At 50.0% G+C, this 71,370-nt stretch overlaps 2 protein-coding genes across 2 annotated transcripts; both read right to left on the bottom strand.

Moving 5' to 3' along the window:
- Window positions 1–31,367: 31,367 nt before the first annotated feature.
- Window positions 31,368–65,108, bottom strand: LOC147099818 (ferritin heavy chain-like). The gene is made up of 5 exons (XM_085969245.1): window positions 64,932–65,108; window positions 63,972–64,079; window positions 63,400–63,546; window positions 63,031–63,156; window positions 31,368–31,705 (listed from the first exon to the last, which is right to left on the bottom strand). Exons 1-5 carry the CDS (start codon window positions 65,106–65,108, stop codon window positions 31,550–31,552), a joined length of 714 nt encoding a protein of 237 aa, XP_085825371.1. The 3' UTR covers window positions 31,368–31,549.
- Window positions 54,743–58,380, bottom strand: LOC147099819 (ferritin heavy chain-like). The gene is made up of 4 exons (XM_085969167.1): window positions 58,156–58,380; window positions 56,838–56,984; window positions 56,482–56,607; window positions 54,743–54,811 (listed from the first exon to the last, which is right to left on the bottom strand). The coding sequence occupies exons 1-4, from the start codon at window positions 58,255–58,257 to the stop codon at window positions 54,743–54,745; spliced, it is 444 nt and encodes a 147-aa protein (XP_085825293.1). The 5' UTR covers window positions 58,258–58,380.
- Window positions 65,109–71,370: the final 6,262 nt, after the last annotated feature.

The raw sequence follows: 71,370 nt of genomic DNA, 5'->3' as shown, positions 1-71,370 counted from the left end.
AATTAAACAAAAAAGACACAAGACAGCACAAGGAAAACAGGGGTGAAAAGCAGCCAGAAATCCATGTTACCATGAACCAATGTGTCACAGGAATATAGAATGACAGCATTAAGCCACTAGAACCATGGATTCAAATTGGAACTAATTGCTTTAGAAAGTATTGGAAACAAGGGGAACCCAACAGAAGGCCACTCATTTATTGAATCCAACCTTGACGTCCTCCAAGATGATTCGGCCTCCACGCCGATTCTGGAATTTCATCAGTTTCTCAGCATCCTCGTGTTTCTCATGTGACTGCTCCTTGAGGAACTCTGCAAAGTGACGCAGGGCAACATCATCCCGGTCAAAGTAATAGGACTGTGGAGAGAATTTTAAACAGCTTCATCAGACCTAGATCTTCATATACAATGCAAGATTATATTTACCCCTAGTTAGCTAGTGAGTTCTTAATCTTGCAAAAATAGATAGAACCATAGAAGATAGGAGCAGTAGTAGGCCATTCGGCCCCTTGAGCCTGTTCCAACGTTTAGTGAGATCATGGCTGATCATCCAAACAAGTACCCTGTCCCTGGCTTCTCCCTTGATCCTGAAGATACCATTGGTTAACTAACAAAATGCAATTCACTTCACTAATCTGAACATGTTGGCCAGCTTCTCCTCCCAAGAACCAGGATGAAACAGTCAACCAACAAATATAAACTATAAACTACAGTTCAGGATTATATTTCATGACCAGTCAAACTAAACTCTACTGCTGGATAAGTAGTCCCTCCTCTACTTCCTGTCATTCAGATGAGATGTTAAACAGAGGCCCTGTCTGTCCTCAGGTGGATGTGAAAGATCTCAAGGCACTACTTCAGAGAACAGGGGAGTTCTCTCCAGATTCCCAGGCCAATATTTATCCCTCAACCAAAACAGATGATCTGATGAGTCTCATTGTTTGTGCAAGCTTACTGTGCACAAATTGGCTGCTGCATTTCCCACATAACAGGTGGCTTCATTGACTACCTCCCAAAGTGCCTTGTAGCCAAAGAGATCTAGGCACAGTGAACAAGGCTTCAACACCAGGATTCCCAGAACTTCACTTCCAGTTAAAGAGAAAGCTAGTGAGGACCTGCCATCATGTCACTCACTACAGTCACCCCACTGAAACTGAACTTTGTTTCATATCAACAAGCACCAACAGTCACTTGACCAGGTTTGTGTTCTTCTGTTACAAACTCAGGCAGCAGCTGAGCTCGTTCCATATATTAAACCTGCTCAACAGAGTGCAGCTGCTACAAGGAGCAGGCCATCAACACAACAAGCTCACCCTGAAGTACTCACTGCTCAAAGATTGCTTCCCCAGGTAAGGAAGTCAAGAGAAATATAGTTGAAAGCCAGTTCATGGAACTACAGAATGTCCAGCTTTTAAGAATACAGCAACAAGGAATACAAGACTCACCATGGAAAGATAAACATAGGAGGAATAGAGCTCCATGTTAATTTGCTTGTTGACAGCATCCTCACAGTCCTTGTGGTAGTTCTGACGTACTTGGGAGGCCATCTTCACTATTTCCTGTTATACTATTACTGCTCACTAGCACCTAGAAAGTTCAAAAACTAACCCTTTCTAACTCAAGCTCTTGTATTTATACTACTGGGACAGCCTGCATTCAAACAAGGAATGACATCACCAATGACGATTGACAATCCCTGAGAGCCAATCAGGAATCTTTCCTGAATCCAGGCACCAATTAACAAAGGAGAGGGGGTGCGGGGGAGGAGGGGGGGAGACCCAGAGCCAATCAGAGCTATGGAAAACCGGCAGGTTTGGGAGATCAGTCTCGGTGATGTCATTGCTTTTGGGTTCCTTGACCTTCTTCAAATCGGAAAGTCTCTCGTTGTTTGATGCTCTCATTTGAATTAAATGACAATTTGCTGCTTTTCAAAAGCTCAAGGTGCTGAGAATCATCCTTCGCTATCGATGAATTTTCCTACAATCGTTCCTTCATCGTCGCTGGGTCAAAATCCTGGAACTCACTGCCTAACAGCATTGTGGGAGTACCTTCACCGCACGGAGTTCAAGAAGGCGGCTCACCCCCACCTTCTCCAGTGCGACTCGCGCCGAGCAATACATTCTGGCCGTTGACAGCGACGCCCACATCCCGTGAATTAATATTCTAAAAATGGAATAAATTGATTGGAAACATCTTTGTGTGTTATGGAACATACACCAGAGTATTATTCATTTCACATTTTCAGATTCTGTAGAACCGGGACCCATGAGGCTTGACTTTCCATTAAATATTTCTCCCCATCACACAATCCCTTCGGATGTAAAGACAGAAATTTCTCTTCCAGAAAAAACAGGCAAGTTCCCGATGGCGGGGAGTCCAGAACCAGGGGTCACAGCCTAAGGATAAGTGGGAAGCCATTTAGGACTGAGATGAGGAGGAATTTCTTCACCCAGAGAGTGGTGAACCTGTGACATTCTCTGCCACACAGGGCAGTTGAGGAAAATTCATTAAATATATTCAAGAAGGATTTGAATATATTTCTTGAGGCTAAAGGGATCAAGGGATATGGGGAGAAAGCAGGGACAGGGTACTGAATTTGGATGATCAGCCACGATCTCATTAAATGGCTGAACAGGCTCGAGTTGCCGAATGGCCGACTGATGCTCCAATCTTCTATGTTTCTCTGTGTATTTTCTAGCCCGTCACTCGGGGAGCTGCTACCAGGGCTGTGCTTCTTTGTAGTCAGACTGTAGGAAATGTATCGGCACGGAGCGGGGTGAACGTCGACCTCATAGATTTTGTGAGATGCAAACAGTTACCATTAGTGCCGTTCTGAGCTCAGTGCGGGGAGTGCTTGCAGCCGAACCGCACCCGAGTTCAACGTGTTAAATTGGTATAGAACCTCGGTTAGACTACACTTGGAGTACGGTGCACGGTTCTGGTCTCCATAGAATCATAGAATAGTGCAGCACAGAAGGAGGCCATTCGGCCCATCGAGTCTGTCCCGGCTCGTTCAAAGAGCAATCCAGTTAGTCCCACTCCCCCGCTCTTTCCCCAGGAACCTGGAACTTTTTTCTACTTCAAGTATTTATCCAATTCCCTTTTGAAGGCCACTATTGAATCTGTATCCACCGCCCCATCAGGCAGCGCATTCCCAATCCTAACCACTCCTTGTGTAACAACGTTTTTCCTCCTGTCGCCTCTGGTTCTTTTGCTAATCATCTTAAATCTGTGTCCTCTGGTTATCGACCCTTCAGCCATTGGAAACAGTTTCTCTTTATTTACTCTATCGAAACCCTTCATGATTTTAAACGCCTCTATCAAATCTCCTCTTAGCCTTTTCTGCTCTAAGGAGAATATTACAAAAAGGATATAGAGGCACTGGAGAAGGTGCACATTTGATTTACAAGGATGATAGCAGAACTGAGAGGTTATATCTATCAGGAATGACTGAACAAGCTGGGGCGCTTTTCTCTAGAAATAAGAAGGCTGAAGGGTGACCTAATGGAGGTCTTTAAAATTATGAAGGTGTTTTGATAAGGTAGATGGAAAGAAAATGCTTTCACTTGTGGGGGAGTCCAGAACTGAGGGCCATAAATATAAGATAGTCACTAATAAATCTAACAGGGGATTCAGGAGCAACTTCTTCAGTGGTGAGAACGTGGAACTCGCTACCACATAGGAGTAGTTGAGGCGAAGAGCAGAGATGCATTTAAGGGGAAGTTTGGAAAGAAGGGAATAGAAGGATATGCTGATCGGATTAGATGAAGAAGGGCGGGAGGAGGCTCGTGTGGAGCATAAACACCGGCACGGAGCAGTCGGGCCGAATGGCCTGTTTCTGTGCTGTAAATTCGATGTAATTCTTAAAACACGGGCGCCTGTAAAGTTTTTCACATCGAGTGAGCTGAAGACTTTGTTTTGTCTGAAACATGAAGCCATGAAACCCGTCAGCACGCAAACCCATCCCGACTCGTAGAATTGCGGCTCATCGTCGTGTGAAATGTGGGGACTCAGATACCCCAGAAATGCCTCCGAGAGATGCAAAGACATCAACGTGGAATGGCTGAAGACGGCAATTTCATTGCACCCGCTGCAGTTCTCAGCGAAGTTCCTAAATTAGCGTGTAAACACTGGCGTGTTGCAGCTGCAGCATCATCAACGGATGAATCCATTCCTGGGGGTGAAGGACACAAATGGAGATGCAGTCGGATTTGGAAAGGATGATTGCTATTTGGTATGAACTGCACAATGGGCCTGAATACCAATCAATACATTTATGGAGGAGCTGCCGGTATTGGGTTTATACATTGATGGAACAGGCAGGGAGGGGGAAGAGAGTTTCAGGAGAAGTATCTATTTAACTTGGGGGTTTCACTTTGTGCATTTAATGAAATACATTTACTCCTTCCGGAAGGATTATATTTTGTGGGAATACAGTTCCGCACGTATTCCTCGTCCTCCAATACCTTACCCAAGACCATGAGTGTTGGCAGGTTAGTCAAACATGGTGGGGGAGGGGGAAGGAGAGTGGTCCCAGAACAAAGCCCAGTAGGGTACTCACAGTTTCCCAGTAAGATATTTTCAAATTCTCTACCCCAAAGGGCTGTGGATGCTGAACTATTAACTATATTCAAGGCTCAGATAGATTTTTAGATTGTAGTGTGATCAAGGGATATGGAGATCGGGCTGGAAAGTAGAGGTGAGATTGAAGATCAGCCATGATTTTATTGAATGGTGGAGCAGGCTCAAAGGCCGCATGGCCTACTCCTGCTTCTAATTATGTTATGTGGATAGCAAGCCGATATGGCAATTGTTGATTCTCCTCCACCACCACATCAATTGTAATCCCCTTATCATGAGTTCAGTGAGCTCCAACATTGCTGGTCTGTGCAGCAGTTATTTGTTTCTCTGTCCAGAAAGGCTATAGCGGCAGTGGTGAGTTTGTTAACGGAGTTACCCCCGCTAATGACTGATGGGGATCTGTAGCAGTTTACTGAATACAAACTGCTCTTCCCCAGGGAAAATATAATTCTTAGAGAATGCGAAACCAGAGCTTTCTCTTCATTGGACTGAAATGACAGAACACAGTCACAGCAAATCATCCTTGTGTTTATTATAACTTGTATTTCATTGTAGTGGCTAAATTATAACTCTCCAAGCTCTCAAGGGCAGGGGGAATATTCATCACCATGCCAACAAGTACTTCTGTTTAACTGCCTAGAGCCCAAGCTTTGGAATGCCCTCCCTAAACCTCTCTGCCTCCTTTAAGACTCTAAAACCTACTTCTTACCAAGCTTCAGGGGTCCCTGGTCCCATTAGCTCATTTGGCTGAACACACCTTTGTACATTAAGCTGTTGTATTACAGCATTGCAGTTTGTTTGCAACACAAGATTGACAAATTTCCAAGAAATACATAGAATATCAAAGTTAAATAGATTAAAATTACCCCGGCAAAAAATATAACTGTTCCCCTTGGTGGAAGGGTCGAGAACCAGAGGACACAGATTTAAGATGATTGGCAGAGGGCCCAAAGACAACATGAGGAAAAACTGAACGCAGCGAGTGGTTAGGATGTGGAATGCACTGCCTGAGAGGGTGATGGTGGCAGACTCAATCTCTGTTTCAAAAGGGAATTAGACAAGTACCTGAAGGATAAAATGGCAGGGCTCCACAGAAAGGGTAGGGTATAGTACTAGCCAAAGTGCTCCTGCAGAGAGCCAGCATGGGCTCGACAGGCCGAATGGCCTCTTGTGCTGTAACCATTCTATGACCAAATCCCATGACAACACTGCTGCACAGCCCAGTGTAATACTGGAAATGTAACCAAGTTATGTTAACTGGAACAAAAACCACTAAAATTTACAAGGAGACAAAATCCAGTCAAATATAGAACAGTTTATTTACAGTTAGTGACATTTCACATTAAGAGCCCAGGTCTCTCAGCTCTTGCACAAAGTCACAAACCATCATTCCCTACAGGACAGGCGTCTCGCACACAATTATAAATACAAGTACTAAACACAATAGGCTTCATCCCTGCAGTCAGTTTAGTCACTCTTCCCCCAGGGTGTGCTTATCAAACAGGTACTCTCCCATGCCATTCTCAGGGGCTCCCAGTCTCTTCAGGTTGGTGATGTGATCTCCAAGCTTCTTGATCATCTTCACTTGCTCATCCAAGTAGTGGGTCTCCAGGAAGTCACACAACTGGAAAAAGAGGGAAACTAGTTATGTCCAGCAGCAGATTTCAAGGAACATCCTAGCTTCCTGAAAGAGTTCAATCCACTTGGACTGCAGGATAGTGTTGTGGTGCAATTGAGATTAATGGAATTACTGCATCATTAGATTAAACTTCCTGCAGAATAGGGGCATAGATCCTAAAATCACTGGGACACATTCACTAGTCAATGTCCACAGTAGGCCAACCTCCCACCACTCAAAAACCTAAAAGGCACCAACACAAAGCTATTGGGCTTGAAGATCTTTTGAATAGGCTCACGGTACCACCACCTCCAACTTAACAAATGCCCACATTACAGCTTCAAGAACTTACATGAGGGTCAGTCCTAACAGTGGCGAGTTTGTGCAGATCCAGCAGACTCTGGTTGACATTCTTCTCCAGCTGCAGAGCTCTCTGCATCGCCTCCAGACCATTGCTCCACTCATCCTGCTCTGGTTTCTGGAAAGGGAAATTCAGACAATTCACTGTACAATGGAATAAACAAACAAACAAACAAACAAGTATTGAAGGAAATTAGGGGTGCAAATATCTAATGTTACCATGAACCAATGTGTTAGAAGAAAATAGAACTACAGCATTAAGCCAACACAACTACTGGAGTCAAATAACAGATGTAGTTAAGGGGAAGCTAGATAAGTACTAGGGAGGGGTGTATAGAAGGATATGCAGATAGGGCTAGATGAAGCACAGTGGGGGGGTGGCTCATGGAGTATAAACTCGGTCATAGACCCACTTGGCCAAATGGCCTGTTTGTTATAAATTGGAACCAATGGCTTTAGAAAGTATTTGAAACAATCAGTCTACGGGTCCCAGACAGAAGGTCACTCGTTTATTGAGCCAAACCTTGATGTCCTCCAAGATGATTCGGCCTCCACGCCGATTCTGGAATTTCATCAGTTTCTCAGCGTGCTCCCGTTCCTCGTGCGACTGCTCCTCGAAGAACTCGGCAAAGTGACGCAGGGCAACATCATCCCGGTCAAAGTAGAAGGACTATGGAGAGATCAGAAAAGTCGTTGGGTATCCCATGGCAGATCTATCATGGGTATTGTACATAAAGCCAACCTGGATTTTGCTTTAATTCAAAGGGTTCAATTCTCACTGAACTTGTGGTACATGGAAACTAGCACCGGCCTACTTACTTCACTAACCTGGTAGCAAGTGGACAATCTTACCCCTAGCAATAGGGAAACTGGCCAATGGAAATGGCAAAAGAACCAGAGGCTACAGGAGGAAACTCAAGTGCATGCACTGCCTGAAAGGGTGGTGGGAGCAGATTAAATAGTAACTTGCAAATATTGGCCCAGATCTATTGCCAAGGGGCACTAGAAACAAACCCATTAGAGTAGAGTCTAGTCACAGTACACAATTCATGTAGTACATCAAAGAGGAGACACTGGTTTGAGTCTTACTGGCTACATTCATCCCATGGAACTAAAATTACCACAAGCAGCATTAATTTGGCACCTTCAACACTAATCAAGGCATTTCAGAGGAGAACCACATACCAAGGAATAAAGGTTCATAAACCTTCAGAATTTGAAGTGCTTGGTCAAGGTCAAGAAGTAGGAAAGCAGAGTTAAGGGAGAGTTCCCGAGTCGGGTCAAAGTGGCTGACGGATTTACCACCAGTACGGCAAAGGGAGTTAGCGAAAAGACAGAAGGGCACAAACTGAGAGTTAAAACTAAGGTTAATATTAGGAACAGGAGTGGGCCATTCAGCCACTCGAGCCTGCTCCACCATTCAATTTGATCATGGCTGACCTGTAGCTTTACTCCATCCCCCTTGAGGCACTTACCCAAGAAAAGCATCTGTCTTGAAAGTTCCAATTGTCCCAGCATCCACAGCTGGGGGGAAAAGCAGGTAAAGAAAAAAAAAAGTGTTCCAGATCTCCACCACCCTTGTGAAAAAGTGCCTCCTGACTTCCCTCCTAAAAAGGGCTATTTCTAATTTTAAGATTACATCCCTTTATTGCAAAAGCAAAGTAGGGAAAGGCCATGGAGTAATTTAGAATGGAGGATAACAATTCTGATTTCCACACATTGAATGCAGAGTGTATTCCAAATATAAACTTCAACAACACACTCAAGAGCCCAGGAAAGAAAGTCATTAAGATACTCAGAAGATGGTTCAGTTACTGCAAGGACCAGAGAGGCAGTTTGTTAATGGACACACAAAATGATAAATTGCATTATATTTTAGCTTTAAAAAATGAATTTACTGTGCATAGATTGAGGGGTGGGCTAGACACAGCACAGAATTTAGTAAAGTAACATTACATAGTCTCCATTGTGAAGTGGTCAGAAATACAAGACTCACCATGGAGAGATAAACATAGGAGGAATAGAGCTCCATGTTGATCTGCTTGTTGACAGCATCCTCACAGTCCTTGTGGTAGTTCTGACACACTTGAGACGCCATCCTAATTATTATTTTTTGCTAAATATAAACTTTGTTGAAGTAAGAAGCTGGAATTTAACCAACCCCCCAAACTCCTAATATTTATACCGCTGGATAATCCAGGGCGTGGCCGCCTAGATGATGAGTGACATTCCTCAATACCCAATCAGAAGTGGCAGCCTCTCTCAGAGCACCAATCAAGTAAAGGGAGGAGGGGAGATGACTCCCAGAGCCAATCAGAACTTTGAAAGGGGGTCGTCCGGCCGGATTGCCTCCCTCTCTTCCGTGGCCATGTTCGCGCCCGGGTGGCCCTAGAGCTGGAGCACGCGGTGTCCGCCGGCGCGCTAGATCACTTTCGTGACCGGTGGGCGCCGCGGGGACTGGAGTGCTTAATTGGGCTGGAGAACCAAATTTTAATTTGATTATTAAGGTTTATTTGAAGTTTTATTGGTTTATAACAGTTTGATTGGTTTATTTACAGTTTTAATGGTTTATTTACAGTTTTTATGTGTCTAAATTTATGGTTTTACCAAAAGAGGATCAAGTAAAGGGAGGAGGGGAGATGACTCCCAGAGCCAATCAGAACTTTGAAAGGGGGTCGTCCGGCCGGATTGCCTCCCTCTCTTCCGTGGCCATGTTCGCGCCCGGGTGGCCCTAGAGCTGGAGCACGCGGTGTCCGCCGGCGCGCTAGATCACTTTCGTGACCGGTGGGCGCCGCGGGGACTGGAGTGCATAATTGGGCTGGAGAACCAAATTTTAATTTGATTATTAAGGTTTATTTGAAGTTTTATTGGTTTATTACAGTTTTATTGGTTTATTTACAGTTTTAATGGTTTATTTACAGTTTTTTATCTGTCTAAATTTATGGTTTTACCAAAAGAGGATCAAGTAAAGGGAGGAGGGGGAGATGACTCCAAGAGCCAATCAGAACTTTGAAAAATGAGTGTCATTGGCTGACAAGGCAATAAGGACCCCAAGGGAAGGGGACAGTAGCCTAGTGGTAAATTTACTGAACCAGTAATCCAGAGGACTGGAATCATTCTCTGGCTTGCTCTGAGTGCTGCAGGTTGTTTCTGGCTTGCTCTGAGCTGCAGGTTGTCTCTGGCTTGCCCTGAGCTGCAGGAGGAAAGAAGAGCGTGGTGGCCTCCTGAACAGGCAAGAAGGAGAAGCACCACCAACAGCCAGACCATCTACAACAGAGGTGCCTGGAGGGAGAGGAGGAGAGGAGAGGCCTCCATCTCAGGAGAGGAGAGAGGGGAGAGGAACACCAGCCAACTTCTACCTGGAAGGAGGGGAGGAGCTGCTTCGTTACTCCCAACATCTGCAGGTGGGTGTGTTCTTGTGCATTCCCCAAGAGACTGTGTATTCTAGGCGGGGGGAGGAAAGAAGACGGGCCGGGAAGCCTGGCCTGGGTCGGCTGGAGCTGCCCAGGTGAAGCCTCTTACTTGCTTACCTACATCAAGAAGACCTGGTGTGGGGCTGAGCCTGGGCTTCTTCCAGCCTACCCAGGCGAAGACATCTTCTCCCCCTGCCCGAAGACCATCTGCATAGACTTTGTCACCATCGGGGAGTGCACCCCTGCTGACACCCACCCACCAACAACCACCTAGAGTGCGGACCCTGCCTTTGCGGCCCCCCCCCTCCTTCCCACCCATCCTCTCTCTCTCTCTCTCTCTCTTTTTATCCCTCTCCTTTGTCTCTCTCAGAGGGCACCTCCATTGAAACCACTAATAGCCACTTGGAGCAGAGAGGAGGAGGCCCCTCTCCCAATCATTCCATCAAGGGGAGAGGCGGGCCATTGTCTTTAAGCTCCCTCTGCTCGGTGGCAGACATTTAATTTACTACCAAGGCCACTTAATACCACACGGCCTGTGACTTGGGGTGTGTGTAGCTCCCAAAAAACAAACCACCGCAGTATGGCTTCGACGTCTTCGGCGGTGACGGGGCCAGTGAGAACGTATGCGGCGGTGGCGGCCAAAGCCGCGGCTGCTCCCGCTCCTTCCGCTGCCCTGTCGCCGTTCCGACTTATTACAAAGAAGCTCGGGGTGAAGAGCTACACTCACCCCAACATGACAATCGAGGATTGTGTGAAGGCGATGGCTGGGGTTGTCGGCCCTTCAGCCATCCTCGCCGCCTCGAGGATGTATGGGAAGGCTGTGTTCTTCCTGGAGTCCGAGCGGGCGGTGGCCCTGGCCATCGCCCAGGGGCTCACCGTGGGCGGGACCTTCCTGCCGGTGGACCCTCTTGAGGCCACCGCGCAGAGGGTCGTGTTGTCAAACATCCCGCCCTTCATCTCCGGTGAGCTCCTCCTCCCACACTTGCACCAACTTGGGGAGGTGAGGTCGGCGATTACGCCAATCCCGCTCGGATTCCGGGAACCCAGCCTTCGCCATGTCTTCTCCTTCCGGCGCCAGGCATTTATCCAGCTGGCGCGGGAGGGGGAGACGGACGGGGCCTTTACAGTCCTCCACGAGGGCACCCCGTACCGCGTCTTCTACACGACGGACGGCGTGCGGTGCCACGCCTGCAGGGAGGTGGGGCATATCCGTAAGAACTGCCCCGCCTCCAAGGCCGCCAGATCGTCTGGCGTGGCCGTAGCTGGCGCCGCCGCCGCTCCTCCCCCCGGGTCTAGCCGTGCCCCCCCTCAAACAAATACCACCGGGGTGCGGTCGTCGTCGGAGGTCGATGCCATCCTGGCCTCCGGCGGGGGGGGGGAGGGTTGTCCGGTCGGGAGGAAGGCGCGGGGGAAAAGCAAATACCGGAGGGCGGGTCCCCCCGGGGAGGGCGTGCCCCACAATATGGAGCCCCTGACGCCAGAGAGCGTCGCCGCGCTAGTCGCGGAGTGCGGGGGGGGGGGGTGCCCTCGTGTCCGAGCCTGTGGCCGCGACCGCCGAGGCGGTAGCGCCAGAATCTGCGGCCGGGCTCGAGCCCGGGGGACCCGAAGAACTCGCTCCGCCGGAGGGAGCAGGGGTGGCCTCTGCGGAAATGGAGGTCTCCCTCTGCCCCTCAGCCCTTAAAAGAAGGCGCGACCCCCTGGATGAGGAGGAGGACCGGGAGGAGGAAGGTCCCTCCGGTCAGGGGGAGTCGTCGCCCGCCGCGGGTACTGCGCCCCACCCCACCGCTAATACCATCACGGGCGAACGGCAGGGGTCGCCTGTCCCTAGGGGGGCTGAGGCAGAGGTGTCTGCCCAGCTCGTGCCTCCCGGGGACGGGGACGAGACCCTGCCCGTGGGGGGGGTCGCGGAGCAACCCGCGGCAGTAGACCCCTTATCGGTACCGTTACCCCTCGACGGGTCGGGCGGCCTGGGGTCCGGGTCGGGCGAGTCCTCGGATGATGAGCTCGCCCAAAGTGACCCGGTCGTCTCCCAGGTGCTGCTCGACCTCGTCCAGGGGTTGACCGAAATTACCCCATCCGCTGGGTCGGAGGCCGGTGGCGCGGAAGAGGGGGGCCCTCTGTCTCTGTCTCTGTCTCAGGCGCCGGGCGACGTGGAGGAGTTCGTTTTTACCTACTCTCCGATCTCTCCGGTCGTTCTGGCGCCTGGGGCGGAGGGGGGCTCTGAACCGCCGCCGTCTTCTGGCCCGGCGCCCCTAGAGGAGCCCGGGGAGGAATCCTCCGCTACCGATCCTGGGGGTGGGATCCGGGCGGAGGCGGGGCCGGCCGTCGCGGCCGAGCCGCTCGCTGCGCTCCGCGTGGCGGACGGGTCGGCCGCCGGTGGCGACCCCCCGGAGGAGGAGGGGGACTCGGTGGTGGGGGCGGAGGAGGAATGCGACTCCATCGCTGATGAGGAGATGGAGGACCTCGCGCCCCTCGCCGGGACCCCCCTCATTCCCATTGAGGATCTCCGGGACTTTGTGGCCACGTGCCAGGGTCGTCAAAGGACCCGGCTGGCCCTCGATAGATGGTCGGGGCTGGCGCTGCTCGTCGGGTCGGCCCGCGTCGCCTTCAAGACCATGGTCGCGGACGCGGGCGTGGACCCGCTCGAGCTGCGTCAGTTCCGGTCCTTCCTCACTGGGCTGCAAAGGGAGTGGCGGTCGACTAGCGGCCGCCCTCCCTTCCCCCGTTAGAGTTAAGTAGGGGTTGGATTATGCTTCTGAAATGAAGATAACCATAGCCAGCCTCAACATCAACGGCAGCAGGGAAGCTAGCCGCAGATTTAATAACTTTTCGGTCCTTCGGGACGGGAAGTATGCGGTGTGCTTCCTGCAAGAAACCCACACCGTTCCGGGAGACGAGGCCACGTGGCTCCTGGAGTGGCAAGGAGGGGTCAGCATGAGTCACCTCTCCAATGTTTCCAGTGGGGTGGCTATTTTGCTGGCCCCGCATTTTCAGCCGGAGATCTTGGGGGTCAAGGAGCTCGTGCCGGGCCGCTTGCTCCAGGTCACTGTTCGCCTGGGGGGCGTGCCGCTCCATTTAGTGAACGTGTACGCCCCTGGGGCCGGTGCGCAGCAAGCGCGCTTCTTTGAAGAAGTGTCCACTCTTCTGGGCTCCATCGACGCGGGCGAGTGCGTCGTCCTCGGGGGGGATTTTAATTGCACCCTCGAGGCAAGGGACCGCACCGGCCACCTGCGATGCCCGGCGGCGATGGAGAAGTTGAGGGACCTGGTCGGGTCCCACGACTTGGTGGACGTCTGGCGAAATCTCCATCCCGACTCCAGCGCTTTCACTTGTGTGAGGCCTGGGAGAGGTGCGTCCAGAATCGACCGCCTTTACATTTCCAGGGCATACGTTTCCTGCATTCCGGCGGCTTCCATGCGGCCGGTGCCGTGCGCGGACCACCACCTGGTGTGGGCGGAGCTCGTTCCGCTGCGCGCGGGGGGGGGGTCCGCGTACTGGCATTTTAACAACCTGCTGCTGGAGGACGCGCGGTTCCAGGATTCGTTTCGTCGGTTCTGGGCCGGCTGGAGAAGGAAGCAGGGGGGCTTCCCCTCCTTGAGGCTATGGTGGGACGTGGGCAAGGCTCACGTCCGTCTCTTCTGTCAGGAGTATGCGAGGGGGTCGACCAAGAGGCGGGAAGCCAGAGTCGGGCGGTTGGAGAAGGAGGTGCTCGACCTGGAGTCCCGTCTCGGTCAAGTCGTCGAGGACCCGGCCCTGCGGTTGGTGTACGAAGAGAAGAAGGGCGCGCTGAAGGACCTGCAGCTCGTCGGGTCCCGAGGCGCGTTCGTGAGGTCGCGGATTCAGTTCCTGCGGGACCTGGACCGCGGCTCCCCCTTCTTCGACTCGCTGGAAAAAAGACGGGGGGTCCGTAAGCAGCTCCTGGAGCTGCTGGCCGACGACGGATCTCCGGTCTCGGATCCGGAGGGAATCCGCGCGGAGACCCGCGCCTATTACGGGGCTCTGTTCTCTCCGGATCCGTCCAGCGAGGACGCGCGCAGAGTTTTGTGGGAGGACCTGCCGAAGGTCGGCCTGGAGGGCGCCGAAAAATTGGATGCTCCTCTGTGTCTGGAGGAGCTGACCGGCGCCTTCCGCCAGCTCTCTAGGGGGAAGTCCCCGGGGCTGGACGGGCTGACCGTGGAGTTCCACAGGGCGTTCTGGGACGTCCTGGGGGGCGACTATGCGCGGGTCCTGGGGGAAAGTTTGGCGACCGGGGAGATGCCCCTCTCGTGGCGCAGGGCAGTGATTGTCCTGCTGCCTAAGAGGGGCGATCTCCGGCTTCTTAAGAACTGGCGCCCGGTCTCCCTCCTCAGCACGGATTATAAAATTTTTGCCAGGGCCATGTCTGCTCGCCTTGGCGCCGTGCTGGCCCACATGATCCACCCCGACCAGTCCTACACGGTCCCGGGCCGGTCTATTCATGATAACATCCATCTGGTCCGGGACCTGCTCCACCATTCCCAGAGGGCTGGTCTGTCGGTCGCCTTCCTTTCCCTAGATCAGGAGAAGGCGTTCGACAGGGTGGATCACGAGTATCTTTTCGGGACTCTGCGCGCATTCGGGTTCGGGACGCATTTTGTCGCCCGGATCCGACTTCTGTACGCTGCCGCGGAGTGTCTGATTAAAGTTAACGGGTCCTTGATGGCGCCCCTTCGCTTCGGGAGGGGGGTGCGTCAGGGATGCCCCATGTCCGGCCAGTTATATGCCATTTGCGTGGAGCCTTTCCTGCGCCTCTTGCGGAAGAGGTTGACGGGACTGGCTCTGCAAGGGCCGGGCGTGGAGGTGGTCCTCTCGGCTTACGCCGATGACGTGCTCCTCATGGTCACGGATCCCGTTGACTTGCGGAGGATGCGGGAATGCCAGCAGATTTACTCGGACGCATCCTCCGCCAGGATCAACTGGGGGAAATGTTCTGGACTCCTGGTGGGTCAGTGGCAGGTGGACTCCCTGCCGGAGGAGTTCAGGCCCTTCGCCTGGAGCACTACGCACCTCCTCTACTTGGGAGTCTACCTCAGCCCGGCCGAGGACGCCTGGCCGGCGAACTGGCACGAGTTGGAGGCCAAAGTCGCCACTCGCTTAGGTCGCTGGACGGGATTGCTCCGAGTGTTGTCCTACAGGGGTCGGGCGTTGGTCATAAACCAACTGGTGGCCGCCATGTTGTGGTACCGGTTGGTTACTCTGATCCCTCCCCCTGCGTTTGTCGCCAAGATACAGAAGAAGCTCGTCGACTTCTTCTGGAACAACAGGATGCACTGGGTCTCTGCCGCGGTTCTGAGTCTCCCGCTTAGGGAGGGCGGTCAGGCGCTGGTGTGCCTTCGCACCCAGGCTGCGACTTTCCGTCTTCAGACGCTGCAGAGATACCTGTACGTTGAGATTCCTCCAAGATGGTGCGCGCTGGCGACGTATTTTTTCCGCCAGCTGCGTGGCCTCAATTATGACACGCAGCTCCTGTTTGTGGAAGTGGGTGGCACGCGTGCCAGCCTGCGGGGGCTGCCTGTCTTCTACCAGGAACTGCTATGGGTTTGGAACCGGGTCGCTTCCAGGCGCAGCTCTCTCCCGACAGGAATGGTGGCTGTCCTTCGGGAGCCACTGTTCAGGAATCCGCACCTCCACGTCCGCAGGTTCGGGTGGCTGGCGGAGCACAGAGCTGTGGCTGGCAAGGTGACTCGAGTCGGGGACCTGCTCGATGGCGGAGGAGTGGGCTGGATGGCGCCGGAGGAGTTGGCGAGGCGCATGTCTTGGGTAAACGTCCGGCTCGCGGCCGATGCCATCGAGTCGATAAAGGCGAAAGTACGCCCCGGCACCACTAGGTGTATCGAGGCGGCTCAGGCGTGTGGGGCGATCCCGTCTGAGCTTTCCCCCGTTCGGACGGAATTCCTTGTCGGCGCCCAGCCCCGACCCCCCCCTCGGGAGCCGGCGCCTCACAACTTGAGCCGTCTCGAGGAAATACCCTCCGTGCCTTTTCATTCCGCACGGAGGGGTTTCCTGTACGGGCTGCTCCTGCACACCTTCCACTTTGCCATCTTCGCCTGCCGTCCGGACACGCCGTGGCGTGCCGTTTTACCTTCCGACGGAGGCGGAGGTCCCCAATGGGGGGCTCTCTATGCGGGAGTCCTCCCTTGTTCTATTGGGGACTTGGCCTGGAGGGTGTTGCACAGGGCAGTCCCGTGCAATAGGTATTTAAGTAGGTTCACGGACTCCCAGACCGCATGTTTGTTCTGCGGTCTGGAGGAGTCCGTGTTTCATATTTATATCGAGTGTGAGAGGTTGCAGCCCCTCTTTCATTATTTGAAGGGGCTGCTCCTCAAGTTTTGGTTGCACTTCAGTCCCACGCTCTTGATCTACGGCCACCCGGTGCGGAGGGGAGCGGGCAGGTCGGAGGACCTCCTCGTGGGTCTGCTCCTGGGCCTGGCGAAGAAGGCCATTAATTGGTCCAGGCAGCGGGCGGTCGAGGGGGTCATCCGGCCGGATTGCCTCCCTCTCTTCCGTGGCCATGTTCGCGCCCGGGTGGCCCTAGAGCTGGAGCACGCGGTGTCCGCCGGCGCGCTAGATCACTTTCGTGACCGGTGGGCGCCGCGGGGACTGGAGTGCATGATTGGGCTGGAGAACCAAATTTTAATTTGATTATTAAGGTTTATTTGAAGTTTTATTGGTTTATTACAGTTTTATTGGTTTATTTACAGTTTTAATGGTTTATTTACAGTTTTTATCTGTCTAAATTTATGGTTTTACCAAAAGAGGAATCAAGTAAAGGGAGGAGGGGGAGATGACACCCAGAGCCAATCATGACTTTGAAAAATGAGTGTCATTGGCTGACAAGGCAATAAGGATCCCAAAGGAAGGGGACACTAGCGTAGATTTAGACTTGAATGTAGGAAGTATGATTAAGAAGGTTGCAGATGATACAAAAATTGGCTGTGTGGTTGATAATGAAGGAAGCTGAAGACTGCAGGAAGATATCAATGGACTGGTCAGGTGGGCAGAACAGTGGCAAAAGGAATTCAATCTGGAGAAGTGTGAGCTCATGCATTTGTGGAGGGCTAACAAGGCAAGGGAATACACAAGGGTAGGACACTGAGAAGTGCAGAAGATCAGAGGGGCCTTGGAGTGCATGTCCACAGATCTCTGAAGGTAGCTGGACAGGTAGATAAGTTGGTTAAGAAGGCATACGGGATACTTGCCTTTATTAGCCGAGGCACAGAATATAAGAGCAGGGAGGTTATGCTTGAAATGTATAAAACACTAGTTAGGCCGCAGCTAGAGTACTGCGTGCAGTTCTGGTCACCACATTACAGGAAGGATGTGATTGCACTAGAGAGGGTACAGAGGAGATTTACGAGGATGTTGCCTGGGCTGAAGAATTTTAGCTATGAGGAAAGATTGGATAGGCTGGGTTGTCCTATTTATCCCTCAAATAAAAACAGAAAATGCCGGAGACATGTGGTGTATGTAACCGTTCCACCTTTAAGAGAACTATTTTAAGAGATGCACTACTTTATCTTGGCTGCTGTATACTGTAATACCGGTGGTGACCACACCGGTATATAAGTGCTGTGTAATGATTTATTGGGCAGTTCAGCCTGACCTCCGACTAGTAAAGACCTGTTGAATTTACTCTTGTGGTCTGTGTGCAGCGATTCTTATTAACAATAACTAGAACACACAGACTTAACAGTGGCGACGATGACGATCTTACCCTGCGGCAGAGATATATCCAAGGCAGTTTAACGGGCGTCGAGAAGAGGCATCCGCCCTCGTCATCCTGCTGAGAAAAGACTCGGGTCTGAAGAGCAAGGAAGAATCCTGACACGAAGCCTTCCATCAGCAACAGGCAGTGATCATCCCTTCTATCACGGTGGTGGGTAAGCCGATCAGCGACGAGCAGCAAGTCGGCCACGTTGGCTGTGAAGTAGGGGAGGGAAAAACGGAGGATATAAGGGCGGCGAACTCGACCACGGCCGGGGAAAAGAGCCGGACAGAAGTCGGGGCCAGAGGCGCTGAGACTGGGGCAGCGTAAGGCACGGGAGCCGCGGTGAATGCAAACGCAACCGGAGTAAAAGACTGGGCTGCAAGCGGGCTGGGAGATGCAACAGCGTCGAGAGAGAGCTCGACCGCGACCGGGGAAAAAGGCCGGGCAGCTACCGAGGCCGCGAGGCGTGGGATTAAAAAAAACAAAAAAAAACGCGGAGAACTCAGCCGCAGCCGGGGGAAAGGACCGGACTGCAAGAGGGGCTGGGAGGCACGATTTGAGAACCGCTGGGGAGGGCGAACGCAGCAATACGGCAATCGCCATTACAGCCAGCGGGGGAGAAAGCCAAATGCGGGAAGCCGCCATTTTCGTAGGCGGGGGAAGAAGACAAGCGCGGGAAACCGCCATTTTGAAAAAAAAAATCTTTTTGTTTCTCAAGAAGATTGCGAGGATGCCTAAGCGTGGTAACATCAACGATTTCGATCCCGATGTTGAAGATTGGGCCACGTATGTAGAACGCATAGAGATTTATTGTAAGGCAAATAAAATATCAGATGAAGATAAAGCACTAACCTTACTAAACTCAATGGGTGCGAAGACATACGGGCTATTGAAGCACCTTCTATCACCAGCTAAACCGGCGGATCAGGCTTTCGCTAATATTGTTGCTGTCCTGAGAAATCATTTGAACCCCACACCGCTGATGTTAGCGGAACGATTTAAATTTTATGCGAGAACGCAACTGAAAGAGGAAAGCAACGCGGAGTATTTAATTGAACTGCGTAAGTTAGCGAAATACTGTCAGTTTGGGGAAAGACTGACAGAGGCACTGAGAGACAAATTCGTGTGTGGATTGTCAAAAGAAGGAACACAAAAGCGGCTGCTTGAAGAGAATGATCTTACACTTGATAAGGCTGTCACTATTGCAGCATCGCACGAAGCCGCAGCGAGAGGCACTGCGGAAATGCAGCTGAAGGCAGCGGTACTCAGCGTAGATCAAATGGCTTTGGGTACAGCGAAATGTTATCGTTGTGGAAAGACAACACACGATCAGAACCAATGCTGGTTTAAAAATCAGGAATGTAGAAAATGTGGCAAGCTTGGTCACATAGCTAAAGTATGCCGGTCAGGAAAGAAGACCAGCAACAAAAAGTCACCGCAGGAAAAGTGCAGAAAGGTACATAAGGTGGCTGAGAAGAGTTCGGATGAACAGAATTCGGATTCAGACTCCAACAGCAAGGAACTGGGTAGTCTGAGAATTCACAATGTGAGTAAGGAAGCTGACCTACAAACCATCTGGGTCACACTTCAGATAGCAGGAGTCCAAGTGAAGATGGAATTGGACACCGGATCGGCGTTGACGGTCATGAATAAGCAAGATTACAAAAGGTTATTCACACATATTCCCCTACGGGATACGGAGATAGCATTGCAGACATACACGGGGCAAAGAGTATACCCCATCGGAAAGATAAAAGTCAAGGTGGTACACAAGGGCAAAGAACACCAAGGAATGTACTACCTGAGGGAGGTCCACCACTTCTGGGACGGGAGTGGATCAGGAAAATAAATATGGACTGGCACTCCCTAAAAGCAATAACGGTAGATTCCGGAAAAAAAGATGTCAAACCTGAACGATTGTCCAGAATATTGGATGAGGTTAAAGAGGTGTTCCAACAGGGACTGGGAACACTGAGAGGAATTACGGCAAAAATCATGATTGCAGAACATGCAAACCCAAAATTTTTCAAAGCCAGACCGGTACCTTATGCGATACGACCTGCTGTGGAAGCTGAGCTGGAAGGGCTAGAACGTTCAGGAGTACTGTCTAAGGTGGACTGGAGTGAGTGGGCCACGCCCATTGTTCCTGTCATGAAGCGTTCATCGAGTAACAAGCCAGGGGAACCGGGGAAGGTCCGCATCTGTGGAGACTTCAAGATCACGGTTAATCCGGTGCTTCACACGGTGCAATATCCGCTTCCGCGGATTGAGGATATCTTTGCTTCATTGTCTGGCGGGAAACGCTTCACCAAGATAGACCTGGCGCAAGCGTACTTACAGATGGAAGTTGAGGAAGAGTCGCGCCAGTATCTCTCAATCAACACGCACAGAGGCTTGTATCGATATAATAGACTGGTTTTTGGAGTGGCTTCGGCTCCAGCAATTTGGCAGAGGGCCATGGAGCAGGTATTACAGGGAATTCCAAGCACTCAATGTTACTTGGACGATATCCTGATTACAGGAGATGACGATGAGGAACACCTTGCAAATTTGAAACTGGTGCTCACCAGATTGAAGGAATATGGACTTCGAGTTAATCGCCAGAAATGTGAGTTCTTTCAGAAACGGATCTCGTACTGTGGTCATGTCATTGACCAGGAGGGGCTGCACAAGTCACCTGACAAGATCGAAGCTGTTGTGAAGGCTCCCGCTCCGGAAAATTTATCCCAGTTGAGGTCGTTCCTAGGGTTGATTAACTATTACCATAAGTTTCTGCCAAATCTATCCACGGTGCTGCACCCGCTGAACGCTCTTTTGCAGAAAGAAGTACCGTGGAAGTGGAGCGAGGACTGTAAGAAGGCCTTTCGCAAAAGCAAGGCATTGATCACCTCAGAGGAAGTGTTGGCTCACTTCAACCCAACGCTACCTATTCGTTTAGCTTGTGATGCTTCTCCTTATGGTATTGGAGCAGTACTCTCACACAAGTTGCCAAATGGCTTGGAAAGGCCAGTCGCATTTGCATCCAGATCATTGACCTCCGCTGAGCGCAACTATGCTCAGATAGATAGGGAGGCTCTCAGCCTTGTGTGGGGAGTAAAGAAGTTTAATCATTACCTGCAGGGCCAGAAGTTTACACTGCTGACAGACCACCAGCCGTTGGTATCCATTTTTAACCCTAAGAAGGGTGTTTCGGTGATGACAGCACAGAGGCTCCAGAGATGGTCCCTTTTCCTAGGGGCACATCAATATCAGATAGAATTCAAAGGTACAAAGCAGCATGGTAATGCTGATGGGCTGTCGTGCCTGCCACTACCTACTGAGGAGGAGGCACCGACGGTTGACCCGGTGGAGTTCTTTCACTCGACCATCATCGAATGTTTACCTGTCACCAATGCAAATATTGAAAGGGAGACTAGGAATGACCCGACACTGGCCCGGGTCTACGAATTGACAGTAAAGGGATGGCCAGCCCATGGTGATCCACTGTTACCGGCATTCTCAGCAAGACGAGAACAGCTGTCCATCTGTCAGGGAACATTGATGTATGGAACAAGGGTGATTATCCCTCCTAAGTTAAGAGAGAGAGTTCTAAAAGAACTACATGAAGGTCATCTGGGGGGAGTCAAGATGAAAAGCCTTGCTGGGCTTATGTGTGGTGGCCGGGTATCGACCAACAGATAGAGGATCTGACGAAAAGCTGCTCAGGGTGCCAAAAAGTCCAAAATGCGCCTCCAATTGCACCGCTGCATCCATGGGAATGGCCTTCAACCCCATGGCAATGTGTACATATTGACTTTGCTGGTCCATTCATGGATTCCATGTTTTTAATTGCGGTGGACGCACATTCTAAATGGCCAGAAGTGATTAAAATGACTACCACTACCTCGGAGAAGACGATCGCGGTGCTAAGAACGATATTTGCAAGAAATGGATTGCCAGAGCAAATATGTTCGGACAACAGACCACAGTTCGTGTCAGAGGAATTCCAGAAATTCCTGAAGAAGAATGGGGTGAAACATTATACCTCTGCCCCATATCATCCAGCTACGAATGGGCTGGCCGAGAGGTTTGTGCAGACGTTCAAAAAGGCAATAAAGGCCATGAGCGAAGATCAGATTCCACTGCAACACAAGGTGGACAATTTCCTACTGGCATATCGAAACGCCACCCATGCAACAACAAACCAAAGTCCTGCCATGATGTTCTATAACAGGAGGTTGCGGTCCAGGTTGGACTTGTTAAAACCAAATGTGCGGAGGGAAGTCGAAAACAAACAGTTCCAGCATATCAATAACAAGCCCACTCGGAGTTTTGAAATAGGACAACCGGTGTTAGCCAGGGACTATAAAAACGAGAAATGGCAATCTGGAACAATTCGGGCCAGACAAGGACCCCTGATGTACACGGTAGATGTTGGTGAAAATGTAATGCGACGTCATGCTGACCAACTGGTGGGATCGAGAACAAGGGTCGAGCCCATGGTTACTGTGGTAAACCACTGGATTGTATATTGCCACCTCTGGGTGGCGCTGTGTATGGAGGCATGCCTCAGCTGACTCCACCCACCACTGTGTGGGTTTCGTTCAGACTTGTTCAGTCACTCACGAAGAAGCATGGTCTCTTCTTAGCTAATAAAAGCCTTATTCATCTCTTCTTTCGACTCATCATCTCTTCTTCGACTCATCACCTTTTATGAAGTAATTGATAAGCGTATCAATTTTATTAGCTAAAAGTTAAATGGCGACACCTGAGGAGCAACAACAGCAACGGATACAGCAGACATTGCTGAGAGCCCTCAGACCACCATGCCTGGACCTCGACCCTCAAGATGTGGGTGCATCAGCCAAGTTTGAACACTGGCTGAGCTGCTTTGAATCCTTCCTCGCAATCTCACAGGTTACAGAGGAGGATCACAAACTGAAAATTTTGACCGCCCAGGTGAGCCATCAAGTATATATGCTAATCCGGGACTCTAATACGTACGTGGCAGCCCTCGAGCTACTAAAAGGGCAATATACGCGCCCAGTGAACACAATTTACGCCCGACACCTCTTGGGATCCCGCAGGCAGCAACCGGGAGAATCGGTAGGGGCATTTGCACGGGCGCTACTGGCACTCTGCAGAGACTGCGATTGTAAAGCGGTAACGGCTGTGGAGCACGCGCAGGGACTCGCCTGTGATGCCTTCGTCAGGGGCCTGCAGTCAGACCACACCCGGCAGAGACTGCTAGAAAGCAAGGAACCCGACCTGAAGACGGCCATTGCCCTTGCGCTCTCGTTAGAGGAGGCCCACCGAAACCTCGAGGCATACCCCCGTAACGGCGCCGAGACATGGCAATCGAAACCGTGGGACACGGGACCGCCGCCCCCGGCACCAACCGCTGCAGCGACCCAACCGAGACAGCAGCCTCCGGTAAGAACTGCTTCGATGCCCAGTAACCAGGCCCAAAAATGCTATTTCTGTGGCCAGTTAAAACATCCCAGAGCGCACTGCCCAGCTAAGACAGCTACCTGCTCGGGCTGCGGGAAGAAAGGCCATTACGCTAACGCCTGCAAGGGGAAGCCAGCCAGCAGCGCAGCGTGCGGGCCGTGGGAGCAGCCATCTTATCCGCCATTTTGTGTACCCCCGGCCGCATGGCATCCGCCGCCATCGTATCCAACGCACTCAACCGCCATTTCGTCACCGGAACCGACCACCGTCTCGGCGGATGACTATAGTGACTCACTAAGCCACATACTGGCCTCCGTGACGCTGGATCAAGGCCACCCTCACCATCTATCCAGCTCCATGATGGATATCGCGGTAAACGGCCGCGCCACCAGTTGCCTGATCGACAGCGGGAGCACAGAGAGTTTCGTCCACCCCGACACGGTACGTAGCCACTCCCTCACGATTCTGCCAACGCACCATCGCATTTCTATGGCGTCCAAGTCCCAGTCAATGGACATCAGCGGCTACTGTGTGGTGACCCTGTCAGTAGGGGGCACTGAATATAAAAAATTTAAACTGCTAGTCCTGCCCCGTCTTTGCGCTGCCGTCCTGCTAGGGTTGGATTTTCAGTGCCACCTTAAGAGTGTCACACTAGCATACGGTGGACCCCTCCCCCCACTCACAGTCTGCAACCAACAACTTTTAAATCGCCCGCTGCAAACCACCTGCAGCCTTTCCACATTAAAAGTCCCCCCCCCTCCCCTGTTCGCTAACCTCACCCGCGACTGTAAACCCATCGCTACCAAAAGCAGGCGGTACAGTGCCGGGGACAGAGCTTTTATCAGCTCTGAGGTGGAGCGGCTCTTGAAGGAGGGCATTATCGAAGGTAGCACTAGCCCCTGGCGAGCCCAGGTTGTAGTCGTTAAAACCACTGCAAAACGCCGCATGGTAATCGACTACAGCCAAACCATAAACCGGTACACCCAGCTGGACGCGTACCCCCTCCCTCGCATATCTGATATGGTCAATCAGATTGCGCAATACAAAGTATTCTCCACCATCGACCTTAAGTCAGCGTACCACCAGCTGCCCATCCGCCATGAGGACCGCCAGTATACTGCCTTCGAGGCAAACGGCCGCCTCTACCACTTCCTTAGGGTCCCCTTCGGCGTCACCAACGGGGTTTCGGTCTTCCAAAGGGAGATGGACCGAATGGTTGACCAGAACGCGCTGCGGGCAACCTTCCCCTATTTGGATAACGTCACCATCTGCGGCCACGACCAGCAGGACCACGACGTTAATCTAGCAAATTTCCTCCGTACGGCCCAACGGCTGAACCTAACGTACAATAAGGAAAAATGTATGTTTCACACCAAGCGCCTGGCCATCCTCGGCTGCGTGGTGGAGAACGGAGTCATCGGGCCCGACCCCGACAGAATGCGCCCCCTAATGGAGCTACCCCTTCCCCACTGCCAAAAAGCACTGAAGAGATGCCTGGGGTTTTTCTCCTACTACGCCCAGTGGGTGCCCCTCTATGCAGACAAAGCCAGGCCCCTCATCAAAGCCACCTCCTTCCCCCTGACACCAGAGGCGTGTGCAGCCTTCACTCTTATCAAGAACGATATCGCGAAGGCCGCAATGCACGCGGTGGATGAGTCCATCCCCTTCCAAGTGGAGAGCGATGCCTCCGACTTCGCCCTAGCCGTGACCCTTAACCAGGCGGGCAGACCCGTGGCCTTTTTCTCAAGGACCCTCCAGGGCCCCGAGACGAGACACTCCTCCGTCGAAAAGGAGGCCCAGGCTATTGTAGAAGCGGTGCGTCACTGGAGGCATTACCTGGCCGGGAAACGATTTACCCTGCTCACTGACCAGCGTTCAGTAGCTTTTATGTTTAATAATAAGCAGAGGGGTAAAATCAAGAACGACAAGATCTTGAGGTGGAGAATCGAACTCTCCACCTACAATTATGATATCTTGTATCGGCCAGGGAAACTCAATGAGCCCCCAGATGCCCTATCACATGGTACATGCGCCAATGCGCAGAGTGATAGGCTGCAGTCCCTCCACAATGACCTCTGCCACCCGGGGGTCACCATGTTTTTCCATTTTATCAAATCCCGTAACCTGCCCTACTCCATCGAGGAGGTCAGGACCATGACCAAGAGCTGCCAAATCTGCGCCGAGTGCAAACCGCACTTCTATAGGCCGGACAGAGCAAGCCTGATCAAGGCCACCCGCCCCTTCGAACGCCTGAGCGTCGATTTTAAAGGGCCCCTCCCCTCCGCTGACCGCAATGTGTACTTCCTCAACATAGTTGATGAGTACTCCCGTTTCCCCTTTGCCATCCCTTGCCCAGACATGACCAGTACCACGGTCATCAAGTGTCTGAATGACATCTTCGCTCTGTTCGGGTTCCCCAGCTATATACATAGCGACAGGGGCTCATCGTTCATGAGCGACGAACTTCGGCAGTACCTGCTAACAAGAGGTATCGCCACGAGCAGGACCACCAGTTACAACCCCCGGGGGAACGGCCAGGTGGAAAGGGAGAACGCGACGGTTTGGAAGGCAGTCCTCTTAGCACTAAAATCTAAGGGCCTTCCGACCTCCCGCTGGCAGGAGGTCCTCCCTGCAGCGCTTCACTCCATTCGGTCACTGCTTTGTACTGCCACTAATGCGACCCCTCATGAGAAAATGTTCGTTTTCCCCCGGAAGTCTACATCGGGAACCTCGCTACCGGCATGGTTGACTTCTCCTGGGCCCGTCCTACTGCGGAGGCACGTGAGGACGCATAAAACGGACCCCCTGGTCGAGCGGGTGCACCTCCTACACGCCAACCCCCAGTATGCCTGGGTGACATACCCAGACGGGCGGGAGGACACGGTCTCCATACGAGATCTCGCACCCTCGGGTACCCCTGAATTACCACCGTTATCCCCCTTACCACCGTTATCCCCCTTACCACTGTTATCCCCCACCACCCCTCCCAACCCAACCCCTGCAGACGGCATGCCAAAGCCCCAGGAATCTTCGCCAACCACCCAGACACCAGACCCGACGTCGGATGCTGCAACACCACCGCCGCCACCACGACGATCAGGACGTCAGACAAGGCCTCCTGATAGACTTAACTTGTAGTACCCTTCACCCCGCCGGACTTCACATTAAACAAGGGGTGAATGTGGTAAACCACTGGATTGTATATTGCCACCTCTGGGTGGCGCTGTGTATGGAGGCATGCCTCAGCTGACTCCACCCACCACTGTGTGGGTTTCGTTCAGACTTGTTCAGTCACTCACGAAGAAGCATGGTCTCTTCTTAGCTAATAAAAGCCTTATTCATCTCTTCTTTCGACTCATCATCTCTTCTTCGACTCATCACCTTTTATGAAGTAATTGATAAGCGTATCAGTTACGACAGAGACAACCGTGGAGGAAGTTAGTGAACCTGAAGCATCTACCTCAGAAGTGAATATACCTGATGATGATGTCCTATCCATAGGGGATCAACTAGATGAGTCACCCCAGCAACGAGAACCAGAGACCCCTGAAAGGCGTTATCCGTCTCGGATCAGGAGGCCTCCTCAGAGACTGAATCTGTGAACTGTTTTTACATGAAGTTGTGTATATATGTTATTATGTTATGTTTAATGGGGAATATATACTGTTAAGCTAAAAAGGGAGGATTGTGGTGTATGTAACCGTTCCACCTTTAAGAGAACTATTTTAAGAGATGCACTACTTTATCTTGGCTGCTGTATACTGTAATACCGGTGGTGACCACACCGGTATATAAGTGCTGTGTAATGATTTATTGGGCAGTTCAGCCTGACCTCCGACTAGTAAAGACCTGTTGAATTTACTCTTGTGGTCTGTGTGCAGTGATTCTTATTAACAATAACTAGAACACACAGGCTTACCAAGACACTCGGCAGGTCAGGCAGCGTCTGTGAAGAGAGAAACAGAGTCAACGTTTCAGGTCGATGACCTTTCGTCAGAACTGGAAAAAAGCCGGAAATGGAACAGATTCTTAAGCAAGTGAAGAGGCTGGGAAAGGGGGGAGGGGAGGAAAGAACAAAAGGGAAGGTCTGTGATAGGATGGAAGGCAGGAGAGATTAAGAGACATTGGCCCAGTAATTCGGCTCGGGTGATTGCCGCGCGTGCAAGGCCCCAAGGTGGACTCACCCGGCGCGCCGACATCTGAAATCTGGCCCGCAATGACATTCCTGTGACTGGCCAGCTTGAGGTCCTGCCGCGCTGTGCGTGCGTGACCCAGCGGCGTACTTAGTGCGATGAGCCGGCTGGGATCACGTGGGCACTGGGCAACCAATGGGAGGTTGCAAAAGTTCATTCATAAGTTTGACAGTGAGAACTGTCAAACTCATGAAAACTGCTGGCCCCAAAACACGACTTAAACCTGAAAGAAAATTTAAAAAAAACATTGCAATACTTAAATGAACCATAAATAACTATGAAAAACTATTTTAAACAATAATTTTAAAATTTGAAAAAAAAAATTTTATAAAAAATCGGGGCTAAAACTAAACTTACCTTACTGTAAATTCTTAAAAATTACAAACCTGTGGAAAAAAAAAATCTAAATTGTATTAATAGACCGCTTACCTGAAAAACTAAGTACTTACGTGTGGTTTTTCCGTGTGTAAATATCGGAGGCCTTTACACACGCGCAACTCTGGGGAAAAAAAAGGGAATTTCACTGCGCACGCGCTGCCTGTGCAGTTGCGCGCGCTGTGCCTCTGAACCCCTTCGTTCAGAGGACTGGAAGTGCCGGCGTTCCCCGCATGCACGGTGCTTCCTGAACGCCGGCATTTCCACCGGCCAGATGCGTGAGTACCCAGACCGTACTCACGCATTTGGACCCGAATTACTGGGCCATTGAGAGATATTCAAGGCAAAGGGAGATGGTAATGGGACAGGTTAAGAAACAAAGGATGGCTCTAGATGAAGTGTAAATTGTGCTTTCTTTTAAATATTAATCCCTCAACCAACATAACAAAAACAGATGATCCAGTCATTATCACATTGTTGTTTGTGGGAGCTTGCTGTGTGCAAATTGGCTGCTATGTTTCCTACATTACAACAGTGACTACACTTCAAAAAGTACTTCATTGGCTGTAAAGTGCTTTGAGACGTCCGGTGGTCGTAAAAGGCGCTATAGAAATGCAAGTCTTTCTTTTCCCTAGTCTCATTCTTTTGTATTTTCCCACATTAAATGCCATTTTCCACCCACCTATCCCGATCCCTTTGTATTTGTAGGTCCGCCTCACCCCCATTATTAGATTCATGCCAGCTTTAAATGATGGTTAACTGTGTATGTGTGTTTTTTGTAATGTTTTAAATATGACCTTTTGCACGAGTACATTCCATGTATTTGACATGTACTGGGGTAAGTCTGGTCTATCCGCCGGGGAAAGGATGTTTGAGTTAAGCTGACGGGATTGGGGGGATTGCAGGAAGAGAGAGGCAATCACTGTGTGTACTCTTTTTGAGCAACCCATAAACAAAGAGACTAACTAAACTCAAAACATTAAGTGAAACTTAACAAATTAAGTTGAAATTTGGTTGCTGGGTGATGAATCACTCCAGTCCCCACGGGGCCCACCGGTCGCAGGAGGCCTCGAGCGTGCCGGGTTCACCGCGTGCTCCATCTCCAAGGACACCCGGGCACGAACGTGGCCACGGAAGAGCGGCAGTCAGTCGGCAGAACGACCCTCTGCTGCCTGGACCCAGTTGCCAGCAATCACTGTGTGTAGTGTTGGTTGTGTAGACTTTGTCCCACTGATGTGAAGAGACTATCTGTTATAGACTTGTTTTAGTGATTAATCTCTCTTGATGTTTGACTGTCGAGAAGGAAAGTACAAATGGAAAGAGGCGAGGAGACTGGTGAATCTTCTCTGGTGGAACAGGAAGTCCAGTAAATCATTCTGAGATGAGAGTTACTGAGGTTTCCCTCAATCTGGTCAGGGAAGGACGGTGCTGGGGTTCCATGGATACCTTGTGTTCCTGTTTGGACCACAACACTGTGGGATCAACAGGAAGGAACAGGCTAAGAAAGCACATCAAAGGTCTAACACTATTGAATGAAAGATGAAGTAAGGAAAAGTGGGACTAGTGGACTGACACAGGTGTTCATGTGATACAGGTATGTTGAGAATAACCTCAGATTTTCACCCAAGGTCAAAACTCAGATAAAGCTCTAACACTGTGACCACGTCTCTAATTGTTTATCCTATAGTTACCTTGCTCTATTCTCCAACTCTCCATTAGGCTTAGAAGTGGCAGCTTTAGCCGTAGGAACCTAGTGCAGTGTGGTTCTAAGCCAATGGGACTCCATGAAGAGAGTATTGTTCTTCACCCCCTCCCCACCAACAGAAATGATCTTCACCAAGAAAAGAATCCCATAAAGGCCAGTTGGAACTCCCAGATTTGAATTAGGACAATTCTACTAGACTAGATTGGGTGTTTAACCAAATTGTCTGCAACTTAAAACATCAAATGAAACTTAAAATTTGGTTGCTGGGGTCGATGATGCATTCCAGTCGCTGCGGTGCCTACCCGTCACAGAAGGGCTCGAGCATGCTGGCCGACACCGCGTGCACCATCTCCAGGGAGAACCAGGCGCAAACATGGCCACGGAAGACAGACAGGCAATCGGGCCGAACAACACTCAACCGCCCGCTGCTTGGACCAGTTAATGGCCTTTTTGGGAAGGCCCAGGAGCAGTCCTCCGAGAAGGTCCTCTCATCTGCCTGCTCCCTCCACACTGGGTGACCGAAGATCAGGAGCGTGGGACTGAAGTGCAACCCAAAATTGAGCAGCTCCTTTCACATAATGAATGAAAGGAGGACTGCCACCTCACATTCTGTGTAAACACAGCCCAGTGTACTCTTTTAGTTTGGACCAACAACAAATTTGACTGTAAATTAACAAAAGTTCAACTAAAACATAAATCAAATTAAAATTTGGTTTTCCGGGTTGACGAGGCACTCCAGTCCCCGCGGCGCCCACCGGTCGCGGAAATACTCAAGCGTGCCGGCGGACACCGCGTGCTCCATCTCCAGGGCCACCCGGGCGCGAACATGGCCGCGGAAGAGAGGCAGGCAATCCGGCTGAACGACCCCCCGGACCAATTGATTGCTTTTTTAGCCAGGCCCACAAGGATGACCGTAGATCAGGAGCGTGGGACTGAAGTGCAACCAAAAATCAAGGAGCAGCCTCTTCAGGTAATGAAAGAGGGGCTGCAACCTCTCACATTCTATATAAACGTGAAACACGGACTCCTCCAGGCCGCAAAAAATGCAGGCGGCCTGGGAGTCCGTGAACCTATTTAAAACCATATTGCACGGGACCGCTCCGTGCAACACCCTCCAGGCCAAGTCCCCGATGGAACAAGGGAGGACTCCCGCGTAGAGAGCCCTCCATTGGGGACCTCCGCCACTCAGCAAGACGCCACGCCAAGGCGTGTCCGAATGGCAGACGCAGACGGCAAAGTGGTGTCTGCGCAGGAGCAGCCCGTACAGGAAACTCCTCCGCACGGAATGAAAAGGCACGGAGGGTCTTTCCTCGAGACGGCGCAAGTTGTGAGGAGCCGGTTTCCGAGGGGAGTTTCGGGGCCGGGCGCCGATTAGGAACTGCGTCTGAACGGGGGCAAGCTCGGACGGGATCGCCCCATATGCTCAAGCCGCCTCGATACACCTAGTGGAGCCGGGGCCCAGTGCCACTTTCACCGACTCAATGGCTTGGACCACGAGCCGGACGTTGGCCCAGGACAGGCGCCGCGCCCGCTCCTCCGCCATCGAGCAGATCCCCGACTCTGGTCACCTTGCCAGGCACAGCCCTGCGCTCCGCCAGCCACCCGAACCCACGGTCGTGGAGGTGCGGATTCCTGAGCAACGGCTCCCGAAGGAGAGCCGCTGCTCCTGAGGGGGTTTGGGGTGGGGGGGGGGGGGGGGGGGGGGGGGGGAGAGAGAAAGAGAAGAGCTCCGCCTGGAAGCGACGTACTTCCAAACCCATAGCAGTTCCTGGTAGAAGACAGGCAGCTCCCGCAGGCTGGCACGCATGCCGCCCACTTTCACAAACAGGAGCTGCGTGGCGTAATTGAGGCCGTGCAGCTGGTGGAAGAAATACGTCGCCAACGCACACCATCTCAGCGGACACAGCCCAGCGTAGCTCTTGTCTGAAGACAACCAAATGTTATCAGAAAATAAGCAACGACTCAAATTTACAAGGAGACAAAATCCAGTCCAATGTTGGACAGTTTATTTACAGTTAGTGACAGTTGATATTACATATAGAGCCCAGGTCTCACAGCTCTTTGTACAAAGTCACACAACCCATCAGTCCCTGAAAGGACAGGGTCTCCCACACAGTTATATAAACACAAGTACTGAACACAATAAGCTTCAGTCACTCTCCCCCAGGGTGTGTTTGTCAAACAAGTACTCTCCCATGCCATTCTCAGGGGCTCCCAGTCTCTTCAAGTTGGTGATGTGATCTCCAAGCTTCTTGATTATCTTCACTTGCTCATCCAAGTAGTGGGTCTCCAGGAAGTCACACAACTGAAAGAAACAAAAAGTGAAACTAGTTATGGCCAGTAGCAGATATCAAGGAACATCCAAGCTCCCCCCACTTCCTCTAGAGTTGGGACTTTAATCCTCTTGGACTGGAGGATAGTCAAGTGGTGTAATTGAGATGATGTAAATTTGCTCAAATGATCTAGTAATTCCTTTACAATAGATGCTTAGATCCTGGAACCACTGCGACACACTTATTCTCAATGTCCACATAAGGCCAACTGTCCCATCCTCACCCCAACCCCCTTAAGACCCCAGGAGACACCCCAACGCAAAGCGATTCGGCATGTAGATTGTTGAATCGGCTCAAGGACAGCAAGGTTCCACCACCTCCAACATACCCAAAAACCCACCAAGAACTTACATGAGGGTCAGTGCTCCCAGTGGAGAGTTTGTGCAGATCCAGCAGACTCTGGTTGACATTCTTCTCCATCTGCAGAGCTCTCTGCATCACCTCCAGACCATTGCTCCACTCATCCTGCTCTGGTTTCTGAAGGTGAAAGTCACAGTTCACTTACAATGAATTAAATAAAAAAGACACAAGACAGCACAAGGAAAACAGGGGTGAAAAGCAGCCAGAAATCCATGTTACCATGAACCAATGTGTCACAGGAATATAGAATGACAGCATTGCTTTAGAAAGTATTGGAAACAAGGGGAACCCAACAGAAGGCCACTCATTTATTGAATCCAACCTTGATGTCCTCCAAGATGATTCGGCCTCCACGCCGATTCTGGAATTTCATCAGTTTCTCAGCATCCTCGTGTTTCTCATGTGACTGCTCCTTGAGGAACTCGGCAAAGTGACGCAGGGCAACATCATCCCGGTCAAAGTAATAGGACTGTGGAGAGAATTTTAAACAGCTTCATCAGACCTAGATCTTCATATACAATGCAAGATTATATTTACCCCTAGTTAGCTAGTGAGTTCTTAATCTTGCAAAAATAGATAGAACCATAGAAGATAGGAGCAGTAGTAGGCCATTCGGCCCCTTGAGCCTGTTCCAACGTTTAGTGAGATCATGGCTGATCATCCAAACAAGTACCCGGTCCCTGGCTTCTCCCTTGATCCTGAAGATACCATTGGTTAACTAGCAAAATGCAATTCACTTCACTAATCTGAACATGTTGGCCAGCTTCTCCTCCCAAGAACCAGGATGAAACAGTCAACCAGCAAATAAAAACTATAAACTACAGTTCAGGATTATATTTCATGACCAGTCAAACTAAACTCTACTGCTGGATAAGTAGTCCCTCCTCTACTTCCTGTCATTCAGATGAGATGTTAAACAGAGGCCCTGTCTGTCCTCAGGTGGATGTGAAAGATCTCAAGGCACTACTTCAGAGAACAGGGGAGTTCTCTCCAGATTCCCAGGCCAATATTTATCCCTCAACCAAAACAGATGATCTGATGAGTCTCATTGTTTGTGCAAGCTTACTGTGCACAAATTGGCTGCTGCATTTCCCACATAACAGGTGGCTTCATTGACTACCTCCCAAAGTGCCTTGTAGCCAAAGAGATCTAGGCACAGTGAACAAGGCTTCAACACCAGGATTCCCAGAACTTCACTTCCAGTTAGAGAAAGCTAGTGAGGACCTGCCATCATGTCACTCACTACAGTCACCCCACTGAAACTGAACTTTGTTTCATATCAACAAGCACCAACAGTCACTTGACCAGGTTTGTGCTCTTCTGTTACAAACTCAGGCAGCAGCTGAGCTAGTTCCATATATTAAACCTGCTCAACAGAGTGCAGCTGCTACAAGGAGCAGGCCATCAACACAACAAGCTCACCCTGAAGTACTCACTGCTCAAACATTGCTTCCCCAGGTAAGGAAGTCAAGAGAAATATAGTTGAAAGCCAGTTCATGGAACTACAGAATGTCCAGCTTTTAAGAATACAGCAACAAGGAATACAAGACTCACCATGGAAAGATAAACATAGGAGGAATAGAGCTCCATGTTAATTTGCTTGTTGACAGCATCCTCACAGTCCTTGTGGTAGTTCTGACGTACTTGGGAGGCCATCTTCACTATTTCCTGTTATACTATTACTGCTCACTAGCACCTAGAAAGTTCAAAAACTAACCCTTTCTAACTCAAGCTCTTGTATTTATACTACTGGGACAGCCTGCATTCAAACAAGGAATGACATCACCAATGATGATTGACAATCCCTGAGAGCCAATCAGGAATCTTTCCTGAATCCAGGCACCAATTAACAAAGGAGAGGGGGTGTGGGGGAGGAGGGGGTGAGACCCAGAGCCAATCAGAGCTATGGAAAACCGGCAGGTTTGGGAGATCAGTCTCGGTGATGTCATTGCTTTTGGGTTCCTTGACCTTCTTCAAATCGGAAAGTCTCTCGTTGTTTGATGCTCTCATTTGAATTAAATGACAATTTGCTGCTTTCCAAAAGCTCAAGGTGCTGAGAATCATCCTTCGCTATCGATGAATTTTCCTACAATTGTTCCTTCATCGTCGCTGGGTCAAAATCCTGGAACTCACTGCCTAACAGCATTGTGGGAGTACCTTCACCGCACGGAGTTCAAGAAGGCGGCTCACCCCCACCTTCTCCAGTGCGACTCGCGCCGAGCAATACATTCTGGCCGTTGACAGCGACGCCCACATCCCGTGAATTAATATTCTAAAAATGGAATAAATTGATTGGAAACATCTTTGTGTGTTATGGAACATACACCAGAGTATTATTCATTTCACATTTTCAGATTCTGTAGAACCGGGACCCATGAGGCTTGACTTTCCATTAAATATTTCTCCCCATCACACAATCCCTTCGGATGTAAAGACAGAAATTTCTCTTCCAGAAAAAACAGGCAAGTTCCCGATGGCGGGGAGTCCAGAACCAGGGGTCACAGTCTAAGGATAAGTGGGAAGCCATTTAGGACTGAGATGAGGAGGAATTTCTTCACCCAGAGAGTGGTGAACCTGTGACATTCTCTGCCACACAGGGCAGTTGAGGAAAATTCATTAAATATATTCAAGAAGGATTTGAATACATTTCTTGAGGCTAAAGGGATCAAGGGATATGGGGAGAAAGCAGGGACAGGGTACTGAATTTGGATGATCAGCCACGATCTCATTAAATGGCTGAACAGGCTCGAGTTGCCGAATGGCCGACTGATGCTCCAATCTTCTATGTTTCTCTGTGTATTTTCTAGCCCGTCACTCGGGGAGCTGCTACCAGGGCTGTGCTTCTTTGTAGTCAGACTGTAGGAAATGTATCGGCACGGAGCGGGGTGAACGTCGACCTCATAGATTTTGTGAGATGCAAACAGTTACCATTAGTGCCGTTCTGACCTCAGTGCGGGGAGTGCTTGCAGCCGAACCGCACCCGAGTTCAACGTGTTAAATTGGTATAGAACCTCGGTTAGACTACACTTGGAGTACGGTGCACGGTTCTGGTCTCCATAGAATCATAGAATAGTGCAGCACAGAAGGAGGCCATTCGGCCCATCGAGTCTGTCCCGGCTCGTTCAAAGAGCAATCCAGTTAGTCCCACTCCCCCACTCTTTCCCCAGGAACCTGGAACTTTTTTCTACTTCAAGTATTTATCCAATTCCCTTTTGAAGGCCACTATTGAATCTGTATCCACCGCCCCATCAGGCAGCGCATTCCGAATCCTAACCACTCCTTGTGTAACAACGTTTTTCCTCCTGTCGCCTCTGGTTCTTTTGCAAATCATCTTAAATCTGTGTCCTCTGGTTAGCGACCCTTCAGCCATTGGAAACAGTTTCTCTTTATTTACTCTTTCGAAACCCTTCATGATTTTAAACACCTCTATCAAATCTCCTCTTAGCCTTTTCTGCTCGAAGGAGAATATTACAAAAAGGATATAGAGGCACTGGAGAAGGTGCACATTTGATTTACAAGGATGATAGCAGAACTGAGAGGTTATATCTATCAGGAATGACTGAACAAGCTGGGGCGCTTTTCTCTAGAAATAAGAAGGCTGAAGGGTGACCTAATGGAGGTCTTTAAAATTATGAAGGTGTTTTGATAAGGTAGATGGAAAGAAAATGCTTTCACTTGTGGGGGAGTCCAGAACTGAGGGCCATAAATATAAGATAGTCACTAATAAATCTAACAGGGGATTCAGGAGCAACTTCTTCAGTGGTGAGAATGTGGAACTCGCTACCACATGGAGTAGTTGAGGCGAAGAGCAGAGATGCATTTAAGGGGAAGTTTGGAAAGAAGGGAATAGAAGGATATGCTGATCGGATTAGATGAAGAAGGGCGGGAGGAGGCTCGTGTGGAGCATAAACACCGGCACGGAGCAGTCGGGCCGAATGGCCAGTTTCTGTGCTGTAAATTCGATGTAATTCTTAAAACACGGGCGCCTGTAAAGTTTTTCACATCGAGTGAGCTGAAGACTTTGTTTTGTCTGAAACATGAAGCCATGAAACCCGTCAGCACGCAAACCCATCCCGACTCGTAGAATTGCGGCTCATTATCGTGTGAAATGTGGGGACTCAGATACCCCAGAAATGCCTCCGAGAGATGCAAAGACATCAACGTGGAATGGCTGAAGACGGCAATTTCATTGCACCTGCTGCAGTTCTCAGCTAAGTTCCTAAATTAGCGTGTAAACACTGGCGTGTTGCAGCTGCAGCATCATCAACGGATGAATTCATTCCTGGGGGTGAAGGACACAAATGGAGATGCAGTCGGATTTGGAAAGGATGATTGCTATTTGGTATGAACTGCACAATGGGCCTGAATACCAATCAATACATTTATGGAGGAGCTGCCGGTATTGGGTTTATACATTGATGGAACAGGCAGGGAGGGGGAAGAGAGTTTCAGGAGAAGTATCTATTTAACTTGGGGGTTTTACTTTGTGCATTTAATGAAATACATTTACTCCTTCCGGAAGGATTATATTTTGTGGGAATACAGTTCCGCACGTATTCCTCGTCCTCCAATACCTTACCCAAGACCATGAGTGTTGGCAGGTTAGTCAAACATGGTGGGGGAGGGGGAAGGAGAGTGGTCCCATAACAAAGCCCAATAGGGTACTCACAGTTTCCCAGTAAGATATTTTCAAATTCTCTACCCCAAAGGGCTGTGGATGCTGAACCATTAACGATATTCAAGGCTGAGATAGATTTTTAGATTGTAGTGTGATCAAGGGATATGGAGATCGGGCTGGAAAGTAGAGGTGAGATTGAAGATCAGCCATGATTTTATTGAATGGTGGAGCAGGCTCAAGGGCCGCATGGCCTACTCCTGCTTCTAATTATGTTATGTGGATAGCAAGCCGATATGGCAATTGTTGATTCTCCTCCACCACCACCACATCAATTGTAATCCCCTTATCATGAGTTCAGTGAGCTCCAACATTGCTGGTCTGTGCAGCAGTTATTTGTTTCTCTGCCCAGAAAGGCTATAGCGGCAGTGGTGAGTTTGTTAACGGAGTTACCCCCGCTAATGACTGATGGGGATCTGTAGCAGTTTACTGAATACAAACTGCTCTTCCCCAGGGAAAATATAATTCTTAGAGAATGCGAAACCAGAGCTTTCTCTTCATTGGACTGAAATGACAGAACACAATCACAGCAAATCATCCTTGTGTTTATTATAACTTGTATTTCATTGTAATGGCTAAATTATAACTCTCCAAGCTCTCAAGGGCAGGGGGAATATTCATCACCATGGCAGCAAGTACTTCTATTTAACTGCCGAGAGCCCAAGCTTTGGAATACCCTCCCTAAACCTCTCTGCCTCCTTTAAGACTCTAAAACCTACTTCTTACCAAGCTTCAGGGGTCCCTGGTCCCATTAGCTCATTTGGCTGAACACACCTTTGTACATTAAGCTGTTGTATTACAGCATTGCAGTTTGTTTGCAACACAAGATCGACAAATTTCTTAGAAATACATAGAATATCAAAGTTAAATAGATCAAAATTACCCTGCCAAAAAAATAAATAGAACTGTTCCCATTGGTGGGAGGGTCGAGAACCAGAGGACACAGATTTAAGGCGATTGGAAGGGGGCCCAAAGACAACATGAGGAAAAACTGAACGCAGCGAGTGGTTAGGATGTGGAATGCACTGCCTGAGAGGGTGATGGTGGCAGACTCAATCTCTGTTTCCAAAAGGGAATTAGACAAGTACCTGAAGGATAAAATGGCAGGGCTCCACAGAAAGGGTAGGGTATAGTACTAGCCAAAAGTGCTCCTGCAGAGAGCCAGCATGGGCTCGACAGGCCGAATGGCCTCTTGTGCTGTAACCATTCTATGACCAAATCCCATGACAACACTGCTGCACAGCCCAGTGTAATACTGGAAATGTAACCAAGTTATGTTAACTGGAACAAAAACCACTAAAATTTACAAGGAGACAAAATCCAGTCAAATATAGAACAGTTTATTTACAGTTAGTGACATTTCACATTAAGAGCCCAGGTCTCTCAGCTCTTGCACAAAGTCACAAGCCATCATTCCCTACAGGACAGGCGTCTCGCACACAATTATAAATACAAGTACTAAACACAATAGGCTTCATCCCTGCAGTCACTCTTCCCCCAGGGTGTGCTTGTCAAACAGGTACTCCCCCATGCCATTCTCAGGGGCTCCCAGTCTCTTCAGGTTGGTGATGTGATCTCCAAGCTTCTTGATCATCTTCACTTGCTCATCCAAGTAGTGGGTCTCCAGGAAGTCACACAACTGGAAAGAGGGAAACTAGTTATGTCCAGCAGCAGATTTCAAGGAACATCCTAGCTTCCCGAGAGTTCAATCCACTTGGACTGCAGGATAGTGTTGTGGTGCAATTGAGATTAATGGAATTACTGCATCATTAGATTAAACTTCCTGCAGAATAGGGGCATAGATCCTAAAATCACTGGTCCACATTCACTGGTCAATGTCCACAGTAGGCCAACCTCCCACCACTCAAAAACCTAAAAGGCACCAACACAAAGCTATTGGGCGTGAAGATCTTTTGAATAGGCTCACGGTACCACCACCTCCAACTTAACAAATGCCCACATTACAGCTTCAAGAACTTACATGAGGGTCAGTCCTAACAGTGGCGAGTTTGTGCAGATCCAGCAGACTCTGGTTGACATTCTTCTCCAGCTGCAGAGCTCTCTGCATCGCCTCCAGACCATTGCTCCACTCATCCTGCTCTGGTTTCTGGAAAGGGAAATTCAGACAATTCACTGTACAATGGAATAAACAAACAAACAAAAACAAACAAACAAACGTATTGAAGGAAATTAGGGGTGCAAATATCTAATGTTACCATGAACCAATGTGTTGGAAGAAAATAGAACTACAGCATTAAGCCAACACAACTACTGGAGTCAAATAACAGATGTAGTTAAGGGGAAGCTAGATAAGTACTAGGGAGAGGTGTATAGAAGGATATGCAGATAGGGCTAGATGAAGCACAGTGGGGGGTGGCTCGTGGAGTATAAACTGTCATAGACCCACTTGGCCAAATGGCCTGTTTGTTATAAATTGGAACCAATGGCTTTAGAAAGTATTTGAAACAATCAGTCTACGGGTCCCAGACAGAAGGTCACTCGTTTATTGAGCCAAACCTTGATGTCCTCCAAGATGATTCGGCCTCCACGCCGATTCTGGAATTTCATCAGTTTCTCAGCGTGCTCCCGTTCCTCGTGCGACTGCTCCTCGAAGAACTCGGCAAAGTGACGCAGGGCAACATCATCCCGGTCAAAGTAGAAGGACTATGGAGAGATCAGAAAAGTCGTTGGGTATCCCATGGCAGATCTATCATGGGTATTGTACATAAAACCAACCTGGATTTTGCTTTAATTCAAAGGGTTCAATTCTCACTGAACTTGTGGTACATGGAAACTAGCACCGGCCTACTTACTTCACTAACCTGGTAGCAAGTGGACAATCTTACCCCTAGCAATAGGGAAACTGGCCAATGGAAATGGCAAAAGAACCAGAGGCTACAGGAAGAAACTCAAGTGCATGCACTGCCTGAAAGGATGGTGGGAGCAGATTAAATAGTAACTTGCAAATATTGGCCCAGATCTATTGCCAAGGGGCACTAGAAACAAACCCATTAAAGTAGAGTCTAGTCACAGTACACAATTCATGTAGTACATCAAAGAGGAGAAACTAGTCTGAATCTTACTGGCTACATTCATCCCATGGAACTAAAATTACCACAAGCAGCATTAATTTGGCACCTTCAACACTAATCAAGGCATTTCAGAGGAGAACCACATACCAAGGAATAAAGGTTCATAAACCTTCAGAATTTGAAGTGCTTGGTCAAGGTCAAGAAGTAGGAAAGCAGAGGAGTTAAGGGAGAGTTCCCGAGTAGGGTCAAAGTGGCTGACGGATTTACCACCAGTACGGCAAAGGGAGTTAGCGAAAAGACAGAAGGGCACAAACTGAGAGTTAAAACTAAGGTTAATATTAGGAACATGAGTAGGCCATTCAGCCACTCGAGCCTGCTCCACCATTCAATTTGATCATGGCTGACCTGTAGCTTTACTCCATCCCCCTTGAGGCACTTACCCAAGAAAAGCATCTGTCTTGAAAGCTCCAATTGTCCCAGCATCCACAGCGGGGGGGAAAAGCAGGTAAAGAAAAAAAAAAAAAAAAAAAGTGTTCCAGATCTCCACCACCCTTGTGAAAAAGTGCCTCCTGACTTCCCTCCTAAAAAGGGCTATTTCTAATTTTAAGATTACATCCCTTTATTGCAAAAGCAAAGTAGGGAAAGGCCATGGAGTGATTTAGAAGTGAGGATAACAATTCTGATTTCCACACATTGGAATACACTCTGCATTCAAATATAAACTTCAACAACACACTCAAGAGCCCAGGAAAGAGAGTCATTAAGATACTCAGAATATGGTTCAGTTACTGCAAGGACCAGAGAGGCAGTTTGTTAATGGACACACAAAATGATAAATTGCATTATATTTTAGCTTTAAAAAATGAATTTACTGTGCATAGATTGAGGGGTGGGCTAGACACAGCACAGAATTTAGTAAAGTAACATTACATAGTCTCCATTGTGAAGTGGTCAGAAATACAAGACTCACCATGGAGAGATAAACATAGGAGGAATAGAGCTCCATGTTGATCTGCTTGTTGACAGCATCCTCACAGTCCTTGTGGTAGTTCTGACACACTTGAGAAGCCATCCTAATTATTATTTTTTGCTAAATCTAAACTTTGTTGAAATAAGATGCTGGAATTTAACCAACCCCCCCAAACTCCTACTATTTATACCGCTGGATAATCCAGGGCGTGGCCGCCTAGATGATGAGTGACATTCCTCAATACCCAATCAGAAGTGGCAGCCTCTCTCAGAGCACCAATCAAGTAAAGGGAGGAGGGGAGATGACTCCCAGAGCCAATCAGAACTTTGAGTGCATAATTGGGCTGGAGAACCAAATTTTAATTTGATTATTAAGGTTTATTTGGAGTTTTATTGGTTTATTTACAGTTTTATAGGTTATTTACAGTTTTTATTTGTCTAAATTTATGGGTTCACAAAAAAGAGGATCAGAACTTTGAAAAATGAGTGTCATTGGCTGACAGGGCAATAAGGACCCCAAGGGCAGGGGATGGTAGCCTAGTGGTTAAGTTACTGAACTAGTCATCCAGAGGCCTTGAACTAATGATCTGAAAGACCTGGGTTTAAATTCCCACAGCAGCTGGGGAATTTAAATTTATAGAAAAAAAAGAAGCATCCCAATCGCCCTGACTTTTCTCAAACACAGTTTGAATATCTGGAATCACAGGCTTATCTTTAGGCTAATCGATTGGGACGATTAAATCATCAATCGGAAACACTTAAACCATAAGTGGCCCCTTTTTAAAGGGGCACAAACATTAAGTTCCAAATTATGACAAAACCAACATAAAAACCTTTAAAATTATAATTGAGTTCCCTGGATCCACTCTGCACTCCAGTCCCTCTGGTGCCCACCGGTTATGGAAAGCCTCAAAGGGAACCGTCAGACACCGCGTGCTCCCTCTTCAGGGACACCCAGGCATTGGTTGTAGCCGCGGAAGGGAGGCGGGCAGCTGGAGCGAACACCCCCCCCATCGACCGCGCTCTGCCTGGACCAGTTGAGGGCCACCTTGCCCGGGTTAATTGAATCCTCCGTTGTTTGCGAGTCAGTGTCTTTTTAATAGTTCTGCGTGGTTCAGTGGGTTGGTCATTTTCAGGTTTCTGCGGGTTTGAGGCAACATCCAACCAAATCAGTGAGTCTGCAAAGCGGGTCAGGTGAATTGAAAGAGCGTGTGATGAATGTGACAAACACAAGCGCTCAGAAGTAAGAGAGGAAATAGCAGAGGCTCTGACCATCATTTTCCAATTTTCTCTGGCAGAGGACTGGAGGACTGCTAACGTGGTACCGATGTTTGAAAAGGGACCATGTACAGCAGTCACCTCAAAGCACGGGAGAGGTACCACCAACGCTGCCTCTGCAAGATCCTGCAAATCCATTGGCAGGAGAGGCGCACCAACGTCAATGATCTCGCTCAGGCCAACATCCCCAGCATCGAAGCTTTGACCACGCTCGATGAGCTCCGATGGACGGGTCACATTGTCCGCATGCCCGATACGAGACTCCCAAAACAAGCGCTCTACTCGGAGCTCCGGCACAGCAGGAGAGCCCCAGGTGGGCAGAGGAAAGGCTTCAAGGACACCCTCAAAGCCTCCTCGAAAAAGTGTCACATCCCCACCGACACCTGGGAATCCCTGGCCCAAGACCGCACAAAGTGGAGTCGAAGAATCCGGGAAGGCGCCGAACACATCGAGTCTCTTCGCCGGGAGCAAGTGGAAGCCAAGCGCAGGCAGCGCAAGGAGCGCACGTCAACCCAAGCACCCCACCCACCCGCCCCTTCGACCACCGTCTGCCCCACCTGTGACAGAGACTGTAGGTCCCGCATTGGACTCATCAGTCACCTGAGAACTCGTTTTTAATGTGGAAGCAAGTCATCCTCGGTTCGGAGGGACTGCCGAAGAAGAAGAAGAAGAAGTTTAAAAATGGAGAATGGGATAGACTGAATAATTACAGGTCAGTCAGCCTAACCTCGGTGTTGGGAAAATTATTGGAAACTGTAGTGTATGTAACTGTTCTACCTTTAAGAGAACTATATTAGGTGTGGCACTACTTTATCCTGGCTGGGGTATAATGTAATACCGACGGTGACCACACCGGTATATAAGTGCTGTGGCAGAACTTATTGGGCAGATTCGCCCTGACCTTCGAATAGTAAAGTCCTGTTTAAGTTACTCTTGTAGTCTGTGTATTACTTCGCTATACAACCCACAGACTTTACAGTGGCGACGAGTTCGATCTTACCCTGCGGCAACAATACTTCTGAAGAAGTAAACGAGTGTTGAGAAGAGGCACCAGCCCTCGTCGTTTTGCTGAGAGAAAACTCGAGTCTGCAGACCAAGAAAGGAGGAAGATTTCAAACACGAAGTCTTCCATCAGCAACAGGCACGGATTGTCCCTTCTGCCACGGTGGTGAGTGAGCCGATCAACACGAGAAGCAAGTCGGCCACGGTGACTGTGAGTAAAGGGAAAATAGAAACAAATAAACGGAGGATAAGGGCGGTGCACTCGACCACGGTCGAGGGGGAAAGGAGCCGGACAGAAGTCGGGCCCAGAGGCGATGAGGCTGGGGCAGCGTGGAGCAGAAGCCGCGGTACAAACGGGCCGGGGAGCGTCGTGAGACGACTAGACCGCGACGGCGAAAAAGGCCGGACAAATACCGCGACCACGAGGCGCTGCGACCGGGATCGTAAGGCGCGGGAAGATATAAACATAAATAAGCCACGGAGAACTCAGCCGCAGCCGGGGAGGAAAGCACCGGACTGCGAGAAGCTGGGAGGCGCGATTGGGGTGAAAAAGGCCAGACAGTGACTGAGGCCACGAAGCGCTGCGACCGGATCGTAAGGCGCGGGAAGAGATAAAAATAAATAAACCGCGGAGAACGCATCCGCAGCCGGGGAGGAAGCACCGGACTGCGAGAGGCTGGGAGGAACGATTGGGTGAAAAAGGTCGGACAGTGACCGAGGCCACGAAGCGCTGCGACCGGGATCGTAAGGCGCGGGAAGAGATAAAATAAATAAATCGTGGAGAACTCAGCCGCAGCCGGGGAGGGAAGCACCGGACTGCGAGAGGGCTGGGAGGCGCGATTGAGAGCCGCGCGAGTGGGAGAGACAGAGCCCGAGCGAGAGCCGCGCGAACGGGAGAGACAGAGCCCGAGAGAGAGCGAGCGACAGCCGCGCGAGCGGGAGAGACAGAGCCCGAGGAAGACTGAGCGAGATCCAGCCCAGCGGCTGAAACTGTTCGCCGTCAACGGGTTGTACCCAGCACCGGAGAGACAGAGCCCGAGCGAGGGAGACTGAGCGAGATCCAGCCAGCAGCTGAGACTGTTCGCCGTCAACGGGCTGTACCCAGAGCCGGTTGCCCGGCCGAGAGAAGGGAACGCGCTGAAGCCGAAGCGCAGGCTGCGAACCCCGAAAGCCAGCGGCTGTCGCCCGAGGGAAAAGCTTACCCCTCCTGCCAGGGGAAGAAAAGCGGGAACCGCCATCTTGAAAGTGGGCGGGGAAAGAAGATAAGCGCGGGAAACCGCGGGAAGACGCCAGTAGGCGGAGAAAAAGACAGAAGCGGGAACCGCCATTTTGAAAGGGGCGGGGAAAGAAGATAAGCACGGGGAAACCGCCATCTTGGAAAAAAAAAAGAGTTAAAGAAATATTTCGTTGTTGTTTATCAGGGAGGTGAAGATGCCTAGGCGTGGTAACATCAACGATTTCGATTCCGAGGTAGAAGATTGGGCCACGTATGTAGAACGCATTGAGATATATTGTGAGGCCAATAAAATAGAGGATGATGATAAAGCTATAACCTTGCTAAACTCGATGGGGGCGAAGACATACGGGCTATTGAAACATCTTCTAGCACCAGTTAAACCGGCGGATCAAACCTTCGATAATATTGTTGCTGTTCTGAAGGATCACTTGAACCCCACACCGCTGATGTTGGCGGAACGATTCAAATTTTATGCGAGAACGCAACGGAAAGAGGAAAGCAACGCGGAATACTTGGTCGAACTGCGTAGGCTAGCGAAATATTGCCAGTTTGGAAGAAATCTGACAGAGGCATTGCGAGACAAGTTCGTGTGCGGGTTGTCGAAGGAAGGAACGCAAAAGCGACTGCTCGAAGAGAACGACCTTACACTGGATAGGGCTGTCCTTATTGCAGCATCACACGAAGCCGCAGCGAAAGGAACTGCGGAAATGCAGCTGAAGGCAGCGGTCCTCAGTGTGGATCAAATTACTTCGGGTGCAACGAAATGTTATCGTTGTGGGAAGACAACACACGACCAGAACCAATGCTGGTTTAAAAACCAGGACTGTAGGAAATGTGGCAAACTGGGTCACATAGCGAAAGTATGCCGGTCAGGGAAGAAGACCAACAACCAAAAAAAAAGCCATCACAGGAAAAGTACAACAAAGTACACAAGGTGGTTGAGAAGAGTTCAGATGAACAGAATTTGGATTCAGACCCAAGCGGCCAGGAACTGGGTAGTCTGAGAATTCATAATGTGAGTAAGGAAGCTGACCTACAAACTATCTGGGTCATGCTAAAAATAGCCGGAGTCCAAGTGAGAATGGAATTGGACACTGGATCAGCCCTATCAGTCATAAATCGAAGGGATTACAACCGGCTATTCTCACATATACCCTTGAGAGATACCAAGTTCGTATTGCAGACATACACGGGGCATAAAGTATACCCCATGGGAAAGATAAGAGTCAAGGTGAGAGACAGGGGCAAAGAACACCCCGGAATGGACTTATACGTACTACCTGAGGGAGGACCACCACTTCTAGGACGGGAGTGGATCAAGAAAATAGACATGGAATGGCACTACCTCAAAGCAATAACGAGTGAGGACTCGGGGCAGACAATCAGCTCAGACTCTGAAACGGATGACGATAAGGCCAGCCCAAGCATGAAAGACAAGTCTAAAATGAACTTGCTGACTACGGTTGGTAGAATGAATGTGGGCATAAAGGCTTATGCTCCAGAGGAGAACAAAGTTTCAGAACAGAATTCCTCTGAACAACAACAACATAGCTTGACAGAGAATTCTGAGTCTGTTCAAGTTACAGACATATATATTACTGAGGAACATCGAGCTCGAACGCAAACTTATTTCAGATTACGACAGCAATTAGAACAATTGAATTGCCGTCTCGAGCAAGAGATGAAAGCAATGAAAAAGTTCTATGATACCGAATGGGAGAATCTGGAAAGACAACAGAAGCAGCTGGGGAAGAAAAGGGAGCAGGAGCACACAAACCGTCTGCACGAGGAGGCCAAACGAATCAAAGCTGATTCGGCTTCTGAAGGGGCGTGCTCCAATCCGGTGGAACAAGATGGGCCGCAACTGAAGGCGCTGGTTAGCAGGTTGCAGGCAGAAAAAGCTGAGTTGGTCGACATGACTTCCGAGCTCCTACTGAAGTTGGGTGCAGCATCACCGGACGATTCATTTGTGGAAATTCGAATGATGGGGGCTGCGGATGATGGCGAAGTAGAAGCAGCAAAGGAGCCCCAGGACAAGGTTCTAAACAGCCCTGCAGCTAATGGAAAAGGGATGATGGCAGAAGAGTTAACAGTCAGCCAACTCATTCATATGCTGAGGGATAAAACTCTAAAATGGGAAAAACTTAAATACGAGCCTCAATCTTCAAAGGGAAGGGAGCTCTCAAAAGTCATTGGAAGAGCTGAGGTGGCAACCCAGACTGAGAAGTCTGCAGCAGAACAGCCCTTGGATGCCAAAAGTACGCTGACGCACGGCAATGTAGAACAACAGAATACTGAAACAGCTACTTCAGTAGAGGGATTGAATAGTCCGATCAATCAATCTCTGAATGAAGTTGAATTATTGAAATCACAAATGAGGTCATTAGTAAAAGACTTGCAGGAAGCCCAGAAAAAGCGGGATGAATCTGAACGCATGATGAAGTCTCTTCAGGACAGATGTCGGGATTTGGAACAAAAGTCGGCTAACGTCCAGCTGGGTAAGGAGCAAATAGAAGACCCTCTCGCGGGCCTAGCTCAGGACGACACCGAATATTACCATGATCTGTTGAGTGACACTGAATATTACGAGGACCTGGTCTGCCCAGCTTGTGCCGAGAACTCCCAAAGTGCCGAAATCAGGATGAATCACTTAAAGTCTAAGGAACATAGGGAGATGGTGGCGTTACAGCTGGTAGCTGACAATGGAGCCCCGAGAGTCTCCAAGAAGCAAAAAAGGAAAAGACGAAGCAGAAGATGATAACCATCTGAACCATTATTACCTCTACCCGATCACACACGTGGTCCCCCGAACGGAGCCAAATCAGTTGGAAAGTAGGAAAATTTCCCAAGGCAATCCAACTGTTTTATGTTTGTTTTAAAAAGTCAGCAATGCTGGTTCAGAAGTGATGGAAGTAAAGCTGTTAAGTCTAGGGAAGGACTATGGGATGAGTCCCTCTAGCAAGGTGACCCGACTACACCACGGAGGCGTGGTCCGGACCGAGTCAAGAAGATCGGAGACTGAATCTGTGAACTGTTTCCCGCAGAGACTGAATCTGTGAACTGTTTCCGCAGAGACTACCTCTGTGAACTGTTGTAACATGAAGTTGGATATGTTATGATGTTATGTCAATGGGGAATAAGTATGTTGTAAGCTAAAAAGGGAGGATTGTAGTGTATGTAACTGTTCTACCTTTAAGAGAACTATTGTATGTAACCGTCCACCTTTAAGAGAACTATTTTAGGTGTGGCACTACTTTATCCTGGCTGCTGTATACTGTAATACCGACGGTGACCACACCGGTATATAAGTGCTGTGGCAGAATTTATTGGGCAGATTCGCCCTGACCTTCGAATAGTAAAGTCCTGTTTAAGTTACTCTTGTAGTCTGTGTATTACTTCGCTATACAACCCACAGACTTTACAGAAACATTTCTGAGCGACAGGATAAATCTTCATTTAGAAAGACACAGATTAATCAGGGACAGTCAGCATGGATATGTTAAGGGAAGGTCATGTCTGACTAACTTCATTGAATTGTTTGAGGAGGTAACAAGGAGGGTCGATGAGAGTAGTGCGTTTGTTGTAGTCTATATGGATTTTAGCAAGGCTTTTGATAATGTCCTGCAAGGCAGACTGGTCACAAAAGTAAAAGCCCATGAGATCCAAGGCAAAGGGGCAAGTTGGATCCAAAATTGGCTCAGAGGCAGGAAACAAAGGGTAATGGTCGAAGGGTGTTTTCATGACTGGAAGGCTGTTTCCAGTGGGGTTCCGCAGGGCTCAGTAATGGGTCCTTTGCTTTTTGTGGTATATATCAATGATTTAGACTTGAATGTAGGAAGTATGATTAAGAAGTTTGCAGATGATACAAAAATTGGCTGTGTGGTTGATAATGAAGAAAGCTGAAGACTGCAGGAAGATATCAATGGACTGGTCAGGTGGGCAGAACAGTGGCAAATGGAATTCAATCTGGAGAAGTGTGAGGTCATGCATTTGTGGAGGGCTAACAAGGCAAGGGTTAAATGGTAGGACACTGAGAAGTGCAGAAGATCAGAGGGACCTTGGAGTGCATGTCCACAGATCTCTGAAGTTAGCTGGATAGGTAGATAAGGTGGTTAAGAAGGCATACGGGATACTTGCTTTATTAGCCGAGGCATAGAATATAAGAGCAGGGAGGTTATGCTTGAAATGTATAAAACACTGGTTAGGCCGCAGCTAGAGTACTGCGTGCAGTCCTGGTCACCACATTACAGGAAGGATGTGATTGCACTGGAGAAGGTACAGAGGAGATTTACGAGGACGTTGCCTGGGCTGAAGAATTTTAGCTATGAGGAAAGATTGGATAGGCTGGGTTGTCCTATTTATCCCTCAAATAAAAACAGAAAATGCCGGAGACACTCGGCAGGTCAGGCAGCGTCTGTGAAGAGAGAAACAGAGTCAACGTTTCAGGTCGATGACCTTTCGTCAGAACTGGAAAAAAGCCGGAAATGGAACAGATTCTTAAGCAAGTGAAGAGGCTGGGAAAGGGGGGAGGGGAGGAAAGAACAAAAGGGAAGGTCTGTGATAGGATGGATGGCAGGAGAGATTAAGAGACATTGAGAGATATTCAAGGCAAAGGGAGATGGTAATGGGACAGGTTAAGAAACAAAGGATGGCTCTAGATGAAGTGTAAATTGTGCTTTCTTTTAATATTAATCCCTCAACCAACATAACAAAAACAGATGATCTGGTCATTATCACATTGTTGTTTGTGGGAGCTTGCTGTGTGCAAATTGGCTGCTATGCTTCCTACATTACAACAGTGACTACACTTCAAAAAGTACTTCATTGGCTGTAAAGTGCTTTGAGACATCCGGTGGTCATGAAAGGCGCTATAGAAATTCAAGTCTTTCTTTTCCCTAGTCTCATTCTTTTGTATTTTCCAACATTAAAATGCCATTTTCCACCCAGCTATCCCGATCCCTTTGTATTTGTAGGTCCGCCTTGTAAAGTCCGCGCCTCACTAATACACGGACTTCGGGAGAACAGTTTAACAGGTACTTTACTGAACAAGAGGCAACTTCAAACTGAAACTACAGAAGCCTGCTAGGGCCTTTTATACAGGGGTGGTCACTGCCGGTACTGCAGTCTAAGACCAGTTATTCCCTTAAAGGTACATACACAACAATTCCTCCCCTTTTAGATAAACAGCACATAACATTCATTTCCCAACTAAATAATAACTAATTACAATTACAATTTCCTCAGTAATATATACATCAACTGAAATAGTCATTTATAAGTTCAGTCTTTGAAGAGGCTTCCTGATCCGGACTGGATAGCGCCTTTCTTGAGTATCCTGTTCTGGCGGTGGAGTCAATTCTGGCTCATTGTCATTGGTTGGTTCGTCAGCTTCCAATACTCCTGCTTCTGAGGTAGACGCAATCTGTACTTCGGGCTCATTACCAGGTGCACATGCTTGTGGTACAGGCTTGGCTTGTTCCTGTGTCTCTAGAATCTGGTCAGCATGGCGTCTCACGATGCTCTCTCCAACGTCCACTGTGTACATTAGTGGTCCCTGCTGTGTGCATATCGTGCCTGGCTGCCATTTTTCTGTTCGGTAGTCGCGGGCCAAGACTGGTTGCCCTATCTCGAAGCTCCCGGTTGGCTTCTCATTTAAGTGCTGGAACTGCTTATCCTCAACATCTCGTCTTATGTTTGGTTTGAGCAAATCCAAGCGACATCTTAGTCTCCGGTTGAAAAACAGTACGGCTGGAGTTTGGTTGGTTACTGCATGTGTCGCATTCCGGTAAGCAAACAGGAAGTTATCCACCTTGTGTTGCAGTGGCATGTCGTCATTATACATTGCCTTCGTGGCCTTTTTAAAGGTCTGAACAAACCTCTCAGCCAATCCATTTGTGGCTGGATGATATGGGGCAGATGTGTAATGTTTCACCCCATTATTCTTCAGGAACCTCCGGAAATCCTCAGACACAAACTGTGGGCCATTGTCGGAACAGATCTGTTCTGGTAACCCATTCCTGGCGAAGATGGTCCTTAGGACTGCAATAGTTTTCTCCGTGGTGGTGGAGGACATTTTAATGACCTCTGGCCATTTCGAATGGGCGTCCACAGCGATTAGAAACATTGAGTCCATAAATGGACCAGCGAAATCAATGTGTACCCGTTGCCATGGAGATGAGGGCCACTCCCATGGATGTAGCGGGGCCTGTGGTGGAGCATTTTGGACCTTCTGGCATCCTGTGCATCTCTTGGTCATATCCTCGATTTCTTTATCGATTCCCGGCCACCACACAAACGCCCTGGCTAGGCTCTTCATTTTTACCCCCCCCCAGATGACCCTCGTGAAGCTCACTGAGTACTCTATCTCTCAACTTGGGTGGAATTACCACTCGGGATCCACACATCAAGGTTCCCCGGCACACTGACAGCTGTTCCCTCCTTGGCGAGAATGCTGGCAACAGTGAGTCGCCATATGCTGGCCATCCCTTCACCATCAAATCATAGACCCGAGAGAGTGTCGGGTCATTTCGGGTTTCCTTCTCAATACTTGCGTTTGTAACAGGCAAACATTCGACTATGGTCGCATGGAACATCTACACAGGGTCCACTGCAGATGCTTCTTCCGCCGTAGGCAACGGTAGGCGCGACAGCCCATCAGCGTTTCCATGTTGTTTCGTACCTTTGCACTCTATGTCATACTGATGTGCCCCTAGAAAAAGTGACCATCTCTGCAGCCGTTGTGCCGTCATCACCGGAACGCCCTTCTTTGGGTTAAAAATTGAGACCAGGGGTTGATGATCAGTCAGTAGGGTGAATTTCTGCCCGTGCAGATAGTGATTGAACTTCTTCACCCCCCACACCAGGCTGAGGGCCTCCCGTCAATCTGGGCGTAGTTACGCTCGGCTGAGGTTAGCGAGCGCGATGCAAAGGCTATTGGCCTCTCTGAACCGTCACGGAATTTGTGTGACAGCACCGCTCCAATGCCGTAAGGTGACGCATCACATGCCAACCGAATCGGTAGTGTTGGGTTGTAGTGGGCCAATACTTCTTGTGAAGTGATTTGGCATTTATATTCCTGAAAGGCACGCTTACACTCATCACTCCATTTCCATGTTACACCAGTTTGAAGGAGGGCGTTCAGTGGGTGCAGAATTGTAGATAAATTCAGCAAGAACTTATGGTAGTAGTTCACCAACCCGAGGAACGACCTCAGTTGCGATACATTTTCTGGTGCTGGAGCCTTGACTACAGCCTCAATCTTGTCCGGCGACTTATGCAACCCTTCCCCATCAATCATGTGGCCACAATACGAGATTTGTCTCCTGAAGAACTCACATTTGGGACGGTTGGCTCGTAGCCCATATTCCTGCAATCTCGTGAGCACCTGTTCCAGGTTGGCAAGGTGTTCATTGTCATTTTCGCCCGTAACCAGGATGTCGTCCAAATAACACTGGGTCCCCGGGATCCCTTGCAGGACTTGTTCCATTGCCCTCTGCCACATAGCCGGGGCCGATGCTACCCCAAATACCAGTCGATTGTACTGCTAAAGGCCTTTGTGAGTGTTTATCGTGAGGTATTTCCTAGATGCTTCTTCCACCTCCATTTGTAGATACGCTTGAGCCAGGTCAGTCTTTGTAAAACGTTTCCCTCCAGATAGTGAGGCGAAAATAACTTCTATCCGCAGAAGGGGATACTGTACTGTGTGCAGGACTGGGTTCACAGTCACCTTGAAGTCCCCACAGATGCGAACCTTCCTTGGCTCCCCAGGTGTGCTGCTCAATGCTTTCTTCATTACAGGAACGATGGGTGTGGCCCACTCACTCCAGTCCACCTTAGACAGCACCCCCGAACGCTCCAGACTCTCCAGTTCAGCTTCCACAGCTGGGCGTATCGCGTATGGCACCGGTCTGGCCTTGAAAAATTTTGGGGTTGCGTCATCCTCAATCTTTATGGTTGCCTTTACTCCTTTTAGAGTCCCAAGTCCTTGTTGGAACACCTCTTCCGCGTCAGATAGAATTTGTGACAGGCGTCCAGGTGCGACGTCATCATCTTTTTTGTCAGTCACAGTTAGTGCCAGAATGGAATGCCAATCCAATTGTCGTCTTCGGATCTATTCACGTCCCAATAATGGTGGTCCTCCATCTCGTAGTATATACATGTATAGTTTCTGTGTTTCCTTTCCGTTATATTCAACTGGCACCCTTATTTTTCCTCTGGGGTAGACCTTTTGCCCCGTGTATGTCTTCAATACAATGGACGTGTCCTTTAAGGGTATGTGTGAGAATAGCCGCTCATAGTCTCGTCGATTCATGACAGTTAGGGCTGATCCTGTGTCCAATTCCATCTTCACTGGGGACCCTGCTATCATGAGGGTGACCCAAATGGTTCGGTGATCTTCTTTTGCGATCACGTTGTGTAATTTTAAACAACTTAGTCGCCTGCTCCCGGAGTCCTTATCACTCTCCTGATCTTCGGAACTACTATCTGTCAGTTTCTTTACTTTCCTGTACTGTTCCTTAGTAGTTCTTGTCATGTTGGTCTTCTTTCCCGACCTGCAGACTCTTGCTATATGTCCCATTTTTCCGCATCGCCTGCATATTTCGTCTTTAAACCAGCAGTCCTTCTGCTCATGGGTTGTTCTGCCGCAGCGATAGCACTTTTCGGCTCCATACGCCATTTCGTTAGCGCTGTATTCTTGTGGTTTCTGTTGTATTTCCGCAGCTCCCCGTGCTGCTGCTTCGTAGGATACTGCCACGCTGAAAGCCTGTTCTAGTGTCAGGTCCTTTTTTGAAAGTAGTCGTTTCTGGGTTCCTTCACTCTGGAGCCCGCAGACAAACTTATCCTGTAAGGTGTCTGCCAGTCCTGCTCCGAACCGGCAGTGCTTCGATAACTTGCGTAGTTCCGTAAGGTAGTCAGCATTGCTCTCATCTTTGTGCTGGTTTCTTTTATGGAACTTGAATCTTTCTGCTATCAGCAGTGGTGTAGGGCTTAGGTGTTCCTGTAAGATATGAACAATCTCCTCAAAAGTTTTCTCCATTGGTTTAGCTGGGGTAATTAAATTCCGCAATAGGCCGTACGTATTCGCACCCATCAGATTTAATAATACCGATGCCCTCTTTCCATCGGCCACCTCATTTGCCTTGCAGTACACATCGATTCTTTCTACATACGTGGTCCAGTCTTCTACCTCGTTGTCGAAAGCAGTGATACTGCCACTTTTCGGCATCTTGGGCGATTTAAAATGGCACCTCCCGCGCTTTTGCTTCTTCCCCTTACTGCCACGCTGCTCCTAGCATTCTACGGGGTAATGGCGGCGACCCGCAGCTTCGGCGTGTCTCGCTTTCCTTCCCCCCCCGTTTGGTTTCTCTCCGCTGTCCTGTTCTCGAGCACCGACCGCGCCCTGTGCGCTCCACCCTCTCTCTCGTTTTCTTTTCCCGGCGACGCTGCACGGCCCGATTTGTAGAGCCGCTCAATCGAGCTTGAGCCTGCCGCAGTCCGGAAGGGTCAGCGCGCTACCTGCTACCAGCACGATTCGCTGGAACCACAGTCTCTCCCGCAATTCTCCAAACACCGATGGATTCTTTGGGCGGTTGCCCTCGGTCGACGCCCGTTGCTCAGGCGACGACCTTCCAGGACCTTCCTTTCAGGCGAGATCCCCGTGAGATGAGGCCACACCGCAGGCGAGTTCGAACTTACTCGTCGCCACTGTAAAGTCCGCGCCTCAATAATACACGGACTTCGGTAGAACAGTTTAACAGGTACTTTACTGAACAAGAGGCAGCTTGAAACTGAAACTACAGAAGCCTGCTAGGGCCTTTTATACAGGGGTGGTCACTGCCGGTACTGCAGTCTAAGACCAGTTATTCCCTTAAAGGTACATACACAACAAGCCTCACCCTCATTATTCGATTCATGCCAGCTTTAAATGATGGTTAACTGTGTATGTGTGTTTTTGTAATGTTTTAAATATTACCTTTTGCACGAGTACATTCCATGTATTTGACATGTACTGTGATAAGTCTGGTCTATCCGCCAGGGGAAAGGATGTTTGAGTTAAGCTGACAGGATTGGGGGGGATTGCGGGAAGATAGAGGCAATCACTCTGTACTCTTTTAGAGCTACCCATAAACAAACAGACTGTAACTAAACTCAAAACATTAAGTGAAATTTAACAAATTAAATTGAAATTTGGTTGCCGGGGGTTGAAGATGCACTGCAGACCCCGCGGCGCCCACCGGTCACAGGAGGCCTCGAGCGTGCCGGTGGACACCGTGTGCTCCATCTCCAGGGACACCCGGGCATGAACGTGGCCCCACAAGAGAGACAGGTAGTCAGGCCGAACGACCCCCTCGACCGCCCGCTGTCTGGTCCCAGTTGCTGGCAATCACTGTGTGCAGTGTTGGTTGTGCATACATTGTCCCACTGGTGTGAAGAGACTATCTGGTATAGACTTATTTCAGTGATTAATCGCTCTTGATGTTCGACTGTCCAGGAGGAAAGTGGCGAGGAGACTGGTGAATCTTCTCTGGTGGAACAGGAAGTCCAGGAAATCATTGAGATGAGAGTTACTGATATTTCCCTAAATCTGGTGAGGGAAGGACAGTGCTGGGGTTCCATGGATACCTTGTGTTCCTGATTGGGTCACAACCCTGTGGGATCAACAGGAAGGAACAGGCTAAGAAAGCACATCAAAGGTCTAACACTATTGAATGAAAGCTCAAGTAAGGAAAAGTGGGACTAGTGGACTGATGTTCATGTGATACAGGCATATTGAGAATAACCTCAGATTTTCACCCAAGGTCAAAACTCAGATAAAGCTCTAACACTGTGACCAAGTCTCTAATTGTTTATCCTATAGTTACCTTGCTCTATTCTCCAACTCTCCATTAGGCTTAGAAGTGGCAGCTTTGGCAGTTGAAACCGAGTGCAGGGTGGTTCCAGGCCACTGGGACTCCATGAAGAGAGTATTCATTTCCCCCCACCCCCAGAAATTTTCTTCACCAAGAAAGGAATCCGGACAATTCCACTAGTCTAGATGGGTGGTTAAACAAATTGTCTGCAACTTAAAACATCAAATGAAACTTAGTTGTCGGGGGTGATGATGCACTCCAGTCCCAGCAGCGCCCACCCGTCACGGAAGGGCACGAACATGCCAGCAGACACCGCGTGCTCCATCTCCAGGGCCCCCCGGGCGCAAACATGGCCACGGAAGACACAGGCAATCGGGGCGAACAACTCCCTCGACCACCCGCTGCCTGGACCCATTAATGGCCTTTTTGGCCAGGCCCAGGAGCAGTCCTATGAGGAGGTCCTCCGACCTGCCCGCTCCCCTCCCCACCAGGTGACCAAAGATCAGGAGCGTGGGACTGAAGTACAGCCAAAAATTGAGAGCAGCCCCTTCAAATAATGAATGAAAGAGGGGTTGCCACCTCTCACATTCCATGTAAACACAGCCCAGTGTAGCTCTTGTCTGAAGCCAACCAAATGTTAATCAGAAAATAAGCAACCACTCAAATTTACAAGGACACAAAATCCAGTCCAATGAACAGTTTATTTACAGTTAGTGACAGTTGATATTACATTAAGAGCCCAGGTCTCACAGCTCTTTGTACAAAGTCACACAACCCATCAGTCCCTGAAAGGACAGGGTCTCCCACACAGTTATATAAACACAAGTACTGAACACAATAAGCTTCAGTCACTCTCCCCCAGGCTGTGCTTGTCAAACAGGTACTCTCCCATGCCATTCTCAGGGGCTCCCAGTCTCTTCAAGTTGGTGATGTGATCTCCAAGCTTCTTGATCATCTTCACTTGCTCATCCAAGTAGTGGGTCTCCAGGAAGTCACACAACTGAAAGAAAGAAACAAAAAGTGAAACTAGTTATGGCCAGCAGCAGATAGCAACAATCATCTGAGTTCCCCCCCACCCCTGGAGTTGGGATTTTAATCCTCTTGGACTGGAGGATAGTCAAGTGGTGTAAGCGAGATGATTTATATTTGCTCAAATGATCCAGTAATTCCTGTACAATAGATGCTTAGATCCTGGAAACATTGTATTTATTCTCAATGTCCACATTAGGCCAACCGCCCCATCCTCTCCCCAACACCCTGAAGGACCCAGGAGAGACACCCCAACACAAAGCGATTGGGCCTGGAGAGGTTCCACCACCTCCAACATCCCACGTCAAGAACTTACATGAGGGTCGGTGCTCCCAGTGGAGAGTTTGTGCAGATCCAGCAGACTCTGGTTGACATTCTTCTCCATCTGCAGAGCTCTCTGCATCACCACCAGACCATTGCTCCACTCATCCTGCTCTGGTTTCTGAAGGGGAAAGTCAGTTCACTTACAATGAATTAAACAAAGACAGCACAAGGAAAACAGGGGTGAAAAGCAGCCAGAAGTCCATGTTACCATGAACCAATGTGTCACAGGAATATAGAATTACTGCATTAAGCCACCAAAACTATGGAATCAAATTGGAACTAATTGCTTTAGAAAGTATTGGAAACAAGGGGATCCCGACAGAGGGCCACGCATTTATTGAATCCAACCTTGATGTCCTCCAAGATGATTCGGCCTCCACGCCGATTCTGGAATTTCATCAGTTTCTCAGCATCCTCGTGTTTCTCATGTGACTGCTCCTTGAGGAACTCGGCAAAGTGACGCAGGGCAACATCATCCCGGTCAAAGTAATAGGACTGTGGAGAGAATTTTAAACAGCTTCAGCAGACCTAGATCTTCATATACAATGCAAGATTATTATATGTACCCCTAGTTAGTTAGTGAGTTCTTAATCTTGCAAAAATAGATAGAAACAAAAGACAGGAGTAGGCCATTCGGCCCCTTGAGCCTGGTCCGCCATTTATTGAGATCATGGCTGATCAAAATTCAGATCCCTTTAGCCTCGAGCCAGCATTGGTTAGCTAGCAAAATGCAATTCACTTCACCAATCTGAACATGTTGGCCAGCTTCTCCTCCCAATAAAAACCAGGATGAAAGATTCAACCAGCAAAAAAATACAAAGCAATAACTAATATTCAGGATTATATTTCATGTCCAGTCAAACTAAACTCTACTTCCTGTCAGTCAGTCAGTCAGTCAGTCAGTCATTCAGATGAGATGTTAAACAGAGGCCCTGTCTGTTCTCAGGTGGATGTGAAAGATCTCAAGGCACTACTTCAGAGAACAGGGGAGTTCTCTCCGGTTTTCCAGGCCAATATTTATCCCTCAACCAACACCACTAAAACAGATGAGATGATCATTCTCATTCTCACTGTTTGAGAGCACTTACTGTGTACACATTGGCTGCTGCATTTCCCACATAACAGGTGACTTCATTGGCTACAAAGCACTATGGGAGGTAGTCAAAGGCACTATATAAATGCTTATTCTTTCCAATCTAAAAACCAAAGTTGGGCATGGAATGAGAAAATTCCTCAATTCCAGTAGTTTTACACCACAATGTAGTGCAAGAGATCTAGGCAGTGAAAAAGGCTTCCCAGGACTTCACTTCCAGTTAAAGAGAAAGCTAGTGAGGACCTGCCAACATGTCACTCACTACAGTCACCCCACTGAAACTGAACTTTGTCCCATGTCAACAAGCACCAACAGTCACTGGACGAGGTTTGTGCTCTTCTGTTACAATCTCAAGCAGCAGCTGTGCTCGTTCCATATATTAAACCTGGTCAACAGAGTGCAGCTGCTACAAGGAGCAGGCCATTAACTCAACAAGGTCACCCAGAAGTACTCACTGCCCAAAGATTGCTTCCCCAGATAAGGAAGTCAAGAGAAATATAGTTTAAAGCCAGTTCATGGAACTGCAGAATGTCCAACTTATCAGAATACAGCAATAAGGAATACAAGACCCACCATGGAGAGATAAACATAGGAGGAATAGAGCTCCATGTTAATTTGCTTGTTGACAGCATCCTCACAGTCCTTGTGGTAGTTCTGACGCACTTGGGAGGCCATCGTCACTATTTTCTGTTCTACTATTACTGCTCACTATCACCTAGAAAGTTCAAAAACTAACCCTTTCTAACCCAAGCTCTTGTATTTATACCACTGGGACAGCCTGCATTCAAACAAGGAATGACATCACCAACGATGATTGACAATCCCTGAGAGCCAATCAGGAATCTTTCCTGAATCCAGGCACCAATTAACAAAGGAGAGGGGGTGTGGGGGAGGAGGGGGTGAGACCCAGGGCCAATCAGAGCTATGGAAAACCGGCAGGTTTGGGAGATCAGTCTCGGTGATGTCACTGCTTTTGGGGTCCTTGACCTTCTTCAAATCGGAAAGTCTCTCGTTGTTTGATGCTCTCATTTGAATTAAATGACAATTTGATGCTTTCCAAAAGCTCAAGGTGCTGAGAATCATCCTTGGCTATCGATGAATTTTCCTCCAATTGTTCCTTCATCGTCGCTGTGTCAAAATCCTGGAACTCCCTCCCTAACAGCATTGTGGGAGTACCTTCACCGCTCGGACTGCAGCGGTTCAAGAAGGCGGCTCACCACCACCTTCTCCAGGGAGACTCGCGCCGGGCAAGAAATTCTGGCCGTTGACAGCGACGCCCACATCCCATGAATTAATATTCTAAAAATGGAATAAATTGATTGGAAACATCTTTGTGTGTTATGGAACCTACACCAGAGTATTATTCATTCACATTTTCAGATTCTGTAGAACCGGGACACATGAGGCTTGACTTTCCATTAAATATTTCTCCCCATCACACAATCCCTTCGGATGTAAAGACAGAAATTTCTCTTCGAGAATAAACAGGGGTGTATTTTCTTGCCCGTCACTCGGGGAGCTGCTACCAGGGCTGTGCTTCTTTGTAGTCAGACTGTAGGAAATGTATCGGCACGGAGCGGGGTGAACGTCGACCTCATAGATTTTGTGAGATGCAAACAGTTACCATTAGTGCCGTTCTGACCTCAGTGCGGGGAGTGCTTGCAGCTGAACCGCACCCGAGTTCAACATGTTAAATTGGTATAGAACCTCGGTTAGACTGCACTTGGAGTACGGTGCACGGTTCTGGTCTCCATAGAATCATAGAATAGTGCAGCACAGAAGGAGGCCATTCGGCCCATCGAGTCTGTCCCGGCTCGTTCAAAGAGCAATCCTGTTAGTCCCACTCCCCCGCTCTTTCCCCAGGAACCTGGAATTTTTTCTACTTCAAGTATTTATCCAATTCCCTTTTGAAGGCCACTATTGAATCTGTATCCACCGCCCCATCAGGCAGCGCATTCCCAATCCTAACCACTCCTTGTGTAACAAAGTTTTTCCTCCTGTCGCCTCTGGTTCTTTTGCGAATCATCTTAAATCTGTGTCCTCTGGTTAGCGACCCTTCAGCCATTGGAAACAGTTTCTCTTTATTTACTTTATCGAAACCCTTCATGATTTTAAACACCTCTGTCAAATCTCCCCTTAGCCTTCTCTGCTCTAAGTAGAATATTACAATAAGGATATAGAGGCACTGGAGAAGGTGCACATTTGATTTACAAGGATGATAGCAGAACTGAGAGGTTATATCGATCAGGAATGACTGAACAGGCTGGGGCTCTTTTCTCTAGAAATAAGAAGGCTGAAGGGTGACCTAATAGAGGTCTTTAAAATGATGAAGGTGTTTTGATAAGGTAGATGGAAAGAAAATGGTTTCACTTGTGGTCTTTTGTGGTTGCACAATTTATCTGCAACTAGAGAAAATGTCAAATAAAGTTCATCAACTTAAATTAAAGTAACATCGGCCAGGGATCAGTTGTCCCTCCTTTTGGTTGTACAATTTATCTCCAAATTTAAGGAAAACGTCAAATAAGGCTTATCAACTTAGATTAGAATGACATCGGCCGGGGCGATAATGCACTCCAGTCCCCGCGGCACTCACCGGTCTCGGAAGGCCTCGAGCGTGCCAGCGGACACCGCGTGCTCCATCTCCAGGGCCACCCGGGCGCGAACATAGCCGCGGAAGAGAGGCAGGCAATGCTTTCCCTTGTGGGGGAGTCCAAAACTCAGAGCCATAAATATAAGATAGTCATTAATAAATCTAACAGGGGATTCAGGACCAAATTCTTCAGTGGTTAGAATGTGGAACTCACTACCACATGGAGTAGTTGAGACGAAGAGCAGAGATGCATTTAAGGGGAAGTTTGGTAAGAAAGGTGTAGTGTCCGCGTATCAATAATACACGGACTGCAGGAGAACAATAATAACAGGTATTTACTGAACAGAGGTTAAGCTTAAACTGAAGTACAGAAGCCTGCTATGGCTTTATATACAGGTGTGGTCACTGCCGGTACTACAGTGTAAAGTCAGTTCTCTCTTAAAGGTACATACACAACAAAAGGAATAGAAGGATATGCTGATCGGATTAGATGAAGAAGGGCGGGAGGAGGCTCGTGTGGAGCATAAACACTGGCACGGAGCAGTCGGGCCGAATGGCCTGTTTAGCATCTATGGGGCCGCAGTTTAGTATCTCATCAAGAAAACGGCACCTCCGACAGTGCAGCACTCCCGCATTATTGCACTGCAGTGTCAGCCTAGATTTCTGTGCTCAAGTCTTTGGAGTGGGATTGAACCCGTAACATTCTGACTCAGAGACAAGAGTGCAACCCAGAGTCCATCTGACTGATCCCTGAAACTAAAAGCTCTCAGTCACCCACTCCACCAATATCTATCTCAATCATCTGTAAATTCTCCATGTTATCTGCCTCTTTATCCCGACTAATCTCCCATATTGGTGGCTTGTGGCCTAAAGCCATTTAATTTATATTCCCCTGTTGGTTTCCCTTCCCTACTGTTAGCTGTGGCTCAGTGGGTAGCACACTTGCCTCTATCAAAATGTTGTGGGTTCAAGTCTCACTCCAGGGACCTAAGCACATAACGTCAGGCTGACACACCAGTCCAGTGCAGTGCTGAGAGAGTGCGGCACTATCGGAGGCGCCGTCTTTCTGACGAGATGTTAAACCGAGGCCCTGTCTGCGCTCTCAGGTGGGTGTAAAAGATCCCGCGGCACTATTTCACAGAAAAACAGGGGAGTTATGCCTGGGCTCTTGGGGCCAATATTTCTCCCTCAACCAACACAAAAACAGATTATCTGGTCATTTTCACATTGTTGCTTGTGGGAGCTTGCTGTGCGCAAATTGGCTCCCACAGTACAACAGTGGCTACACTTCAAAAGTACTTCATTGGCTGTAAAGCGCTTAGAGATGTCCGGTGGTTGTAAAAGGCACTATAGAAATGCAAGTCTTTCTTTTTCCTAGTCTCATTCTTTTGTATTTTCCCCAAATTAAATGCCATTGTCCACCCACCTATCCCAATCTCTTTCTATCGGTCTGCCTCACCCCCATTATTAGATTCATGCCAGCTTTAAATGATGGTTAACTGTGTATGTGTGTTTTAGTAAGGTTTTAAATATTACCTTCTGCACGAGTACATTCCATGTATTTGACATGTACTGTGGTAAGTCTGGTCTATCCGTCAGGAGAAAGGATGTTTGAGTTAAGCTGACGGGATTGCGGGAAGAGGCAATAACCACGTGTACTCTTTCTGAGCAACCCTTAAACAAACAGACTGACTTAATGTTTTAAGTTTAATGAAACTTAAATTAAAATTTGGTTGCCGGGGGTGATGATGCACTCCAGTCCCTACGGTACCTTCCGGTCGTGGAAGGTCTCGAGCGCGCCGCTGGCCACCTCATGCTCCATCTCCAGGGTGTGAACGTGGCCGCAGAAGAGAAGGCAGGCAATCGGGCCAAATGACCCCCTCGACCGCCCACACCAATTGATAGATTTTTTTGGCCAGGCCCAGGAGCAGTCCCACGAGGAGGTCCTCCGATCTGCCTGCTCCCCTCCACACCAGGTGACCAAAGATCAGGAGCGGGGGACTGAAGTGCAGCCAAAAATTGAGAGCAGCTCCTTCCAATAATGAAAGAGGGGCTGCAACCTCTCAGTCTGTGTAAACACAGCCCAGCATAGCTCTTGTCTGAAGACAACCAAATGTTAATCAGAAAATAATCAACCAATCAAATTTACAAGGAGACAAAATCCAGTCCAATGTTGAACAGTTTATTTACAGTTAGCGACAGTTGATATTACATAGAGCCCAGGTCTCTCAGCTCTTTGTACAAAGTCACACAACCCATCATTCCCTGAAGGACAGGGTCTCCCACACAATTATATAAACACGAGTACTGAACACAATAAGCTTCAGTCACTCTCCCCCAGGGTGTGCTTGTCAAACAGGTACTCTCCCATGCCATTCTCAGGGGCTCCCAGTCTCTTCAAGTTGGTGATGTGATCTCCAAGCTTCTTGATCATCTTCACTTGCTCATCCAAGTAGTGGGTCTCCAGGAAGTCACACAACTGAAACCAAAAAGCAAAACTAGTTATGGCTAGTAGCAGATATCAAGGAACATCTGGAGCTCCCCCTCACCTCCATCTAGAGTTGGGATTTTAAATCCTCTTGGACTGGAGGATAGTCAAGTGGTGCAATCGAGATGATGTAAATTTGCTCAAATGATCCAGTAATTCATGTATAATAGATGCTTAGATCTTGGATACACTGACATTTATTCTCAATGTCTACATTTGGCCAACCCCCCATGTTCTCCCCAACCCCCTGAAGGACCCAGGAGAGACACCCCAACACAAAGCAATTGGGCTTGGAGATATTTGATAGGCTCAAGGACAGCAAGGGTCCACCACCTCCAACATACCCAAAAAGCCCACATTAGGAACCTACATGAGGGTCGGTGCTGCCAGTGGAGAGTTTGTGCAGATCCAGCAGACTCTGGTTGACATTCTTCTCCAGCTGCAGAGCTCTCTGCATCACCTCCAGACCATTGCTCCACTCATCCTGCTCTGGTTTCTGAAGGGGAAAGTCACAGTTCACTTACAATGAATTAAACAAAAAAATACACGAGACAGGACAAGGAAAACAGGGGTGAAAGGCAGCCAGAAGTCCATGTTACCATGAACCAATGTGTCACAGGAATATAGAATTACTGCATTAAGCCACCAGAACCATGGAATCAAATTGGAACTAATTGCTTTAGAAAGTATTGGAAACAATGGGATCCCAACAGAGAGCCACTCATTTATTGAATCCAACCTTGATGTCCTCCAAGATGATCCGGCCTCCACGCCGATTCTGGAATTTCATTAGTTTCTCCGCATCCTCGTGTTTCTCATGTGACTGCTCCTTGAGGAACTCGGCAAAGTGACGCAGGGCAACATCGTCCCGGTCAAAGTAATAGGACTGTGGAGAGAATTTTAAACAGCTTCAGAGTGAGTTATTTATTTTTGCAAAAATAGATACCTTTGGTTAAACAAGCAAAATATAATTCACTTCACTAATCAACATGTTGACCAGCTTCTCCTCCCAAGAAAAAAAACCAGGATGAAAGACTCAACCAGCAAAAAAACACTAATATTAAGGATTATATTTCATGTCCAGTCAAACTAAACTCTACTGCTGGGTAAGTAGCACCTCCTCTACCTCCCGTCATTCAGATGAGATGTTAAACAGAGGCCCTGTCTGTCCTCAGGTGGATGTGAAAGCTCTGAAGTAGTGCCTTGAGATAACAGGGGAGTTCTCTCCAGTTTCCCAGGACAATATTTATCCCTCAACCAACACCACTAAAACAGATGATCTGATCATTCTCATTGTTTGTGGGAGCTTACTGTGCACAAATTGGCTGCTCCATTTCCCACATAACAGGTGAATTCATTGGCTACAAAGTACTTTGGGAGGTAGTCAAAGGAACTATATAAATGCTTATTCTGTCCATTCTAAAATGAAGTTGGGCATGGAATGAGAAAATTCCTCAATTCCAGTAGTTTTACACCACAATGTAGTGCAAGAGATCTAGGCTCAGTGAACAAGGCTTCAACACCAGGATTCCCAGGACTTCACTTCCAGTTATAGAGAAAGCTAGTGAGGACCTGCCATCATTTCACTCACTACAGTCACCCCACTGAAACTGAACTTTGTTTCATGTCAACAAGCACCAACAGTCACTGGACCAGGTTTGTGTTCTTCTGTTACAAACTCAGGCAGCAGCTGAGCTAGTTCCATATATTAAACCTGGTCAACAGAGTGCAGCTGCTACAAGGAGCAGGCCATTAACTCAACAAGATCACCCTGAAGTACTCACTGCTCAAACATTGCTTCCCCAGGTAAGGAAGTCAAGAGAAATATAGTTTAAAACCAGTTCATGGAACTACAGAATTTCCAACTTTTCAGAATACAGCAACAAGGAATACAAGACCCACCATGGAGAGATAAACATAGGAGGAATAGAGCTCCATGTTGATCTGCTTGTTGACAGCATCCTCACAGTCCTTGTGGTAGTTCTGACGCACTTGGGAGGCCATCTTCACTATTTTCTGTTCTACTATTACTGCTCACTATCACCTAGAAAGTTCAAGAACTAATCCTTTCAACACCCCCCCCCCCCCCCCCCCCCAAGCTCTTGTATTTATACTACTGGGACAGCCTGCATTGAAACAAGGAATGACATGACCAACGATGATTGACATGACCAATGATGATTGACAATCCCTGAGAGCCAATCAGGAATCTTTCCTGAATCCAGGCACCAATTAACAAAGGAGAGGGGGTGTGGGGGAGGGGGGTGAGACCCAGAGCCAATCAGAGCTATGGAAAACCAGCAGGTTTGGGAGATCAGTCTCGGTGATGTCACTGCTTTTGGGTTCCTTGGCCTTCTTCAAATCTGAAAGTCTCTCGTTGTTTGATGCTCTCATTTGAATTAAATGACAATTTGCTGCTTTCGAAAAGCTCAAAGTGCTGAGAATCATCCTTCGCTATCGATGAATTTTCCTACAATTGTTCCTTCATCGTCGCTGGGTCAAAATCCTGGCACTCCCTCCCTAACAGCATTGTGGGAGTACCTTCACCACATGGACTGCAGCGGTTCAAGAAGGCGGCTCACCACCACCTTCTCATTGCTCCGAGTGTTGTCCTACAGGGGTCGGGCGTTGGTCATAAACCGACTGGTGGCCGCCATGTTGTGGTACCGGTTGGTTACTCTGATCCCTCCCCCTGCGTTTGTCGCCAAGATACAGAAGAAGCTCGTCGATTTCTTCTGGAACAACAGGATGCACTGGGTCGCTGCCGCAGTTCTGTGTCTCCCGCTTAGGGAGGGCGGTCAGGCACTGGTGTGCCTTCACACCCAGGCTGCGACTTTCCGTCATCAGACGCTGCAGAGATACCTGTACGTTGAGAATCCTCCAAGATGGTGTGCGCAGGAGACGTATTTTTTCCGCCAGCTGCGCGGCCTCAATTATGACACGCAGCTCCTGTTTGTGAAAGTGGGTGGCACGCGTGCCAGCCTGCGAGAGCTGCCTGTCTTTTACCAGGAACTGCTATGGGTTTGGAACCAGGTCGCTTCCAGGCGCAGCTCTCCCCCGACAGGAATGGTGGCTGTCCTTCGGGAGCCACTGTTCAGGAATCCGCACCTCCACGTCCGCAGTTTCGGGTAGCTGGCGGAGCGCAGAGCTGTGGCTGGCAAGGTGACTCGAGTCGGGGACCTGCTCGATGGCGGAGGAGCGGGCTGGATGGCGCCGGAGGAGTTGGCGAGGCGCATGTCCTGGGTCAACGTCCAGCTCGCGGCCGATGCCATCGAGTCGATAAAGGCGAAAGTGCGCCCCGGCACCACTAGGTGTATCGAGTCGGCTCAAGCGTGTTGGGCGATCCCGTCTGAGCTTTCCCCCGTTCGGACGGAATTCCTTGTCGGCGCCCAGCCCCGACCCCCACCTCGGGAACCGGCGCCTCACAACTTGAGCCGTCTCGAGGAAATGCCCTCCGTGCCTTTTCATTCCGCACGGAGGGGTTTCCTGTACGGGCTGCTCCTGCACACCTTCCACTTTGCCATCTTCGCCTGCCGTCCGGACACACCGTGGCGTGCCGTTTTACCTTCCGACGGGGGCGGAGGTCCCCAATGGGGGGCTCTCTATGCAGGAGTCCTCCCTTGTTCTATTGGGGACTTGGCCTGGAGGGTGTTGCACAGGGCAGTCCCGTGCAATGGGTACTTAAGTAGGTTCACGGACTCCCAGACCGCATGTTTGTTCTGCGGTCTGGAGGAGTCTGTTTTTCATATTTATGTCGAATGTGAGAGGTTGCAGCCCCTCTTCCATTATTTGAAGGGGCTGCTCCTCAAGTTTTGGTTGCACTTCAGTCCCACGCTCTTGGTCTACGGTCACCCGGTGCGGAGGGGAGCGGGCGGGCTGGAGGACCTCCTCGTGGGTCTGCTCCTGGGCCTGGCCAAGAAAGCCATTAATTGGTCCAGGCAGCGGGCGGTCGAGGGGGTCGTCCGGCCGGATTGCCTCCCTCTCTTCCGTGGCCATGTTCGCGCCCGGGTGGCCCTGGAGCTGGAGCACGCGGTGTCCGCCGGCACGCTCGATCACATTCGTGACCGGTGGGCGCCGCGGGGACTGGAGTGCATAATTGGGCTGGAGAACCAAATTTTAATTTGATTATTAAGGTTTATTTGGAGTTTTTATTGGTTTATTTACAGTTTTATAGTTTATTTACAGTTTTTATTTGTCTAAATTTATGGGTTCAAAAAAAAAAGAGGATCAGGACTTTGAAAAATGAGTGTCATTGGCTGACAAGGCAATAAGGACCCCAAGGGCAGGGGATGGTAGCCTAGTGGTAAATTTACTGAACCAGTAATCCAGAGGACTGGAATCATTCTCTGGCTTGCTCTGAGTGCTGCAGGTTGTCTCTGCCTTCCTCTGAGCTGCAGGAGGAAAGAAGAGCGTGGTGGCCTCCTGACCTGGCAAGAAGGAGAAGGAGAAGCACCAGTCCACCAACAGCCAGACCATCTACAACTGAGGTGCCTGGAGGGAGAGGAGGAGAGGAGAGGAAAGGCCTCCATCTCAGGAGAGGGAGAGAGGGGAGAGGAACACCAGCCAACTTCTACTTGGAAGGAGGGGAGGAGCTGCTTCGTTACTTCCAACATCTGCAGGTGGGTGTCTTTTTGTGCATTCCCCAAAAGACTGTGTCTTCTAGGCGGGGGGAGGAAAGAAGACGGGCCGGAAAGCCTGGCCTGGGTCGGCTGGAGCTGCCCAGGTGAAGCCTCTTACTCGCTTACCTACATCGAGAAGACCTGGTGTGGGGCTGAGCCTGGGCTTTTTCCAGCCTACCCAGGCGAAGACATCTTCTCCCCCTGCCCGAAGACCATCTTCATAGACTTTTGTTACCATCGGGGAGTGCACCCCCTGCTGACACCCACCCACCAACAACCACCTAGAGTGCGGACCCTGCCTTTGCGGCCCCCCTCCTTCCCACCCATCCCCTCTCTCTCTCTCTTTATCCCTCTCCTTTGTCTCTCTCAGAGGGCACCTCCATTAAAACCACTAATAGCCACTTTGAGCAGAGAGGAGGAGGCCCCTCTCCCAATCATTCCATCAAGGGGAGAGGCGGGCCATTGGCTTTAAACTCCCTCTGCTCGGTGGCAGACATTAAATTACTACCGAGGCCACTTAATACCACAGGGCCTGTGACTTGGGGTGTGTGTAGCTCCCAAAAAAAAAAACCACCCCAGTATGGCTTCGACGTCTTCGGCGGTGACGGGGCCAGCGAGAACGTATGCGGCGGTGACGGCCAAAGCCGCGGCTGCTCCCGCTCCTTCCGCTGCCCTGTCGCCGTTCCGACTTATTACGAAGAAGCTCGGGGTGAAGAGCTACTCTCACCCCAACATGACTATCGAGGAATGTGTGAAGGCGATGGCTGGGGTTGTCGGCCCTTCAGCCATCCTCGCCGCCTCGAGGATGTATGGGAAGGCTGTGTTCTTCCTGGAGTCCGAGCGGGCGGTGGCCCTGGCCATCGCCCAGGGGCTCACCGTGGGCGGGACCTTCCTGCCGGTGGACCCTCTTGAGGCCACCGCGCAGAGGGTCGTGTTGTCTAACGTCCCGCCCTTCATCTCCGGTGAGCTCCTCCTCCCCCACTTGCACCAACTTGGGGAGGTGAGGTCGGGGATTACGCCGATCCCGCTCGGATTCCAGGAACCCAGCCTTCGCCATGTCTTCTCCTTCCGGCGCCAGGCCTTTATCCAGCTGGCGCGGGAGGGGGAGATGGACGGGGCCTTTTCCGTCCTCCATGAGGGGACCCCGTACCGCGTCTTCTACACGACGGACGGCGTGCGGTGCCACGCCTGCAAGGAGGTGGGGCATATCCGTAAGAACTGCCCCGCCTCCAAGGCCGCCAGATCGTCTGGCGTAGCCGTAGCTGGCGCCGCCGTCGCCCCCCCCCCGGGTCTAGCCGTGCCCCCCCTCAAACAAATACTACCGGGGTGCGGTCGTCGTCGGAGGTCGATGCCATACTGGCCTCCGGCGGGGTGGAGGAGGGTTGTCCGGTCGGGAGGAAGGCGCGGGGGAAAAGTAAATACCGGAGGGCGGGTCCCCCCGAGGAGGGCGTGCCCCATAATATGGAGCCCCTGACGCCAGAGAGCGTCGCCGCGTTAATCGCGGAGTGCGGGGGGGGCGCCCTCGTGTCCGAGCCTGTGGCCGCGACCGCCGAGGTGGTAGCGCCAGAATCTGCGGCCGGGCTCGGGCCCGGGGGACCCAAAGAACTCGCTCCACCGGAGGGAGCAGGGGTGGCCTCTGCGGAAATGGAGGTCTCCCTCTACCCCTCCGCACTTAAAAGAAGGCGCGACCCCCTGGATGAGGAGGAGGACCGGGAGGAGGAAGGTCCCTCCGGTCAGGGGGAGTCGTCGCCCGCCGCGGGTACTGCGCCCCACCCCACCGCTAATACCACCACGGGCGAACGGCAGGGGTCGCCTGTCCCTAGGGGGGCTGAGGCAGAGGTGTCTGCCCAGCTCGTGCCTCCCGGGGATGGGGACGAGACCCTGCCCATGGGGGGGGGGGGTCGCGGAGCAACCCGCGGCAGAAGTTGACCCGTTATCAGTACCGTTGCCCCTCGACGGGTCGGGCGGCCTGGGGTCCGGGTCGGGCGAGTCCTCGGATAATGAGCTCGCCCAAAGTGACCCGGTCGTCTCCCAGGTGCTGCTCGGCCTCGTCGAGAGGTTAGCTGAAATTACCCCATCCGCTGGGTCGGAGGCCGGTGGCGCGGAAGAGGGGGGCCCTCTGTCTCTGTCTCCGGCGCCAGGCGACATGGAGGAGTTCGTCTTTTCGTACTCTCCGATCTCTCCGGCGCCTGGGGCGGAGGGGGGCTCTGAACCGCCGCCGTCTTCTGGCCCGGCGCCCCTAGAGGAGCCCAGGGAGGAATCCTCCGCTACCGATCCTGGGGGTGGGATCCGGGCGGAGGCGAGGCCGGCCGTCGTGGCCGAGCCGCTCGCTGCGCGCCGTGTGGCGGACGGGTCGGCCGCCGGTGGCGACCCCCCGAAGGAGGACGGGGACTCGGTGGTGGGGGCGGAGGAGGAATGCGATTCCATCGCTGATGAGGAGATGGAGGACCTCGCGCCCCTCGCCGGGACCCCCCTCATTCCCATTGAGGATCTCCGGGACTTTGTGGCCACGTGCCAGGGTCGTCAAAGGACCCGGCTGGCCCTCGATAGATGGTCGGGGCTGGCGCTGCTCGTCGGGTCGGCCCGCGTCGCCTTCAAGACCATGGTCGCGGACGCGGGCGTGGACCCGCTCGAGCTGCGTCAGTTCCGGTCCTTCCTCACTGGGCTGGAAAGGGAGTGGCGGTCGACTAGCGGCCACCCTCCCTTCCCCCGTTAGTGATAAGTAGGGGTTGGATTATGCTTCTGAAATGAAGATAACCATAGCCAGCCTCAACATCAACGGCGGCAGGGAAGCTAGCCGCAGATTTAATAACTTTTCGGTCCTTCGGGACGGGAAGTATGCGGTGTGCTTCCTGCAAGAAACCTACACCGTTCCGGGAGACGAGGCCACGTGGCTCCTGGAGTGGCAAGGAGGGGTCAGCATGAGTCACCTCTCCAGTGTTTCCAGTGGGGTGGCTATTTTGCTGGCCCCGCATTTTCAGCCGGAGATCTTGGGGGTCAAGGAGCTCGTGCCGGGCCGCTTGCTCCAGGTCACTGTTCGCCTGGGGGGCGTGCCGCTCCATTAAGTGAACGTGTACGCCCCTGGGGCCCGTGCGCAGCAAGCGCGTTTCTTTGAAGAAGTGTCCACTCTTCTGGGCTCCATCGACGCGGGCGAGTGCGTCGTCCTCGGGGGGGATTTTAACTGCACCCTCGAGGCGAGGGACCGCACCGGCCGCCTGCGAAGCCCAGCGGCGATGGAGAAGTTGAGGGACCTGGTCGGGTCCCTCGACTTGGTGGACGTCTGGCGAAATCTCCATCCCGACTCCAGCGCTTTCACTTGCGTGAGGCCTGGGAGAGGAGCGTCCAGAATCGACCGCCTCTACATTTCCCGGGCATACGTTTCCTGCGTTCCGGCGGCTTCCATGCGGCCGGTGCCGTGCGCGGACCACCTGGTGTGGGCGGAGCTCGTTCCGCTGTGCGCGGGGGGGGGGTCCGCGTACTGGCACTTTAACAACCTGCTGCTGGAGGACGCGCGGTTCCAGGATTCGTTTCGTCGGTTCTGGGCCGGCTGGAGAAGGAAGCAGGGGGGCTTCCCCTCCTTGAGGCTATGGTGGGACGTGGGCAAGGCTCACGTCCGTCTCTTCTGTCAGGAGTATGCGAGGGGGTCGACCAAGAGGCGGGAAGCCAGGGCCGGGCGGTTGGAGAAGGAGGTGCTCGACCTGGAGTCCCGTCTCGGTCAAATCGTCGAGGACCCGGCCCTGCGGTTGGTGTACGAAGAGAAGAAGGGCGCGCTGAAGGACCTGCAGCTCGTCGGGTCCCGAGGCGCGTTCGTGAGGTCGCGGATTCAGTTCCTGCGGGACCTGGACCGCGGCTCCCCCTTCTTCTACTCACTGGAAAAAAGACAGGGGGTCCGTAAGCAGCTCCTGGAGCTGCTGGCCGACGACGGATCTCCGGTCTCGGATCCGGAGGGAATCCGCGCGGAGACCCGCGCCTATTACGGGGCTCTGTTCTCTCCGGATCCGTCCAGCGAGGACGCGCGCAGAGTTTTGTGGGAGGACCTGCCGAAGGTCGGCCTGGAGGGCGCCGAAAAATTGCACGCTCCTCTGAGTTTG

This window comes from Somniosus microcephalus, chromosome 28 (genome assembly GCF_052327205.1).
Source record: "Somniosus microcephalus isolate GS21.2 chromosome 28, FLI_Smic_1.0, whole genome shotgun sequence".
NCBI lineage: Eukaryota > Metazoa > Chordata > Chondrichthyes > Squaliformes > Somniosidae > Somniosus > Somniosus microcephalus.
The sequence above is the reverse complement of the archived record's forward strand: the minus strand, read 5'-3'. Positions and strand labels throughout refer to the sequence as shown.

Coding starts and splice junctions, on each gene's coding strand:
- LOC147099819 (XM_085969167.1), bottom strand. CDS start 58,257: ATGGCCTCCCAAGTGCGTCAGAACTACCACAAGGACTGTGAGGATGCT. Junction 56,985..58,155: donor CCTATGTTTATCTCTCCATG/GTGGGTCTTGTA, acceptor TTCTCTCCACAG/TCCTATTACTTTGACCGGGA. Junction 54,812..56,481: donor CTGGGAGCACCGACCCTCAT/GTAAGTTCTTGA, acceptor CTGTTCCACCAG/AGAAGATTCACCAGTCTCCT.
- LOC147099818 (XM_085969245.1), bottom strand. CDS start 65,108: ATGATTCTCAGCACTTTGAGCTTTTCGAAAGCAGCAAATTGTCATTTA. Junction 63,547..63,971: donor GAGCAGCCAATTTGTGCACA/GTAAGCTCCCAC, acceptor TTCTCTCCACAG/TCCTATTACTTTGACCGGGA. Junction 31,706..63,030: donor CTGGCAGCACCGACCCTCAT/GTAGGTTCCTAA, acceptor TGTTTCTTTCAG/TTGTGTGACTTCCTGGAGAC.